General features: G+C 39.9%; 3 protein-coding genes and 1 long non-coding RNA gene across 5 annotated transcripts; 1 reads left to right on the forward strand and 3 right to left on the reverse strand.

Annotated features, from left to right (window-relative positions):
* Nucleotides 1–4460: 4460 nt before the first annotated feature.
* Nucleotides 4461–7217, forward strand: LOC129777463 (tigger transposable element-derived protein 4-like). The gene is made up of 2 exons (XM_055783731.1): nucleotides 4461–6686; nucleotides 6754–7217. The coding sequence occupies exons 1-2, from the start codon at nucleotides 5693–5695 to the stop codon at nucleotides 7035–7037; spliced, it is 1278 nt and encodes a 425-aa protein (XP_055639706.1). The 5' UTR covers nucleotides 4461–5692; the 3' UTR covers nucleotides 7038–7217.
* Nucleotides 7218–13590: 6373 nt separating this feature from the next.
* LOC129777529 (transcriptional regulator ATRX homolog) lies at nucleotides 13591–32556 on the reverse strand. Of its 2 annotated transcripts, XM_055783841.1 has the most exons (15): nucleotides 32117–32556; nucleotides 27068–28266; nucleotides 26589–26887; nucleotides 19853–20449; nucleotides 19493–19794; nucleotides 19162–19433; nucleotides 18953–19105; nucleotides 18677–18887; nucleotides 15756–15915; nucleotides 15452–15679; nucleotides 15217–15388; nucleotides 14749–15145; nucleotides 14512–14687; nucleotides 14220–14435; nucleotides 13591–14163 (listed from the first exon to the last, which is right to left on the reverse strand). In XM_055783841.1, the coding sequence occupies exons 2-15, from the start codon at nucleotides 28184–28186 to the stop codon at nucleotides 14068–14070; spliced, it is 4398 nt and encodes a 1465-aa protein (XP_055639816.1). In that variant the 5' UTR covers nucleotides 28187–28266; nucleotides 32117–32556; the 3' UTR covers nucleotides 13591–14067. The 2 variants fall into 2 exon arrangements, with proteins under 2 accessions (XP_055639816.1, XP_055639818.1); XM_055783843.1 differs by lacking the exon at nucleotides 27068–28266 and having other exon boundaries at nucleotides 32328–32554.
* A 15380-nt stretch (nucleotides 32557–47936) lies between these two features.
* LOC129779689 (arrestin domain-containing protein 2-like) lies at nucleotides 47937–50969 on the reverse strand. The gene is made up of 5 exons (XM_055787320.1): nucleotides 50774–50969; nucleotides 49384–49546; nucleotides 49147–49275; nucleotides 48370–49092; nucleotides 47937–48315 (listed from the first exon to the last, which is right to left on the reverse strand). Exons 2-5 carry the CDS (start codon nucleotides 49493–49495, stop codon nucleotides 48185–48187), a joined length of 1095 nt encoding a protein of 364 aa, XP_055643295.1. The 5' UTR covers nucleotides 49496–49546; nucleotides 50774–50969; the 3' UTR covers nucleotides 47937–48184.
* A 623-nt stretch (nucleotides 50970–51592) lies between these two features.
* Nucleotides 51593–52853, reverse strand: LOC129779690 (uncharacterized). Its single transcript, XR_008743739.1, has 4 exons — nucleotides 52730–52853; nucleotides 52585–52674; nucleotides 51867–52521; nucleotides 51593–51797 (listed from the first exon to the last, which is right to left on the reverse strand). It is a non-coding gene; the product is annotated as an uncharacterized LOC129779690 (long non-coding RNA).
* Nucleotides 52854–72089: the final 19236 nt, after the last annotated feature.

A 72089-nucleotide genomic window follows, 5' to 3' on the forward strand; every position in this document is an offset into this window, starting at 1 on the left:
CGATTTCCCCCAGGCAGCTTGGTTTTGATGTCTCTGTTAGGGACCCGCCGCATGTGTCGTCAATTACGACCAATCAGAAGTGGGTATTTCCGTTAGAATAGGGGTTGAGATTTTTCAATTGTTTGATAGTTAGTTTCACGACATATATTATTTTCTCGAATATAAAAAATTGTTATGGAGTGCCGAAATCGATTGACGCTAAAATTTCATCTAACCATCATGAAATGACTGAGCAATGAGCGTTTAAAATTGGACAATTTTCACTTTGGACTCGATTTTAGATTTTCAATTTGTACCCCAATATGTTCCCGAAAGACGTAATCCTACGTCAAAAGTAATAGAAAATAGTTATTAACATTAACTTTATCTCATAAAAACGTGACCTGTTTTCTGATTTGACACCCTTCCTGAAAGACGTAGTTCTACGTCAAAAAGTTCTTGAGCTTGAGCTTGGGTAGACTGTACACTTCGTAGTTGCTCTCCGTGATTGCCCTGAACCAGCGAAATTATACAAAGAACACACCGAATGACGCTTGGAAGTAGCGAATCATTCTCATTGTGCAAGTTTCGGTGATTCGAACTTTAAATAGTTAATAACGACGCCGGTCACGTCCTTACAGTCACAAAGGGAAGGGAAGGAATGTTAGTATGATACTTTTGCCCCGCACTACTCTACCACAGCAATGTGACCGTCGTCCTGGAATTTCTGCAACACCATTCTCAACAAGCCGGGGAAAGCCAGGATCACCGATTGATAAAACTATATCTCACTATTGGAAAAACAATAAAAGCACACTCATAGCAGAGAATCACTACATCGGTTGTATCCCATTCACTCGAAACAAGTTTACCCAAAGCACATTTACCCGAATGTAACACATACCCGAATGACATTCACCCGAATGTGACAAATACCCGAATGTAACAAGGACCCGAATGGAATAGTTACCTGAATGAAGAAGGAACAATTTCGACAAATCTCCTTTTACGAAGCTACGAATCAAATGACAAATTGTAATGATTATGAAAAAAATGTTGAAGACTTCGCTGTGGCATTTTTATAAATTAGTGTTGGCACAATTGACATGCCATCTTCTTTCCTTTCCGTGTTGCCCTTTAAGGCCAAGAGATCATATTTATTTGCAATACTACGAACCAATGAGCAGTATAGTGTCTTCATAGCGTAAACATCCTGGAAGTTTCTGGTGCTACGTCGAACAAACCCTAGGGCTGCGAACGCTTTGGCGGTGGTTACGTTGATGTTTTCGATGAAGCGCAGTTTGTTGTCGATTATCATACCGAGATCGCGGATGGAAACAACACACTCCAGAGGTACGGGTCCGATTTGGTATACGAATTTGGTTCGAGATTGTCGGCGAGAGAATGCGATCGACTTACATTTTTTTACATTTAGTTCCATACCGTTCTCAAGGCACCATTTTTGCAGTTCGTTAACATCCGCCTGAACTGCACAGCAGTCGAGGTGGGAAGCGACAGATCGGTAAATCTTCAGGTCGTCGGCGTAAAGCAGTTTTCGTGCCTTCAATCGAAAGCACAAATCGGTCACGAACAGCACGAAAATGAGTGGCCCCAGCACGCTGCCCTGTGGCACACCAGATGTGATGGGGAATGTCGTCGGAAGCGGCGGCCTCTTGCAATCAAACCTGTGTTCCACCGATTGCCCGGTTTATTTGAAACATAGGAGACGATCCTTTAGTCAGGCATACGTTTACCTGGTGCATTACGTTTGCCCGGTTAACTATGCATGTTGTGTATTATTGTGAAAAAATAAATTCATAATCAAAATTGCACTTCAGTGCCATAATACGTATGTACCAAAATTTTCAACTTTTTTTTTAGTAAACGGGCTGCGTCATCCATATGAATGGATAAACTTATACAGCTCGGACTCGATTATCCGGGATTCCATTATCCGAAATTTTTTTGATTTTCGGAAATTTTGAATAATTTGTATAACAATTCCATATTGAATAGCTGATATGAGTATCAAATGAAAGGGCTTGACTAGTAGAACACATTTATTCAAGAAAAATGCAAATCCAAGATGGCGGCCACTACAAAATGGCGGATTACATATTCTCAGAACCCATTAATATGGGTATCGAATAAAAGGGCTTGGCTAGTAGAACACAGTTATTTATGAAAAATGCAAATCCACCTAATTTTTTTTCCGAAGCCCCATCAATATGGATATTAAATGAAAGTGCTTGACTGGTAGAACACAGTAGATCATAAAAAATCCAAGATGACCGCAGTTCCCAAATAAACAATTACTTTTTAATGGTTCCATTCAGCTTGCACTGTTTTTATGTATGTTTGAGTGTATGTAGGGTTGTCCCACATTAATAGAAAATTGACCCCGTTCCTGTTGACTGATGATCTGAAATTTGGAACATACTTTTAATTCTACTGTCATTATAAAACTGCGTATTCCATGTTCTTGAAAAAATTAATTTGGCCGCCACTAAAAAGTGGCTGAATGGCTTGACTTGGAGAATACACTACATTATGTACAACATAAATTCGAGAAGGTCGCCGTCATAAAATGGTCGACTATGTATTTTTTTGCAATCCCCTCAATATTTGTATTAAATGAAATGATTTGACTAATAGAATACAGAACATCATCGAAAAATTCCGAAGAAAGTTAGGTAAGGAACAAAAATTTAAAAAAACATAAATTTTTTGAATGGTTTTAATGTAGAGAAGTATACTAATGATACTGATAATTTACTAAAAAACTAGAAAACAAAATAAGTAAAAACAACTTTTTAAGTTAAATAGTTTAATGTACTAAGAGCTGGAAAATAATTTGGCAAGTAGCAGTTAGTAGTTATCACATCCGTTCCTTCATTGATCAAGGGCAATGATGTGACTAAAATAAAATCGTGGGGTATATGATGAAACAACTAACTGTGGATAATGGAAATCCAACGTTTATTTCTTACATAATTTTCTTCGGAATACTTTCATGATGTACTGTATTCTATTAGTCAAATCATTTCATTTGATACCGATATTGAGGGAATTACAAAAAATACATAGTCGACCATTTGTGGGGGCAACCCTACAAAAATTCAAACATACATACAAACAGGTCAAGCAGAATGAAATCATTTAAAAAGTAATTAGTTGTTTAGGGACTGCGGCCATCTTGGAATTAGATTCTGCATTATCTGCTATGTTCTACTAGCCGAGAACTTCCTTTTGATTTACATTTTTCATAAATGTGTTCGACTAATCAAGCCCTTTCATTTGATACCCCTATTGAAGCGGTTCTGATAAAATGTGTAATCCGCCATTTGGTAGCGACCACCATCTTGAATTTACATTTTTCATAAATAACTGTGTTCTACTGGTCAAGCCCTTTCATTCGATACCCATATTGATGGGGTTTTGGGAAAACTCATATTGATGGGGGTTTGAGAACATATGTAATCCGTTATTTTGTGGCGGCCGCCATCTTGGATTTTCAAGACCATGGAATACGCAGTTTTATGACACCAGAGATAAAGATGTGTTCCAAATTTCAGATCAATCGGTCAACAGGAAGGGGGTAAAATTTCTATTAATGTGGTTCAGCGCATCATACAAAGTTACAAAGTCACAAACATACAAACGACTCAACCTAGATAAAAACGTTTAATAAATAAGTGCAAATCATTATTATAATACGTTTACCGAGAGAAAATTGTTTTTTATGACTCGATTATCCGGAGTGAAAAAAAAATCAATACTCTGGATAATCGAGTCCGACCTGTAATACGTTATAAAACTGCATTCTTCCAATTTTAATCATTTTGAAAAGGAACTTATTCAACGCCACTGTTTCTCAAATTTCGCTACCAACGAAAAAAAAAACTTTTGAATGAAAATGAACATACGAGACAAATATGATCTTCATAAAACACTGATCAGAAATAAAAAGTCACAGGAGGGTTGTGTCCGAGACACGACCGCATAGTTGACGTAGGATTCCGTTAGGCTATCTGTTGATTTTGGATATGTTCGAAGAATTACATCGTTAAACTCTTTGATAATGATTTGGTGACCAAACGACCCGTTCTCGAGCGGGAACACACCTTGGTTTTTAATTATGAAAATTGAAATAAATCGTTTCATATATCAAGTAATTTTCAACACAACTGCTACCATATATTTTACACTTACACTTGTGATAAATTTTTCACAATACACAATCAGTCATTGATATGCAATTCCACGAAGCAACATTTCGGTGGGAGCAAAAGCTCCCCCTACTATCATGTATTTGCAAAGCCGATTTCCCCCAGGCAGCTTGGTTTTGATGTCTCTGTTAGGGACCCGCCACACGTGTCGTAAATTTCGACCAATCAGATGTGGTTATTTCCGTTAGGATAGGGGTTGAAATTTTTCAATAGTTCGATAGTTACAGTCAAAGCTCTCTATAGCGACAACTTTTATAGCGACAAATCTCTCTATAACGACATTTCCAAAGGTCCCTTCAAAATCGCATAGAAATTCTTTTCTTTATAGCGACATTTCTCTATAACGACCATTCCCTGTAGCGACACATTACCGCTCATACATATCATTCTCTATTGCGACAATTCTCAAGGTCACGCCAACAGTGCAATAATAATGAACTTGATTGAACTTAGTATATGACTATGAACGAAAATAGTCTATATTATGTTTTGTGAACGATTAAATGTTCGTGCGCAACTAATATTAATATTCGGATACTTTACAAAAACAGAGAAATTTAAATTTGAAACATCACTCAACTTGAACATATATTCAGACGCGATTCTGCTGACGGTACATTTTCATATATGTATTCAAAACTCTGCTGCACATAATTTTAAGCTGTACCATATCGTAAAGCGAAAGAGCAATGCAAAAAATAACTCTCGAAAGAGACGTGATCGCTTTGAAGCTCTTGTGATGCGCAATAGGAAACTAACTAAACGATACCGTGTGGGTAAAAAGGAATACAAAACAGATTAGCTGTTGTGGATCACGTGTACTCAAAATGATTCTGGCGCAAATAAAATCCATTCCGCCCAAACAGTGCTAGGGCGAGGCAAAAAAAGAGTGCTGTCAGTTTCCTTATCTTTGTTCAGTTTCGAGACATCTGAATTCAACACGAATTCAGCTCAGCTATCACAATACACACACATAGGAAACCTGTAAGCTGATAAAAGATAGGTAAAGCTTATTGAAACAAATCAATTGAAGCATTGTTGTACAAGAATCCCGTGCTTGAGGAAATAAAGTATTCGAATTGAACTTAAAACGAAAAGTATAGTCCGCGTAACTGTTACATGGTAAGCTTTTAAATTCATACTCACGCAACAGTTTGAAGTATAGTTTGTTTTAATATAAATTTCCAGTCCAAAATGAATTCAAAGACAAGAAAATCTTTGACGCTAAAAAATAAATTGGTTATAATTGAAAAATTTGAAAAAGGCATTAAAAACAAAACATTATCCAGTGAATTTAATGTGCCGCACAACACGATTTCATCCATAATCAAAAATAAGATCCAAATTCGTGAAAAGGTAAGAATAAAGGTTTTAACTGCTGATGTTCAATATACCAAAATGTAAAAAATTTACAGGCTCGTCGGTTTTCGCTAGAATTCAAAAAAACTCGCTCGGTTCAGTATGATGCCGTAGAAAAAGCTGTTATGCTTTTTTGCCAGCAGGCGATTTCGTATAATATCCCCCTATCTGGCGTGATCATAAAAGAAAAAGCCAATGAGCTCGCAGCGAAACTAGAGAAAAAATCATTTAAAGCCAGCGACGGATGGTTCCAAAAATTCGTCAAAAGGAATGGGCTTTCGTTTAAAACTGCAAGTGGTGAAAGTGCAGCTGTTGATGTCGGAGCTGCTGAGCAGTTCAAATCCGATGCGTTACCGCTATTGATTGCTGACTATAGCCCACAAGATATTTTTAATATGGATGAAACGGGTTTATTTTTCAAATGCTTACCCAATAAGACATATTGCTTCAAAAGCGATAAATGTCACGGAGGCAAAAATTCCAAAGAGCGAATCACAGTTGTTGTGGCAACAAATATGGACGGATCGGAAAAGTTAGAACTTTTGGTCATTGGTAAGAGTGCCAAACCTAGATGTTTTAAAAACATTAAGAACCTTCCAGTGATCTACAAAAGCAACAAAAATGCGTGGATGGTGAGCGCGTTGTTTGAAGAATGGATTTTAAACCTGGATGAGAGAATGGTGTCTGAAGGAAGACGTATCATTTTGTTCATCGATAATTGTCCTAGCCATCCAAATATTCAACAAAAATTAAGAAATTGCAGACTGCAATATTTTCCTCCAAACATGACTTCTGTGCTCCAACCACTTGATCTTGGAATAATTAAAGCTTTGAAAGTGTACTACCGCAACAAATTAGTAAGAGACCAACTGAATGCGATAGAAAAAGACGAATTGTTGAATGTCAACCTCCTACAGTGTGTTTGTATGCTAGCTGATGCGTGGCAAAATCATGTCAAACAATCCACAATTGTTAATTGCTTCGTCAAAGCTGGCTTTGTGAAATCAGATAATTTGATTTGCATCAATGAAAACAGCATTGATAACGACCCACTAGAGGAAAATGTATTCCGATCGAATTTTGAAGCACTCGCTGAGCAAGGTTTTGATTCTTTTGAAGGTTTGGTTATAAATGGATATTATTTTCAAATATCATATAAGGTATAATCGACATTTGCCATTTTCAGACTACGTGACTTTTGACGACAATTTATGCGAAGGAGCAATTTTGTCTGACGAAGACATCATAAAAACAGTGCAAGAGCAATCATCTATTGATAACGATGATGATGAAATTCATTCAGTACCTGACGATGTAGTTGACAATGAAACTATAAGCACACCCTCTCAAAACCAGCTAGAAGATGCTTTCCAAACGATTTATGCTGGTTTATTAACTAGCAAAAAATTACCAAAGGACAGCTTTTCAAAATTTTTTGATTTAAAGAAAACTTTGTTGGGGGACAAATAAGCTGAATTTTGTGTCTTGTTTAATGTTTTGTTTCAATTTTTTCTGTTAATTCCTTCGTTAATAATATAATTGATTTGTTTCGCATGGACTTGAGCGTTTCTCTCTTTATAACGACATCCGGATTCTCTATAGCGACAGTTTTTATAGCGACATTTCTCTATAACGACGGTCCCTTGCGATGTCGCTATAGAGAGCTTTCACTGTAGTTTCATGACATATATTATTATCTTCAATATAAAAAATTGTTTTGGAGTGGCGAAATCGATTGACGCAAAAATTTCATCAATCCATCATGAAATGACTGAGCAGTATGCGTTTGAAATTGGACAATTTTCAAGATGTGCTCGATTTTCGATTTTCAATTTATACCCCAACATGTTCCCGAAAGACGTAATCCTACGTCAAAAAAATAAATACATTTGAATTTTATCAATTCAAAACTGCCTTCGGGCCTGCTAGTTCGATGGGAGATTAATCTGCCTCCCTAAATGAAAGCAGACTCGTTTGCTGAGCGACAATGAAAATGTCTTTCTAAAGGTAGGTCGAGAAAGAGTATGAACTAGTTTTCTTCGCAAGGGCCCTTCTCAGGGCTAGAGACGAATGAACTTAAAGTTTAAAGTCTCTATAATTCAAAAGAAGAAAAATATTGCTACCAGATGTCACGAACTTCGACATTTTTTGCTACTATGGTGCTACTCGCCCGTGTAGTTGGCGCAAAGGCACCGCAAAAATATTATTTTATAGAATTCCTTCATGCATTTGTCTGATACGGGCTGTGTATCGTTCGTTCTTGTTTTTGAAGGGACTTTAACCCAAAGGTCATTCGTCCCTAACGGGCTGTGTATGACTGGAGCGCTCCGTTATATACATGCATGCATATGTCCTTCGCTTCCTTTGTCAAATCCAGTAAAAGGTGGTTGATGAAACGTGGTATAAACGTTTTTGACGTGGTAAGTGGAAAACAGTAAAATAAACTCTTTTGTTTCAAAACAAATTGATAGTCCTGAGAAGGACTGGAATAGTTTAATGGGTTGTACGGAATCTGCTGCGTCGGATGTAGCAGTTTAGTTTTGGGAGCGGTAGCTTTTACGGATTCGCTGATGCTTTCCTTGACTATGGCGCCATCGGTTTCTGTGCGTCGATTTGCGAGGGTTTGATTGGCACCACCACGACGAGCTAAACGACGGATAGCGGGTGTGATACGATGCGATGCAATGCACTTCGCTCCTCTGCCTCCTTTGCCGCATCCAATTGTTGATGTGAAGAGGAGCGCACCAGCAATGCACACTAGATTTAAGTTTAAGTTCTCCGCTGCTTCCTCTTCTTTGCTCCCTTTGCGCACCGCATCTATCGTTGGTTGCCGATGGCTTCCTCTCCTTTGCCGCACCGTATGGTGTTGGTTGATTTGTAGAGCACTGCACACTAGAAGCCCAGATGTTTGCCGATCTGAGTGTTGAACAAGTATGAGAAATCCAACTACTACTACTAAAAGATATTTATTCAAGTATTCTTAAATCTAGTACAATTTTTAGTTTACATGTCAATTGATCAGCCTTGTAGGCCCGGCAACTTCGTTCAGATTGAATTTTGTTTTTAAAAATGTTTATAACAATGCATCGTTTGTAATCTAATTTACATATGAAAATATGGGAAATTTAAAATTTTTAATTGCGAAAAATTTGATAACCTACCTAACTACAAAAATAAATAAAACTATGGGACTAGCTCCCGGATGAATACGTGCGGGACCGCTGGCAAGACTCCCTGAATCTAGTCAGGATTATATTTTTTCGCTCTTCCAGCACCTGAAGACCAGACAACCGGTGGATATCTGAATTTCGTGTCCTAGGTGGACTGTCCAGGATCATTCGAAGGATCTTGTTTTGGATGACCTGAAGTTTACGGTGGTGGCTATTGGCGCAACTCTCCCAGATTGGCAGACCATACTCAATCACCGGTAAAACGATCTGCTTGTATATCGCAAGTTTATTTTTCCGCGTTTAAGTAGACTTTCGATTGATGAGCGGGTAAAGCGACTTGAGAAGCTTGGAACACTTCGTGGATGTTTTGTTCACATGGGAAGCGAAGTTCAAATTCCTGTCCAGTGTGAGGCCCAGGTAGACTACTTCATTCGACCAATTTATGGTAGTGCTGCTGAGGTGGACTTTCACGTCATTAGGCGGAACAAGTCGTGGTGATTTGGAGTGTGGAAATATTATGGTTTGTGTTTTCGCCGCGTTGATGCATATCTTCCATGATTTTAGGTAGTCAGAAAGAACATCCAGGCCTCTCTGCAAATTTCTAGTTAACGGACGTATCATTCGACCCTTGTAGATGATAGCGGTGTCATCAGCGAACATCGACAGCACGCCATCACCAGGTAGGGGAGGAACATCAGATGTATAGATGTTAAACAGGATAGGACCTAGGAGGCTACCCTGCGGAACTCCCGCTATGACGTTGAACATATCGGAGAGCGTGTTGTTTAGAGAGACCTGGAAAGTCCTATCCGAGAGATAGTTCCCGATGAACTTGATAAGGAAGATCGCGAAGTTGAAAAGTCGTAGCTTGAACACAAGACCATTGTGCCAGACATTGTCGAACGCCTTTTCGACGTCCAACAATGCCATGGCAGATGTTTTGGACATGGACTTGTTCCGCCTAATGATGTTCGTGACACGCGCAAGCTGGCTGATTTGGAGTGACCTTTCCTGAACCCAAACTGCTCACGGAGGAAGATGTTATTCTGATTTGCAAACTCTAGTAAACGACTAAGAACCAGTTTTTCAAACAGCTTTGAGATTGACGACAAGAGGCTGATGGGGCGATAGCTTTTGGCTCTGGTAGGGTCTTTACCAGGCTTGTGGATTGGTATTATTTTGGCTAGTTTCCAGCGAGACGGGAAGTAGCCAAGCTCCAAGCACTTGTTGAAAATCGATACCAAGTGCTCGAAGAAACCAACGCTCAAGTTTTTTAACTCGAGATTGAGCACTCCGTCAAACCCGGCGGCCTTCATGTTTCTTGTACTACGGATCGCAGCTATCGCCTCATCAGCCGTTATTCTCGATTCCTCGGGTAGAACGATGGGGGTATCAGCGACACTAACCAGAACCTCCTCGACGATAGGCTCGTGGGGACTCACCATTGAGCGACCAAGATTGTGAGAATCCACGAAGTGTTGACCAAGCGCATTTGCTTTTTCGGCAGATGTAATTAGCAGAGACGGGAACGAATCCGGTGATTTAAGTGGAGGAATGGGTCGCGGTTTATTTTTAAGGAGCTTGGCAGTTTTCCAAAACGGTTTTGCACAATCTGGGAGCGAGCGAAGATGATCTGAAAATTGTTTATTCCTGAGATTCACAATCCTGGCATTTATGATTTTCTTTAGACGATTGCAATTAGCCTTCAGGTGGAGGAGACCAGTACGTTGATACTGGCGACGGATAGTGTTGCGAAGTCTAATTAGATTTTTAGTTAACCTGTCTAGATTCAGGGAGTTACTCACCACTCTTGAAGCCGGAACGTGTCGGTCTCTGGCCCGGGAGATCGCCTCATCGATGGCCTGAAGGGAACGGTTGATGTCGTCGGTTGACTCAGGTACAATGTCATAATCGATATCGATGTCGACGCACTGCTGGAACTGCGACCAGGCCACGCGATGGTAGTTGCGTCTCGAAGCCTGGAATCTGTTGACGGATGACCCTACTTCAATCGCCACCGGATAGTGATCAGAGCTGAGCTCTTGGTAGACGACAGGCTCCGAGATATTTGTCGTGTTTGAGATAAATATGTCGATGGTTGCGTGGATACCGGATCGGCTCAAACGGATGGGACCATCCGGGCTCAGAATGGTGTACTCTGCTTCTTGGAAGTCATCGTGCAGGATCATACCGTTTCGGTTACAGCGGGTGTTGCCCCACGCTTGATGTTTCGCATTTAGGTCGCCTCCGATGAACTGCTGCCGCCGCCGAGTCAGTTGAATGATGTCGTTTCGAAGAAATGCTGCCGAGCCGTCCCGTATGTTTGTTTGTTTGGGGCAGTAAGCTGCGACTATAGTAATGGGACCGACTGGGGTTGAAACTTCCACCCCAACGGCCTCGATGATCTTCAGCTCGAAGCTTGGAAGCAGCTGACAGCAAATATTTCTTCTGAGTGCGATGGCCACGCCACCACCCACAGAGCTGGTTCTATCGAGCCTCACGAGGCGGAAATCAGGAAGGAAGACATTTATATCGGGTTTGAGGTGTGTTTCCGTGATAATAGCTACGTCAATTTCGTTCTCGTTGAGAAAGTCAACGAGCTCAATGGCTTTACTCTTGAGCGAGCAAGCGTTCCAGTTTGCTATTCGTAAGATGTTACGGTCCATACTTGGAGATGAGGGCGAGAACAGCCTCAAGCTGTTCATTCAATGTCTTGCATGTGTGTTGAATCCTAATGACCTCGGAGACTAGCAGAACGAGCTCCTTATCATTCAAAGGTGCGCCCTCGGCGATCGTGCCGGATGTTACACGTGAGTACGACAGACCCGGGAGGGGGGTTTGATTCTACTGCGACGCTGCGTCCATGAGCCGATTCTGCACTGAAGAGCCGCTAGGGATCACTTGGTTGCTTGTGATGGGGGCGGCGGGCTCACCACGATTTCGTAGATTGTTGAGTGGAAGAGGGGACAGATTTGGAGCTGCACGGCGTTGTTGAAGCGCGGGAAATTGCACATCGTTGACTGCTGGTGGACGTGGGTTGCGCTTTCGTCCTGGTTGGTTATTGACGGAGGCACGCTTTCGGATCTCAATGTACTCTGCCCTCTTCGGACACGCACTGCTGGTGGGATTGTGACCAGCTCCGCAGTTCGCGCAGACAGGGACACCGTCTTTCATATGTTCACATGCATCAGCGTCGTGGGTTTTGCCGCAGTTAACGCAGCGGGATGCCATGTGGCAGTTTCGTGTACCATGCCCAAACATGAAACAATTCGAGCATTGGGTAACAACTCTGTGAACCGGTCTGTAGCGATCCCACACAACCGCGATATGGAACAGCTCTCGGATATTCTGGAGGTCCTTCAGGCATGTCGAGTTCTTGGCGAAATGGACGAGATAAAGTTGGTCACGATACGTCCGGGTCTGGTCGTGCCGCTTCATTTTATAAATTTGAAACGGCTTGATTCCGTTTCTCTCGATTTCAGCCGACAATTCGTTAGCGTCCATATCGTGGAGACCGCGGAGCACCACCTTGAACGGTTTCTCAGCCTCGATGTCGTGAGAGAAATACTAACAGCTCCGCTGTTTCAGTATCTCCAACACGGCCTTGTAGTGACTCATGGCAGGAACCATCAACTTAAAGCCCTCCGCACAACGGCGGATGGTGCACCTCAAACCATTCTCGATGAAAAAGGCAATTCGAGCATGAAGCCCCTCCGGGAAGCCTTTCACATAGATCGGCGGCAGTTTCTCCTTTTTTTCTAATTTCGGTTCGTCACCATTCTCGAGAACAGCATATCGATTGTTCGCCAGCAGCTTCTTGACCGACGGATCAGGGGATTCTCCCGATTGTTCGGCGACGTTTGTAAACCGGGAGCGCTTCCCGTTGCTGCTACCACTTGCACCAGAGCGCGTTTTGCCTACGGCTTGATTCATGGGGACGTCGACGTCCAGCGCGAGGGAACACTTTTACTTTTCTTTTTACTAGACACACGAGCGAGCTAAAACACGTCGTTACTGCTCAACACACCAGCAGAGAATGAGAAATCCAAAACTGCTACCGTCTTTTTATATCAGTTGGTATGTGAGAAATAGGCGCCCCTCACTCGCTCGCCATAATAATATTTGACTTATCGGGGAACGAAAGAAGCGAAGCAGGCGAAAAAGAAATGACGTCAATTTCGACCAATCAGTACCGTTTGGATAGGGGTTGAGATTTTTCAATTGTTCGATAGTTAATTACATGATATATATTTTTTTTTTCAAGATGAAAAATTGTTATAGAGTGCCGCAATGTTTTGATGTAAAAATCTCATCAATTCGTCATGAAATGACTGAGCAATAAGCGTTTGAAATTGGACATTTTTCACGATGCGATCGATATTCGTTTTTCAATTTGTACCCCAATATGTTCCCGAAAGACGTAATCCTACGTCAATATACAAATACTTCCTAAAAATAATATTATTCGAATATATCCTTCTTTCGGGTAAGTGTCGCATTCGGGTAGGTGTTACATTCGGGTAAATGTTACATTCGGGTAAATGTTTCATTCGGGTAAATGTTACATTCGGGTGACTGTTACATTCGGGTGACTGTTACATTCGGGTGGCTGTTACATTCGGGTAAATGTTGCATTCGGGTAAATGTCGCATTCGGGTAAGTGTCGGTTCGGGTAGATGTTACATTCGGGTAGCTGTCGCATTCGGGTATTTGTTACATTCGGGTGAATGTCTTTCGGGTGAGTGGATTTCGGGTAAATGTGACACAATCCACTACATCATCGAGGAACAGAGAGCAGCAACTCTCGGGTTGATAGATTACCAACCGCACAATAATTAGACCACAGACAGCCCTTTAAAATGTTGAGATGCTTCCTTTATTTGCTAGATTTCTCAACACAAGTTGCTTCCAATACTTCCATGTACATCGAGTGGATAGTTTACGTTTACTTCTAATAGGATTTGTCCTCCAAGAATGTTTATAGTTGTGGGAGTCCATACAAGAAGGGAAATGAAGATATACAAAAATCTTATGAATTTAGGTAATTATTCAATCATAAGAGCTCGCTACAATGGTAGATAAATTCATCCTGTAGTTGTAGAAATACAACAACACATTCATTATGCGATAAACATGAAGTTTTGCGAGCACTACAGTTACCTATCTGAAATCGTGCTCTCACACCTGGCTAAAATCTGAGATCCAATTTTATCTTGTATATGTGTGACAATTTCTGCACATTTCCCCGAATCCCGTCGTCGCGTGAGGGAGAACATATAACCGGCCGATGTGAAGATGTCCTAAAATAATTTATGTGTCTGTCGGAGGTTTTAATCTAGTTCTACTATCTCCACTGGGTTGTCCATGAAACGCTTTTGTGCTTCGCTAATAATCGTACCCCGATTGATACCGCTGCCACTAGGTTCCTAGAAAAATGCAAAATAACAAGTGATGTATTTCGAAAAGATATAAGCATCCTTACACTCATTTGAGCATACTGTTGCTGTTCCTGCTCACGGTAATGTCGCACTTGTGCCATATTATAGGCCGGATTTCCAGCCATGACAACCTGTCGTGAAATTTGTTGCTGCATTGGCTGCTGCTGCTGCTGTTGCATCATCATCATGTTATATCCAGGTATGTTCGCAAAGTTCGGTGCCTCCAGCTGATAATATAATTCCAGCAGATGTTTGTACATCTAGAAAAAAACACGATGAATTAGCATTGCCAGTTTCGAAAAAAATGTATGACAGGCGGTTTAAATATTGTTATACCGATAAATCACCATCTTTCATTTGCCGACATAGTTCTTGCATTAAATATGGAATCATTGCATTTATGTTGACATCGTTGAAGGTGGGATTGTCCTGGCGAGCTTTCATGTTGAGCAACTTCAGCAGAACATCATTCCTAAAGCCGAAAATACTACTCGAGGTAACGGGGCCATTCGCTGGTGAAGGAAAAAAAAATGTTAGCACATATTTTGGTCTGCAGGAATTCTCCCTATATACCTCGCATTGCCGTGCCCATGCCCATGTTGTATCCCACGAAACCACCAGTGCCGAAGCTGGCGATGGGAGGTCGATTCTTCTCCTGCTCGAACTCTTCCCAAGCTGCTTTACGTTCTTCCTCGTTGAGTGTTTCTTCCTCCTTGTTCTCGAGCAGCGAGTCATGCTCGTGGTATTTGTAAATCAAGGGATCAAACTTCTTCAACATTTCTGCAAACAAACGATCTTTTGGTAAATTTGGCATCGGTCGCGGCTCATCCGTGGAAATGTTGTCGTATTGGTACAGCTCTTGCAGGTCGTTTTCCTTGTAGTGTCTATCGATTTGCTGCTCATCGATGACACGTTTCGAGATTGCCTGTTTAGTTACCTGGCGCTCGTAAATTTTCTCTTCCATCGTTCCCTAAAAGTTTTTCGATTATCGAATTTGTCGAATATCGGAATGAATTATGATTTGAAATCTATGTGGTTTACCATCGCAATGAATCGATAAACGTAGCATGGCTTCACTTGACCGAATCGATACACGCGGAATATACTTTGAATGTCGTGCGAGGGATTCCACGAGACATCGAAAATGATAACACGATTTGCCGCCACTAGATTAATTCCGAGACCCCCGGCTCTGGTGGATATAAGGAACAGCCTGTATACCGTTAGAGAAAAAAAAATTATTTCCTCGTTGAATTCAAATAGTGTTCACCATTACCGTGCCCGGGTGTTTTTCTCGTCGTTAAATACTTTACAGGCCGAATTTCGATTCTCAATCGTAGTCGAACCATCTAGCCGGAAGTAATCCAATCCAAGCGACCACGATCCTTGATATTTATCAAGATTCCCATCGCGATCACTTTCATCTTTCTGCGTGTTCTCGTCAACTAACGCTAGAAAATGTTCGATTACATCGAGCGAGTAGAGAGATTGCGAGAATACAAGCCTGCGTGCGGGAGTTTGTGAATAAAAAAAACATGTATGAGAGGCAAATGTTGATGCTAACTTATCACAATACATACAATTTATCACCAATAGCTTCACACTCCTTCAGGATTTCAAATAGCACCTGCAATTTGCCCGAGTGTTCCAGATTATCGAGCTCTTCCTCGGGACACATGGACATCCACCATTCCGTTGGATTTTCTTTTTTTTCTTCCACCACCTCTTCGATTTCATCATCTGCAATATAAATGAGGATTTATTGAATCAGGTATCTCAGGGTCGATCATTATCAGGGCCCGAAATCTTCGAAGGTAAAAAATGAAGACCGACTCTACTCTCAGTAGCTTCGCTTCGACTAGAACTGCTTCGGCAGTCGCCCACAACAAAAAGTGACTTGACTAGAAAATAAAGTGACTAGCGTTGACTAGCGAGGATGACTGGTGAACTAGTCCAGTTAGTGGTTATTTTAACCGACTCAGGGAATGAGTGATAGTCGCACTAGCACTTTGCATATCCCCCCACGAAAGGTATGACTTCCTTTATGAAGTTACTCACCTTTTTTGGTTCAGCAGACCAAATCTCGTTAGGTCCACAGTCTTCACTCAATTAGTGTACTGCATTGAGACAGTAAATGTTCCGAAGTTGCTGCTTCGAAATTGCAGAAACGACAGTTATCATCTGTCAGTTTTCCGTTTTTAAGGTATACTCTGGATTCTTTTTTATGCGATTTTTTTTGCGTGATTTTACTTTGCGCCAGAGCGTTTGCGAGTGTGGTTGTAACGAGCGCGGGCTGGTGATGGGGCAATCTTTTTTTACGTGGTTCTGCGATTATTATTTACGCGATTTGCTCAAAATAACGCGATTTTTTTTAAAGCGATTTTATTTTTTGCGCGCACGCATCGATCGCGTAAAGAAAGAACTCTGTGTACCTGCTCGGACAGTGTCCAGTCAATAGACCGGATAATGTACTCGATTCTGCCTTATTCAAGCTGAGTAGGCTGCGTGTTATTCTGTCACAAGATGTAATGAATAATTTTGATTATCTTGGTGTTGATAGAGCCCTCCAGTTGGCTTCAATCATCGATATGTCCTAGGTTCCGAACTCCACAAAATCCACAAAAATCCACAAAATGGCTCAGGCCCGACGAATTTAGTTGAAGATCCAAATCTGCTAAGAGATCGTCTTTTACATTACGCGATCCGCGATTGGACTTGTTGAAAATCGTGCCCCGCATGTTGAAGCTCTTCGCATAACACCTTCCAGCGCCACGTTCAAGAGCAGACAGGAGAGTCCATCGCCTTGTCGAAGGCCCCTGTGATTCTCAAATGATTCCGGCAGCTCACATGAGATACGCACACCGTTCATCGTTGTCCGAATCAGTCTTGTCAGCTTTCGGGGAAAGCCGTGTTCGTCCATGATCCTCCAGTCGTCTATGTCGTCGGTCGATATAATCATATGAAGTCAACGAAGATGTGGTGTGTAGGAACCTGATACTTGCTGCATTTTTAGAGGATCTGTCGCAGTGTAAAAATCTGATCCGTCGTCGAGCAACCGGACATGAATCCTGTCTGATAGCTTCCCACAAATCCACTTACTATTGGCGATAGACGGCGGAAGATCTGAGACAGAATTTTGTAGGCACTGTACAGGATTGTGATCGCACGATAGTTCCCACAATCCAGCTTGTCACCTTTTTTCATAGATGGGGCAGATTACCCCGTCCTTCCATTCCTCAGGTAGCTGTTCTGTGTCCCAGATCCTGACTATCAGCCAGCGCATAGAGCCTCTACGAGGCAATCCTTACCAGCTGCTTTGTGGTTCTTTAGCTGATTAATGGCCTCCTTAACTTTATCCATCGTCGGGGTGACACATCGTCGTTGTTCACTGCATCGGTGTAGTCCTCCTCAACACCGTTATGGTCTTTTGTCTGCGCGCTAATCAGGTGTTTCTGCCATCAGGAGACTATGGCTGCCTGAAGGAGACTCTGGTGCCAATGTTTGCACTAAGGAGAATCGAGGACTTTTGATTGCTGAATATTTGCTCCTTCAGGAACTTAGCATCTCGTTGTAGTCGGATAGTTCACCGTGCTTAATGCCACGTGTGACGCACATCATTGTGCAACGCAGCAGCCAGTAGACGTATCATTAAATCCGCCCTTATTTCATTAAAGTCTCGCTCCCGGAAGTTGAGTCCTTCTACATGCTTACTGCTTTCGTCCACCAGACTCCGCAGCTCCACATGGCTCTTTTTCGTCATGCGCTTAAGATTTAGTAGCTCGTAAATGTGAGAACCGCTTATCCTAATTTTTTTTTCCAAAACTCTTCATACGTTGGCCTAAGTGTCTTCGTTGATAGTCTTGACTTTGATAATACCCACTGCATTACCGACCAGAGGTTTGTCTAGGTTGTACAACTTAACAGCTGGCGGATCTGGATCCTTGTCCACAAGATCCTTGAGCATGGCCTTGAACTTTGGCCAGATCTCATAACGGCCGTCGAATGTGGGAATTGGTATGCGGAGTGGTTGATGAATTACAACCGGCATCTGCAGGTTTGGTTAACATTTCTCGCGTTCATGGTCGCAGCGGCTGCCGCTGTAGCTGCATTGTTTTTGGTGATCTGATCCTCTAAGAAAATAGCAACGGAATCGAGGATACCGAACTCCTCGTATTGCTGCTCGTATTGTTCGTGGTCATCGACTGATACCACACTCATTATTTCGTCGTCTTTATGCACTGCCTCCAATTTCTTCAGTAAACCTCAATCTCAGCATCCGCTGCTGGACTACTTCGTATGCTTTTAAAATTATATTAAAAATTTTAAAAGCATAACTGAGTTCCCTCTTGTTAGCTATTGGTATCAAATGTCTCTCTCCCAACTATGCATCTTTCTCTCTCTCTCTCTGCCTGCTCGATACGATGTTGAGGTGATACCCAAAATTCAACGCTAGCTCTCCTCCACCTGTACTTGCAAATAGAAACAATCGACCGATACTAACCTTCCACGTTGGGATTATTCCTCGTCCGTCGCGCGGGTGCCGCATTATCTTTTTTCTTTCGACTTTTTTTGTTACTAGCGACACTGCCCCCGCTGTCACTACTGATGGAACCTCCATCGGATTCCGAAGGTGTACTTTGCGCATCGCTTTCATCATCGTCAATGAAATCTTTTATCGACCCCATCGATTCTTCGTCCGATTCCATGTCGCGCTAAAACAGATCAAATGTATATTTGTAAATTTTTCTTTGTTCTGTGCGCTAAGTCAATGGGAAACCTTCTTCTGCTGCATATACTCGTATCGGTCACTGTTGTACCGGAGCACCCGAGGATGCGTCCAGATCCTCTGCAGACTCTGGAAGTCGGCGAACAACACGGAGGCACGTTTGCTCTCTTCACTTTGTCGTTTTGTTTGGTGTTCCATGTAGTACTGGAATGTTTAAAACGCGTTGAGCGTTGAGTTCGAGGTGAGATACGAAACCATACCTTATATAAGGTGCACTGCATGGAAGTTAATTTGATGGAAATGACAAACTCCAGCTTGGGGGGTAAAAATGGCGCCAAAACGGCGTAATCTCTCCGTTGCACACATCCGTCCAGCAGTTTGTGCAACACATGGGCTCGTTTCCGCATCAATTGAATATCGTACGGCGTCGAGTCGGTATACTGACCGTTTGTGATCGGATTCACGAAACGGTTCATGTACTCGTTGTAGGTTCCAAGCAGCATAGGTTTTACAAACTGTACCATGCAATAATCTGACGGATAGAAAAAACGATCAATTGAAAGAAGGGAAAGAGCACTTCCGTATACCTACACTCTTTCATGTTGTTTTGGATAGGTGTTCCAGTCAGCACGATTCTTCGCATTGTTTTAATGCGATTCACCGCTTTGGAAAGTGATGTTTTTTCGTTCTTCAGTAGATGACCTTCATCACAGATTATTAGATCCGGCCCTGGATCGATCAATGACGTTTGCAGTGACTCTCGAACCTTCTTCTTTATACGTGCCGTGGATTGGTTTGACAGATTTCGATACATATCATAGCCTAGAATCATTACTCCACCTTCGTTGTGCCACTCCATAAGCTGATTGGCACGAATAATATTGTTTTTGTATCTGTAAATAAAGGATAAATAACAATTTCGTCTTGTGTTTCAATCGTCAAGCGACTTACTTTGAGATTTCATAAACTTCTACTTCAGTACCCTTGCGGACATGCTTCATCCAAATCCGGAATTCGTTCACCCAGTTCAGCACGGTCGAAAGAGGGCATACCACTAGAATTCGCTCCACTCCCGTTTCTCTTGAATTAGCGAGGAGAGTGTGCGACAGCGTCACCACTTGCAGAGTTTTACCCAGACCCATACAATGCGCCAAAATACAGCCGGAACCTTTGCCGTTCTTGGCCCTCTCCAAGCTCTCATAGCAGGCATCGAACATAAACTTTATGCCATTCGCCTGATGAGGCTTAAGCTTCTTTACCAATTTTTTGTCCACCTCCAGCAGTGGTTCCTTAGTCTCCTCATCGAAGTCCAGTACTAACTGTGTAAGTTCTTTAAGTTCTTCCGGTTTTTCGTCGTATACCTGATTGTACAATTTCTGACGTTCGGCAATGCGTTGTTTGCGTTCTCGTTCCTCTTGTTCAGCCTCTTTTGTTGTCTGCTCTAGTGCCGACTTTTTCAGAACTTTACGAATGTTCTTGCGTCCTTTCGTGGGACTTTCCTCATCGTCATCACTATCCGATTTTTTCTTGCTTTGTTTGGTTTTCTTCCTGAAATTAAGACAGAGAACATTTTTGTTGTTGTGATCTCAGGCCACTACTACAATAGACGGATTTCGCGCCAACTCGACCAGATGTTGGCATGACCCTCTCAAAATTAAATGAAACTTTCTGGCCGTGAAGACCTTACCTAATTAAGCAACTTGGCATACTTAGTTTTTCGAAAATTTATCTAGACTAACATATGGACTCGCTAGCTAAGGTGGGTGCTTCAGAAGGCACACTTTTTGAAATGCAAATTGCTTATAACGAATTTTTTCACATTCCTCGTCAGCACACGCTCGTAAGTTGGCAGCGCATGTGGAGTGAAGATGAGTTCGGTCGTTGGTTACATACGATTATCCCTAAGGTCTCGACGAGTGCATGGTTCAAGGGATTGAATGTAGGTCGTGATTTCATTCGTGTGATATCTCGGCTTATGTCCAATCACTACAACCTAAACGCGCATCTCTATCGCATTGGGCTCGCAGCAAGCAATCTTTGTGATTGTGGCGATGGCTACCACAACATCGAGCATGTTGTCGGGTCGTGTATCCGGTTCCATGCTGCTCGCTCTCAGCTCTCTAGAGCACTGAGAGCACAAGGCAGACAATCGGATATCCCCGTCCGGGATATCTTAGGTAGCCGGGATCCTGATCTTCTGCTTCATCTATACCTGTTCCTCAGAAACGCCGATTTCAATGTTTCCTTCGTTGTGTCCCCGTTTCATATCCCTCCTATCCGATCGATAAACTTTTACTTAGTCGCGGCAATACATACACACACTCTTTACAGATGCACGGGCCGAAGGTTGTGCTGTCCACTGATCATTCAACAAGAGCCAAAGGTTGTACCGCTCATGACAACTCTACACGAACTGATGATTGCGCCGGCTAGTGACCATTCTATCCTGGATTCCTCGAGTCGAGAAAGACGCACCACGCTAGATATGAGGTACAGACTAGGGGGGCGTTGCTGATTAATGGTCAGCTGCATCCCAATAGGAAGTATCCCGTGTCGGGCACACGTACAGAGCATTGGAGACAGCAACATCCCAATTACGAAAACACTTGTAATACTAACCTCGAGCCAACCGCGAGTAATCGGTTACATATTACTAACATAGATAATAAGAAAAATTTGCAAAGTATTGGACTCCCGGCCCCGCGAGGCTAACGCCATATGAGCCTTGATAAAAATATATTGGAAAAAAAATAACATGGAAAGGGCCAAATATTTTTGACCATTTTTTTATAATTTTTTATTCACTCGAAAATGGTAAGTCCTACAAAAAAGTGATCTATGGAAGAATTTTAGCAAAATAATTGAATTTTTGAGAAAAGAATAATGAAAAAAATATTTTCTGAAATCCTACACAGAAATCGATTTCAATTAAAAGTCGATTTTCTCAAAATGGTCATCTCAGATTTTGATGAAATGGTAGATAAATATGTGCCCTACAACTCTTCCATGCATCGCAACTTGTGCATATTTAAGGCAAAAAACTTTTACTAACAAAAACTTTTTCAATATGTTATTGAAATTAAGTTTTTTTTTCAGTGTTGAAAGCCAACCCAAAATAAACAAATAAATTTTCTTCTTAAATGACACTAACATTCCTACAGGAACTTCGCCATCTCCACGTAGTATTATTTGCGTCATTTTTATTAGTGCTCAGTTCAAATTTCTATGCCTAATAACACGCCTTGAATGCATTCTGAGTGACAAGCTCTAGAATACGCGTGACCACAGTGCAAGACGGAGGAAATTTCTATGACGAAAAATTCTCCCCGACCAGAACGGGAATCGGACCCGAACCCCCGGCATGTTAGGTTTTACTTTAACCCCTCGGCCACGGGAGCCCATGCAAAAAATAAATAAAAATTAATTATAACAATGAAAATGTTGAATGAGTGTTTTAGAGGTCTTCATTTCAAATCAAATTTAATAAAACTTATGAAATTTTATGACATTGAATTCATTTTTATTCATCTGATTTTATACCATGTTCATGTTAACTTATATTCTAAGACAGCCATTCCATGCCAAACCGATATAGTGGTTTTCAGATTTCCGTGTTCTTTACCGCAAAGATTTTTTGTTCTTCACCGCAAAACATTAGACCCGTATTTTTCTATTTTTTATAAGAGTGGCCATTTCCATTTTAGGGTGGTACGAAAAATCAACCTTTTCCCCTTTTATCCAAAAACTACTTTTTTCAAACATTCATAACTACTGGACCGATTCTGATGATCAACATATCAAATCAAAGGAAATGAACTAGACTTTTCTGAAAAAAATATTACACATGCAGGAAAATTGAATTTTGTTTTCATAATTATTGATTGTGTTTGTTTTTTATAGTTTACATGGTCTCGGGACCAAGGGCGCTATATTTTTTATATTTTTTCTTGAAAGCATCGGTTAATTTTGAAAAATCATAACTCAAGAACAAAAAAATAACGCCTCTATGATTTTTGGATATGAGAGACTCAGAATGCAAGGGGTTTAAGTGATTTGATCGATTTCTCTTCATCAACTTTTTATTTAGTTAATAACTCAACAGCAAAAACGTTCCAATTTATGTTTGCTATAGAATCCGATAGATGAGGTTCTGACCAATCTTCCACATTATCAGATACAGCTGGGAATGTATTTGCAGATAAATTATGACCAAAAGAGAGAGTCGATGTAGAGAAATCGATCAAATCACTTATACCCCTTTCATTCTAAGCCCCTCATATGTTATGTGAAAAATCCTCAGTTTTCAAGAAAAAAATATAAAAAATATATAGCGCCCTCGGTCCCGAGACCATGTAAACTAGAAGTGGGATAAATGGTTCACTTCAATGACCCGTTCACTTAAGCGAACTAGTTCTTTTGAGCAGTTCACTCACTCTTTTGCGCAGTAGAGGGATAAGTCAAAGCAAGTATAAAAAAGTGTGGGATGTTATGTAGGACTGTTCTGTTAATTCATAAAATGCTGTTTATTAGCAAATAATTATCCGGCTGAATATTGTTAAAAATTTCTTAGAATAATAAAAAATAAAATTTTCATTTTAAAATTTTGATTTAGTTTGAGCCGTGATTCATTTTTCTCAGCACAAACTAGCTTTGCGTTGCTTTTCTTGCGATGTTTGGCAATAACTGATATAGTAAAATTGTACCAAAACGCGAACGTCTATCTCAAAGTTATTGAGCACAATTTGATATAATATAAAAAATATTTCATATCAGCGAAGCGTATATTTATTTACTGTTTAACAAGACTGTTTGAAACATTTCGCTTTCAACTGTATTTTCTTGATGAGGTAGATTTGCATATCATCTAACTGAAATATTTACCTTCAACCTAAAAATATGAAATTAAAATTTTGTTTGATCAATAATCAAACAATCCAATTTAAAACCATCGTATCTTCAAATGTTGCGTTGTATTACTAAAACGACAATACCGACATCATATTTTTGTTGTTTCATGGGGCTATTGTTTGTTTCCTTTCGTCAATTTGCATTGCAGCACCATTCACTCGTTCGTTCGTCTTCCTCTTATACACAGATCATCCTACACAGTTCGTTCTGAACTGGTTCTGAACTGTTGGCCAGTAGAAAAGAACGACCGTTCGTTCACTATTTTTGATTAGTTCTTTTGAAATGAAAGAAATGCCATTCTGCTTCTAGTCCGTAAACTTTTTTGAAATTACACAGACTGGCGAAATTCTTTCTGTTTTAGTAGTGTGCTGCTGCTCCATCGGACATGAAAGTTATTTTAGTAAAACCGATTATTTTTCTTACTTACTTATGTTTTCTAGTTTACCATATTTTTTGTAGTATATTTCAAAAGGGTGAATAGTTGCTTGCGAGTTATTTCAATGATAACACTGCCAAACATTCCGAATTATGAATGAATAATTGTCTGAAAAATCATAAATTACGATTATTTTTCGTTGCGTCAAAGATTCGTATTTATTTCGCTAAAAAAGCAGATTGCTCTATGAGTTTGTCTGCTTTGTCAATGAAATATGGCACAAATTCATCGATTTTAATTTTACATTCTCATGAATGGTACATACACAAACATTGTGGGTTCCTGTACTATCAAGTAATATACAGTGCTTTGGTCCCAATTGCGTAAACAGCGTGAACCCTAAATTTATGTAGCAATTTTGTCTGAAAAATCGTAAACGCCTCTTTGAGAGACATCATCAAAAGGCGATTCTGGAATGCTCTCTCTTACCATTTCGAAACTCAGATACAAAATCGTTAGTTCCTGGCATTGTTCTGCTGATATCATCACTGTCATAGTCGCTACTTTACATTCGCTGCCGGTCTCGATTGGTGATTCTCGAATAACTGCAGAGCCATTTTATTCATCCTCTAGGTATCTATACCATTCATTTCTTATTATCATATCTACAGTGACTCTTAATAGATTCCTAAATCTACAACAACTATTTGATAGCTGACTTACCGATCAAGAGATTTTTGGCAGATTGCTATTGTTTGAGAGATGTTCTTGCTCTCTGAATAGAAACATATTGCATTTGACTACAAAAACAAACTGAAAACTCCCATGCGCACCCATGCGCCACGAAAATCCATTTCTACAGGTCATTGATTTTTTCTATAACTACACAAAAAAAACAGGAAGTAGGTTATATCTGTGGTATAACCGCAAGGGTGACGTAGGACTATCGTTGATTCAGTGATCATTTGTTTTTAGTTGCATCTGAATCAATTCTGAATGAACGAATAAATGAATATTTGGGGGACTTCGAAAACGAGAGCGTTACGTTGAAGGCACAATATTTAGCAAAAAAAGCAATCACACGAAAGTTGTATAATGCATAATACATTGCTTGTATTGTGATATGATTTGTATTACATTTCCAATAGACAAAATATCTGTTGCATCAAATTAGTCTACATTATTTTTGCATTCGCTCATCCTTTCTCAGAACACCCATTTCTCTTTTGAAAAATTGTTGGGTAAACATCCCGAAAGACGTGGTCTTACGTTGATCGCACTTGATTGAAAAATCACAAAACCAAATGTATTTGGTCGCAGTGTTATATGGATAGAAAACATCAAAATAAACTCTTTCGCTTGAATTTTTTTTTTCAATTCCCAGGGGAACTGGCAGACTATTTTTCAACAACGATAACGTCCTTCCAGATTCTCTTCGATACTCGAAGCCCACCAGTGGTTAATGCTAACTCGATAACCACCAGTTCATTGCACTTGATTTAAAAATCACAAAAGCAAATGTATTTGGTCGCAGTGTTATATGGTTAGAAAACATAAGGTCAGGTCAGGTCAGGTAATAAGCGCACCAGCGCTTTCATGATGAACGAAGTTAACTTCACCAGAACAGCGACAACATGCTCCAATCGCTGTTCAATTATAACTGAGTGGATTTCCGAGCGGCGCTCGCTTATATTCCGATTGGTGATTTCAATAGCCTGTTTTGAAAGCAATTTTAAGGCAATTGAAACAAGTTTTTGGATCAGAAAGTAACAAGTATATACCGCGTAGACATTTTATCTTTCGAATGAAGTGTTTATCATACCATTTCGGTCAGTTGTTTAAGAGCTATTGACGCTCAAAATCTCGGTCTCCGGCGTAACGCTTTCGTTTTCGAAACTTTGATTTTACACCCCGGTATAGAAATGAAAGACGTAGTCCTACGTCAAAAAAAGAATTGAAAATTTTCGAGTTTTGTTACAATTTTTTTTGCCTTAAATATGCACAAGTCGCGATGTATGGAAGAGTCGTAGGGCATATATTTCATCAAAATCAGAGATGACCATTTTGAGATAATCGACTATTAGCTTTTGAAATCGATTTTTTTTCAGTGTACGATTTTTAAAAAAATCAGTATTTTTTTCTAAAAATTCAATTATTTGCTTAAAACTCTTCCATAGATTACTTTTTTATAGGACTTACCATTTTCGAGTAAAAAAATATTTAAAAAAAATCTCCAAAAATATATGGCCCTTTCCATATGTTAGTCTAGATAATTTTTCGGAAAACAAGGATGCCAAGTTACTTAATTAGATAAGGTCTTACCGCTAAGAAAGTTTAATTAAGTTCTGAGAAGGTAATGCTAAACCCAATAGACGAGTTGGCGCGAAATCCGTCAATACTCACTTATCTTTCCCGCTGCCGTCATCATCCGAAGAGGATGAGTTCCTCTTGATCCTGGATCGTTTCTTCTTAGGTTGAATCTCCTCCTTCTCAAAGTCACTCGTATCACTATCGCTGTCATCAACCGCTTCCTCTTGCTCATCGGATGACTTCGATGATTTGGATGACCCTCTCGTGCGTTGCTTTCTTCCCGTAGCTTTGCTCTTTCTGTTGTTGAGCTCAAAATCTTCATCACTACTATCATCCTCATCACTTCCGCTAAGTCGTCGCTTCGATCGGGCAGGTCGCTTAGACATTGTTTCCTAGAGAAAAAAAGGAGGCAAAACAAAACAAGCACAGAGCCGTGCCTTTTTCATAAATACGATTGTATCGCGACCTCTGATCAAGGAACGGCTTCCCCCCTCACTGTGTTCCGCCGATCCTTGATCAAACGAATAAAAGAAAAATAATCATAAAAAAAATGCAATGAAATATTGTTTTACGTTTTTGGGAATGTTGTTTGATTTCGACAAAGCACTGGCGATCGGTTCATCCGAATCGCTATCACACAACTGAACGACTTTACTTTTACTCTTTTTGCCATTGCCATTCGCACTTAACTTGCTTGCTTCCGTTCCTTTCGAGCGCACGGCCTGCCGGGGCCACACATCAAACAGGTTGGAATTTGATTCGAAATGTGAGATCGATCGATTCCTCGTATCGAAAATGGCGGAGAGTTTATACTCCTTCATAAGGGTTTTCAGATCTGAAGGCATTTTATTTACTTTCAGACAACAATCCTTACACCCTGCCGGTGTTGCTGCAGGTGTGAGTTTCTTTCCTGATTTAGAAGCTTTCTTTTGTTTGGCAACTTGTTGACGATCATTATTGTCGTCATCATCATCATCGTCATCTATCAACGTGACGACTTTCTTGGTTTGTCTGGAGGTCTTCCGTACAACCGGAATTACTTCATCTGCACTCTCTCCGCTTGAAAGCTTTCGCGTGGGCGACTTTTCCTTCCTAGCTCTTTTCGCCAGAGGTTGATCTTCCTCATCGCTATCACTAATCTCGATAACGCTGGCGTTCTTCGATCTTTTACTGGATCTTTCAGCCACATTTTCCTGCAATGTCTGTTTCGGGGTGGATTTATAATTTTTTTGAGGGAGCAAACTTGGTCGCAATAATTTCTCAATGGACACGAGTCGAATGACCTTTTTCGGTTCTGGAGCGGACGCTTCCTCTTTCTCTAGCTGCTCGTCGGGTTGCTTGCTGTCGTTGCCTGGAATGGACGAATTTTCTCCATCCATTCCATTGTCATGGTTCACTGCATTTCCGTTTTCTGGCGCATTACTGGTGCTGCTAACTTCGGTTGTTTCTTTCCTAATCTTCTCACATCCGGACTCTTTCGTTTTATCAGCCTCCTCGCTTTCGGTCTGCGGTTCTGGATTTGCGCTACCATTGGTAACAGGTTCCTCTGGGGTGGAACTCTGCTCTTTGCTATCTTGAACCGATGGTTGTTTTGGTGTTTCCTTGTTGCTGGAACTGATTTCACATTTGTCATCTCCCTCAGAAGAGGATGAACACGGTTGAGCCGATCGAACAGTTCGTTTGGTTCTCATCTTAGCGGATCAGTTCCGGAGCGTCTAGTACATCACGCTTGTATTGGGAAACTATTTTAAAAGAAAAATGATACGGGAATCTGAAACGAGAAGAAACGGAAGGCGATTAGCAAAGTATGATAATACCAATCACTCAAAAATTGTCAATAATGGCAAACTAACGATTGCGTTAAAAAATAATTCAATGGGTTGGTGGCCTTCGGAACGAAATCTCTCTTCAAGCGGTTGTTCTCCTTCAGCGACTTCTTCGCGTAAAGAGCGAAGGCCAGGTCCGGCCAAAACACAACATCCTCGTCTGGATATTTTTGGATGAAGGAGACGACTTCCGGCAGGCATTTTGTGTTGTGAATCTCCCCGTTCGTCGCAAGTCCAGAACGCAAGAAGATGCACTAGAGAGTGTCAGGAACATGGTGTGGCAGATGTACTTCACGTCGGAACTTACCTCTTTGGTGGGGGAAATAGTCACTAGTTTTTTTTTGCAGACTTCTCTCACTTCTTGGCTAGGCGAATCTAGCCAGGATATTCACCTGACCCCGGGCTTCTGAATGCCAAAGGGGGACTAGGCTCTGCGGAATGCACGTATCTGCATGTTCGTGCTTTTTAGTCCTGACCGAGGGAATGTCGGACAATTGCGCAGAAGCTAAGGATGACCGACCAATTCCTTCTCCATGTTGAACACCTTTAGCGCTTCCAGAAGAGTCTTCGAGCCCCCACAATTATTTGAGTTCCACGGCCAATGATCGGTACTTGCAGATTTTGTGATCGTGGGTCTCCTCCATATTCTGGTTTAGTGGAATAGCGACAACGATGATGGTGACGTGTAGGTCGCTCTTGTCATACACCCTAATATCTTGTGGCGCTCCGTGTAGGCTGCGTTGACCAAAGCGAGGCAGCTTCCCATAATGTGCTCCATGTTTTCTTCGGGTTTATGGCACATCCAGGCAAATGTCATCAACGTCTTGATTCCAGACGTACTGCCTGCAGTGCATCCTGTCATGGATGTCGGCTTCTACTACTGAAGAGAGTTCACCACGCGTTAGCCACAGATTAGATGCGGCCTTGTCGACGTGTGGCCGTTCCAGTTGATGGGTGTGGGCACCATGTACTGCTTTCTGCTTCCAAGCTGCAATCTTCTCCACTGTCTGCAGATTGCAGTTGAGCTGGTACTCCGCTTGCGTCAAGTGCAGAGCGCTGTATTCTCTGTCAGCAACGCAGACAGCCCGGTATAGCACGTTCTGTGAAGTACTCTCGCAGTTGTCGTATCTGGGCAACACACAATGCAGATACGTCGACGATTCCAAGTCCCGCTTCTTTGCGTGATTGTGATACTCTCTTCAGTGTCGTTTGAGGATGGTGCATTCCGGCATTTTTGAATACTTTCCTCATCCTCCTCTCAAGGTCTTCTAGGTCAGTTTTGCTCCACTTGACTACTCCAAAACTGAAGGTCAGCAGGGGACACGCGAATGTGTTGATCGCGCGTACCTTGTCCCCCTCGTTCAGGAAAGTCTTCGGGATACAGTTCACTTGACTCAAGAACTTGTCTCTCAGCTCCGTCTTGATGTCAGAGTGGCGAATCACGATGAGCTGTCGAAATCCAAAATATTTGTAAAATTCACCACGAACTATGTTCCTGGTAAATTCGCCGTCATATACCTTACAGACTCCGGATTCGGTGAGTTGTCCTTTCAGCAGATGGACACAGCGACACTTGTCGAGGCCGAACTCCATGCAGATGTCTCTGCTTAGATTTTCGACAACCCGGATAGCTACGCCTAGACGCTGATCTGAATTAGCGTAGACCTTGAGATCGTCCATGTAAAAGGTATGGGTCACTTCTCCGTGGGCGCGGTCACCATCGTCGAACATCGTTTCTGACGATGATAGTTGGCATCTCTCCAATTTCACCACAGCTCTCCTTCTTCCATATACCCGTCGCGATGTTGTACTGGAGTCCTCCAAATACCAGCCCAGAAGTTCGTCACATCGTTGATATCTGACAAACTATCGCTGTAGTCGGCCTTCTTGTCGCTAATGTGGTCATAGAACGCTTTTTTGTTATCTCTGCACATCCGATTTTGTTGTTGGCGCTTTGCTCACCAGCTCACCAGCTACTTCGCCAAGAGGGCTCGCACCTTTAACGGAGATTTTGGAGCAGTCCGCCTCTTGGCCTCACACGGTATCCCAAACTTTTAGCGGTCGCCACAGCAACACAGTAAACTTTCAGTTGCAGCTCCTCCATGTTCTCATCATCAACCAAGCGCAGCGGAAGAACGTGCTCGTTCATGAGCTTCACTGTCAACCTGCAAGAATGTTGCAACTTCGGGATCCTGGGGCGCGACAAACGGTCCGTTGATCTGGCTGTGGGTCTTCCGGCTTCCGGTTGTTGTACTGAGCATATTGTTGCGTACAATGTCGACTTCCTTTATTAGTTGAGGCAACGTCGCCACCTGGGTCTCTGCTGCGATGTTCTGCCGGATTCTAATCCAGCGCTTGTTAGCAGATTTCGTTTCTGCTCCTTCGTAGTGTGTGTCCTGACGGAAGCTTGTGTTCTCCAAAGGTAGACCATCGTACTTCGCTCAGCTCCAGGATTCTGAGCTTCATGCGTCGCACCTCGCTAGCAAGTTGTTCCAGCTTTCCTTGCTGAGCTAACGTTAATACATTCCATATTCCAAATCTTGTCCTTTGTTTTGCGCCAAAGGTCGTTGCCGTAAAAACAGATCGTGATTTTTCATTATTGGTTTCTGTAACTTAGGTATTTCGGGAACAGTAGGTTGTTAGCCAATGGTCCCTATCCCGCGATGGGGCTGCCATCTTAGATTCAGTAGGCGGGTGCCACATTTCTTAGGTTGGGTTTAGACTAGTGATATATTCGGGTGAAGAAATATGATGAGATTTATAGAAATCGCATCAACTGTTTACACTAACACGAACTTATATAATTGATATATTCGTATTTTCGGTGAATTTGTTCATCTGAAGTAGAACTGCATCCAACTTTAGTGATTTATCACCAGTAAGATATTCACCAGCGTTTACATATGCCTGAATTTATTCTATATGTTCTATATATATATACCTCGAAGAAGTGTCATACATATACATATTCATACATATTCTCACCCGTTTACATCTATTTTCGGGTGAATAAATCCATCTATAGCTATTGATCTCCCTAATGTAAACCCGCCATTATTCAGCCGCTGGATGCTGGGACGCTTTGGGCCGTTTCTCCTGGAGTACTGACGCCACAAGACCATGCTCTTAAAAGGCGAGTCGACGCAAGCAAACGATGTTCTCCGTTCGTCTTTTCCTTCAAATAAAATAACAAAAGCAGCAAATACCTGCACTTTATTCGAAACGAAACTGAAAAATTTTATTACGCTGAACAACAAAGTTGCTGTTTTTTTGGAGAATGACATCTGGATGTTTAATTATCTACACATCAACCGGACAATTTCAACCAACACAACAGGTATGTCTTGTGACAAGAGATTTGTAAATCACCTGAATCTGCGTTGGCGGGAGGTTCCAATGGCCCTCTGGATTTTCAAACTTTATGGCCCCCGATACCGAGCCTAATATTTGTAACTTGTAGTTGACCCAGTATGGACAAATAACCAAACCAAAACTTGCGACCCAGTTTTATGATTAAAGTTCATAGTTTTCAACAAATTGATAACTTGAATATTTTTTTCGAAGTATGAAGGAAGAATTACACATATCTTAAAATGCATATTCAAAAAAAAAAAATTGTTAGTGAGATACGCACAATAAAGCGGAAAATTTCGACTAGTATTAAACTTGGCGAAAGACAAAAACAATCAGTATCGGTAAATAGCGCAAATAATATTTGCGGAGGATCCAAACAAATAATGGCCCTATGCATCGACACTTCAATGGTTATAATGCTAACAAGAAAAAATGTCTTACCTTCAAGTGGTCCGCGAACCACAATTATTCCTACAGCCAATCGTACTCGGAAGCAGAAAGAAAACCAATAAGCTCACTTTAAACCGTATGTAAATATTCTAAATGCTTCCGTCTCCTCCCGGAGAATACAGTTAATCCATCCGTCGGAATGAATTCACCCTATATACATGTATATATCATATGAAAAGGTCTCCTTTCGTTTTCGCAGTACCAGTAGCTTGGTAGAAAGTTACGACACACCACAAGCTGTAGCAAATTCTCAGCGGATCACAGAACACTTCCAGGATGTTTCACCGAACGTAATTATAATGGCGGAGATTCTGTTTTTTTGCAATAGCTGCTATAGCTAGAGTTATTTATTTCAATTTCGATCGGAAGCAGAAAGAAGCAAGTCTGGCAAGAGTTTTTCTAAATAAGAAATGACAGCTTGAAAAAAGCGGCGTTCGGCCTGTTGCAGTGGTACCAGTATAATATTGGAATCTGGCGCGTTAGCGAAATGGGTCACAGATTTTGTTTAAATCAACAAATTGTATGATTCAAACGAACAGTTCCCACATTTTTAGGTGCAAAAGTTTACTTCGAAAATAAATAATATTAATGCGTAGTTAAAATCGGAATACCAATCAGGAATTTTACATATTCCCAGATTATAATATTCGCAAATAAAAATTGCGGTGCCCAAATTTTGGCAACAATTGAAATGAATTTACAGCGGCACGAAAAAGATTTGTGCACACTTATTTTGTAATATACTAATCTTTGTGATTTGTGAAACCAATGAAGATTTAAAAATCTGAGAACTGCCAAGGTGTATAAATTTCTGAAAATCATCTTCGCACATCCGTAACATAAATTCGTTAAAGATCATCCGCACCAATGCGTTACTATTCAAGGAAAGTTGGAGTTTTGTATATTTACGATAATTTCAACACGCGATTTGACCAAAGTCATAGATAATCTTCGAAAATTTTAAGTTTGATAATGCATACCGGTCATTGATACTAAGGATAATTGCGATGAAATCGATATCATAGAAAATTGACTGATATAATTGATTATGTAGGGGTCGATACGAAAAGGATTTACAGTATTTTTAGCACAAAACTCCCTATTCATCGTTTACTTAGTAGAAAAAAATTAAAGTTACAATACTTATAACAAGCCATTCCTCGTAATATATATAGCACATTGTAAAATGATGATTTTCTAACCCATTCAGCGTGGAAGGAATACGCGAAACCGGGAAATTTGAAGATAAATTCTGATTTTTCTAGAAAGTTTGAACGAATTTCATACCAAATTTTACTCGCTGTGCCATCTGGTTGTAAATCCAACGTAAATTCGTCAATAGTATCGCTTCTTTTTCGAAACCTGCGGTGATCCTGCAACCTGCGCAACCTGCTAAATACGATTGCTATTACTAGAAGAAATGACAAGTGTCAGTTAATCCTATTTTCGTCGCGTTCATTTTTTGGCCAATAAATGTAATATATACACTTCCGGAATAATACTTGAGAGCCAAATCACAAAAACGAGCACAAGGCGAATGAAACCCACAACAGATGTTTGACGTTTGTTGAAAATAGCAACGCTTGGCTCGGTTGCTATTTCGTTTTCAAATTTGTTAACTCACTATTCACCGAGAGGCAGATTACGGGCCTGATTCTCGAATACACTTCACGGTGGAAACGAAATAAACGGCACGCCATTTAATTACGTTTTACGAGTTAGAGAAGTGTCGAAGATAATAATGAGTTTTCAGGCAGAATGAGCACTTTTCAAATAAAAATTCATTAATGAAAATTAACTTCTTCGTATCAAACTGGTATATAATGTGAGTGGAAAACTTTGTTTTCTTTCTTTAAATCAAATCAAATCTCATACAAAAATTTCATCTGAAGATAATTTGATATTATAATGATAAGTTTAGTGGGAAACTAATCTCGTATCTAGATGTCGACACCGTACCGTTGTCATCGCAGATACGTTTCATTCCGTTTCCACCGTGAAGTGTATTCGAAGTGTATTCGAGAATCAGGTCCAAGGTTAGAAAACCATCATTTTACAATGTGGTATGTATTTTACCAGGAATGGCTTGTTATAAGTATTGTAACTTTGACTTTTTTCAACTAAGTAAACGATAAATATCGTGTTTTGCGCTAAAAATACTGTGAATCCTTCTCATATAGGCCCCTACATAATCAATGATATCAGCCAATTTGAGATGATATAGATTTCATCGCAATTATCCATAATATCAATAACCGGTATGCATTATCAAACTTGAAATTTTTGGAGATTATCTATGACTTTGGTCGAATCGCGTGTTGAAACCATCCTAAATATTCAAAACTCCAACTTTCTTACCATATACTGTCGACATTTAATGGCTGAAATGAATATAAGTTGAAATAAAATAAATAATTACAACCGAATCTTGCTTTTCAGTGCGTAAAATAAACAAACACCCTCACTTTTGTGGTTCTGAGCTTTAATGTAGATGTCGCATGAGCTGATTCATCAATTCATGCAATATTGACGTAAATTCGTCAATATCAAATTATCTTCAGGTAAAATTTTTGTATGAGATTATTCTATCACATGAAGGAAACAAAGTTTTCCACTCACATTGAATATAAGTTTGATACGAAGAAGTTAATTTTCATTGATGATTTTTTATTTGAAAAGTGCTCATTCTGCCTGAAAACTCATTATTATCCTCGACACTTCACTAACTCGTAAAACGTAGTTCAATGGCGTGCCGTTTGTTTCGTTCCACCGTGAAGTGTATTCGAGAATCAGGCCCATACTAAGAAATGACATAACAGAAAATTATACATATAAAACATAAAATCCTTACTTTATAATGTTGTTGCTTGATGCATTATTCTGGTCGTTGGCGGGGAAGTCCGCCAGTGGAGGGAAATACACGCCGTATGTTGAAGTTAATTCAACGGGTTCCCGAAATTATAATTCCCCGGCACAAGGAAATTAATAAAACACTGTGATCCGATTTGATGCAATGGGAGAATATAATTTTCCTATCAAAAATAATTAATACATAGAATTATTCTGACAATACTCATTTTCTCATCTTTTTGTTTCCTATGCATATCTAAACTACTCACGTTTAGTTGCCTTCCACTAATTTCAGGTTGTTTCTGTTATTTTGCCTATTTACCAAATCCGTAGTGGTAATCCCGGTCGGTAAATTGAATCGAACTACGTTTTTGCACTTAATTAAATCTCGAAAGTGAAATTAAAGACGCATTGCAAAAATGAAATGTCCGCTACGAATTTTACTCATTCATTTTTTAGGTGCGATTCACATACAATATTCACGTCACGTTCACGTCCCGTCACTTCACGTTACGTCAGTTATTCTAACATGCAATTCTTATGAAAACATTCACATACGCCGGCAGCGTAATGTGCGATTCACATATCACGTTACGGAGAAGAACGTCTACGTTCCGTCAATGTCTCCACCAATTCACACATGCAGTCAATGCTTCCACCAGCACCGTCACGTCAAATGCCAAACGAATGATTCAATTAATTTTATTCATGGTGTCGCCACCTACAACAATTTTGAATTGCAATGCACTCTTTCAAATCAGCATGCCTAAAATCAGTTTCGAATTTTGGAAAATTCAATGGGAATCATTGAATTCAATTATTTAAATGCTTAAACCCCGTAGTCCGACCCTTATTCAACAATAATAATAAATAGAATAATTCTCTCAACTAGTCGCGAATGATTTTCACTCCGAAATTTGGAGCTAAGCGATATGTTGGCATAAAAAGTACAGTAAGTTACTTATAATGCGATATGCTGAGGCACCACTCAGTGTCGTATTGGAGTCGATTTTGATCAGTAATCGGCCATTCGCGACTGTTAGCGACTTTCAATGTGGGGCCATAATTTGGGCCCCGAATTCAATATTTACAAAAATGTCCAATTAGAGGTAAAAATGTCTAATTAAACGTGTTGCATCACAGATCGGTTAAATTAGCTTAATGTCGATTTAAATGTAAATTACTGTACAACCAAATCAAAACAAAAGCCGAGACACAAAGCCCAGACAAAAACCGTCCGTCTCCGTCAATTATTCTTTTCTACAAATCCTGCCGGTCGTTTTCGTTGAACGTATGCTGACGGGTCGTTACGTTGCTGGTGTATGTGAATGTTTTCATGGGAATTGCATGGTAGAATCATTGACGTATCGTGACGTGACGGGACGTGAACGTGACGTGTATGTTGTATGTGAATCGCACTTAACAATCCGTCAGCATACGTTCAACGAAAACGACCGGCAGGATTTGTAGAAAAGAATAAAGTGCGATTCACATACATCATCCACGTCACGTTCACGTTCCGTCCCGTCACGTAGCGTCAATTATTCTTCCAAGCAGTTCTTATGCAAACATTCACATACACCGGCAACGGGAACTTCGACTTGCCGTTGCTGGTGTATGTGAATGCTTCAATAGGAATTCCATGGAAGAATATTTGACGCATCGTAACGTGACGGAACGTGAACGTGACGTGGATGTTGTATGTGAATCGCACCTAATTGACAGAGAAGGACGGCTCTTTGGGTTTTTGTCTGGGCTTTGTGTCACGGATTTTGTTTTGATTTTGGTTGTATTTTTTATTGCAGCATATCTCTTAGTTCCAAATTTCGAAGTCAAAATCATTCGCGACTAGCTGAGAAAAATAGTCTATGCATTATTATTGCTGAACAAGAGTCGGGACAACGGAGTTTAAGCATTTAAATAATATAATTCAATGATTTTCATTGATTTTTTCTAAATTTAGAACTGATTCTTGGCATGCTGATTCGGAAGAGGCATTGCAATTTAAAATTGTTGTAGGTGGGGACACCATGAATAAAATTAAATAAATCATTCGTTTGACATTTGACGTGACGGTGCAAGCATTGATTGCATGTGTGAATTGATGGAGACGTTGACGGAACGTAGACGTTCTATTCGGTGTGAATCGCACATTAAGTGCGCTACACATACAACGTCCCGTCAGCGTGAAGTCAACGTAAAGGAATGAAATGTGAAATATTCTCCCATGGAAATCGTATGGTAGCATTCACATACACAATCACCGGCAACTTTGACGTAGCGCACTTAAGTCAGAACTGTCACAGTGCACGAAATATCCGAAAGAGCGCGCTTCGTGCGTTGCAAGGTTTTTCCAGTTCCGTGGAGGGGGAGGGGGGGGGGGGCGCTGGTCTAATAAGGTAGGCCAACACCGTACGAAGATACCGACTGTTCCTTTTCCCATTCTTCGAGAAGGAGAAGAAACAAAGATTTCCGATTTGGATCACAATTTATTCAAATTATAAAGTGTAGGTCGGCATCCTCCAAGAAACTCAATAGAGCTGATACCCTAACATTTGTGTTCGATCGGTCAGTGGTCGGTTATTATTCAGAACAGGATTAGCTGCTCCCTTCTGGCAGCACTGATAAATGTGTGTTTCTGTTCTTCCGTTCCTTTACAATAAAGTTCACTCCAAGTTTAACTACCAAACAGTATAAACGTGTTTTTCTTTCGCTCGTCCGAAGCCCTCGGTTAATCACTCTTCTCGTGTTCGTTTTGTGTTGCGCTGGTCTTTTCAATCGAACCTAGTTGTGAAACCTTTAATTTTCCTGAAGAACATCCTCACCTCAGCGAACCATCTTTCTGCCCTAAAAGTGGTGAAAGTGTTTGTAATTCATAGTTTAAGGGCGTCCGGCAACACTACACACGTTAGAAACCGTCCGAAGTGACCGATTCCGGCTAAGCGGCTATTCCGCTTTTCAGGAGCATAAAGGAAATCGCGCTTCAACTACAGGTCGTTGAAGATGTCGAGGAGAGTGGGTTGACCTGAGGAGATTGGACTCCCCTTCAGTAGTGTGCAGCGCGACGGTGAGTTCTTCGACGGAGAAGTGTCGCTATCGATCGGTATTCGCTTGGTTGCACAACCTTTATACATATCATATATTCTATGGATAGTAACCAAATGGTTGGGATAGTACAAAAGTTATAAGATCGTGGCCAAGGTACGATCGTATTGTTGACGCAGCACTACGAAATTATTTTGTTCAATCTGCTTGTTTATCACTTCGGATATTAGAATGCCTCGATATTTTCAATGTTTTGGTAGCCCTGATTAAAGTTATTTATATTTTTGCTGTATTATAGTGATTTCAAGCCCCGTTGGTTGATTCGTCACTCGGACACGGCTTTACTTCCGTTCCGAAGGAAGAATGCCGGGAGTGAAAATTGAAGTCGTGACTTTCAGCGTGTGATGTGTGAACTACGCCAGATCGCCTCCCTTGTTATCATCGCTACATAAGTTGCTCGTTATTGACAGCACGAGTAGGTAAGCACAGATGTGCACAGAACAAATGTATTGAAACATAAGAATGTTTCCAATTTTCGTCAGTTTAAATCATTTGTATATCAAATAAATCTTTGAAAATTTTCGATTCGATGCAAATCGTCCAAAATACGTTTTCAACGAAAAAAGTTTTTAACACTAAATCTGTTTCATGAAAACGTGACCTTACTGAAAGACGTAGCCCTTCGTTAAAACTGTTTCAAATTTTTTAACAAACTGTATTTCAAACCTTACTCAAGATTATAGACCGTGAATAACTTAAGTAGGGTAGTATTAAAGTGGTTATAATTTCTATCAGTGTATACACCTCAATGCTACCCTGCCTATCCACGATCGAGCGGTGTAGCGCTTATGTCAAAATTCTTTTTCAACAAAGACTGTACAAAACTTAACTCAATAAACAACGTGTTTTTCTTTGCTTTGATAATTTTCTGTTTTTATTTTTATAAACTCCGGATCCCATTAGGTTATGGGCCCAGGAACGTGTCCTGGTCGCGTATCGGTACGAAAGTAAAGTTACGGTCGGAATCGCGAAATTAGCAGAGAATGGGCAACAACGAAAAAGACGAATGCCTTCGCGTGTCAATGTTCGATGGCACCAATTTCCCCGCATGGAAATTTAGGATGCTGACCTTATTGGAAGAACACGAGTTGGTGGACTGCATCGAAACTGAGATTGCGGATTTGGTGGAGCTGAAGGTGCAGAACAACGATTCGGCGGAAGCGAAGCAGCAAAAACAAAATGCGTTGGTAAAACGGCAGAAGGAGGAAAAGCGATGCAAGTCTATGATCGTTTCCAGGATCCACGACGACCAACTGGAGCATATTCAAGGAAAATCCACTCCCAAGCAGATGTGGGATGGACTAGTGGCTATTTTTGAACGAAAGAGTGTGGCCAAGAGGATGCACTTGAACCGTCAGTTACATGAACTTAGGCACACGAGTGGCACTCTGCAGGAGCACTTCGTCAGATACGACCGTTTGATGCGCACGTTTCGAAACGCGGGAGGAAAAATCGACGACATCGACGTGGTTTGCCGTTTGCTCCTCTCGCTTGGACCCGAATATGATGCTGTCGTCACGTCGATAGAATCACAACCAGAAGAACAGATAACCATGGATTTTGTGAAATGCCGGCTCCTCGACGAGGAAATAAAGCCGTGCTTCTGCGTCATCATCTAGCAACACTAATAATGAATCGGCTGTTTTCTACGGAGGTAGCTCTGGTCGAGACAAGCCGAAACAAAAAAGAGTTTTCAGATGTTTCGGGTGTCAAAAGGAGGGTCATAAGCTGGCGGATTGCCCGGAGCGAAAGAAAGATCAGTCGGAAGCGTCTCGGAAGCCTTCGGCACACGTTGCGGAGGAACAAAGAGGTGGTGTTATTTTCTTAACAGATGGTCAGATAGCACCCAGCGAAGGAAGTCGGATTCGGTGGTATATTGATTCAGGAGCCACTGAGCATATCTGTAACGATGAACGATTGTTCGAGAAACTGTACCCGCTAGCGAAGCCCATGGAAATCGCCATAGCTAAAAGTGGCGAAAGTGTAACGGCGAAACAAGCTGGAAATATTTCGGTGCTCTCGATGGTCGGTGACGAGATCATTGAAGGGACTGTGTTTGGAGCAATTTACAATTACAATTTTAAGCGCGGTGCAACCTGTTTTCGCTCAGTAAGATTGAGTCGACCGGAATGAAAATCGTGTTCGCAAATGGGAAAGTGGAAATTCTGCGTGGCTCAGTGGCTGTAGCAACAGGTCAGAGAAGAGACAAGCTCTACGAATTAAATTTTTACACGTCAAAAGGAAAAGGCAGTGCTTCCTTTTTCTCAGGTCAGATAAACAAAATGACAGAGCTGTGGCACCGACGGTACGGTCACCTTGGCGAGAAAAATCTGTCGAATTTGATAAGCTCCGACATGGTTTCTGGAATCAAGGTTGATAGCAGCGGGAAGTCTATGGCGATATGCGAACCTTGTGTGGTAGCTAAACAGACACGTAAACCTTTCACGTTGCGGGAGGAGCGACGATCAACTCGTGTACTGGAACTCGTGCATTCAGATGTGTGCGGGCCGATAACTCCAACCGGCTGGAATGGCGATAAATATTTCGCCACTTTCATCGACGATTGGACAAGGTTTACTGTGGTCTACTTGATTCGCTCCAAGGATGAAGTTGCCAGTTGTTTCAGAGATTACGTGGCGCAAGCTACTGCGAAATTCTGCGTCAATATTTCTCGTCTTTGTTCCGATAACGGCGGGGAATATACCAGCAAGGAAATGCGCATGTTCTGTAAAGAGAAAGGTATCAGAATGGAGTCTACCGTTCCCTACACCCCCGAGCAGAATGGAGTGAGCGAACGGATGAATCGGACTCTGGTGGAGAAGGCTCGTTCGATGCTTTTTGACTCCAAAATCGGACGAGAGTTCTGGGGCGAAGCCATTCAAACGGCCGCGTATTTGGCCAATAGAAGCCCCGCTTGCGCTTTTGGTCTTCTGGTGACACCATTTGAAATGTGGAACAACCGTAAACCAAATGTATCGAAGATTCGAGTTTTTGGATCACCAGCGTATTGTCACATACCTAAAGAAGGAAGGAAGAAACTCGATAAGAAAACCTGGAAAGGAATCTTCGTGGGATATGGTGTGAACGGCTACCGAGTTTGGAATCCACTGGAAGGGAAAATCAGGATTGTTCGGGATGTCATCATTGACGAAAACTCACTGACTACTACGACTGGAAAGCAATCATCAATCGTGTACGTTAACAGATATACTGAATTAGAAGACGTTCCGAAGAATGAAGATATTTTGCAGGATGAAGTCATCGAAGAAGAAGATGCGGGTAACGGTTCGGATTCAGACGGATTTAACAGTTGTGAAAATGGATCCGTTGATGAGCAGTATGATGAGGCTAGGGCTAATGAGAGCAACGCTGGAACGAATTCGCAACGGAAGAGGCAGTCTCCAGACTGGCACAAAGATTATGACATGACGTTTGCTGGGTTTGCTCTGGGTGCAATGGACTATGTTGGAAATTTACCGGACAGTATTGACGAGATGAGGAAAAGACCTGATTGGCCAAAGTGGCAAGTGGCCATTCAAGATGAAATCGATTCACTGTTGCGGAAAAAAAGACGGGTGGGTAATGTCGGGGACATAACCGGAGTGACGTAGGACTATACAAAGGGGACAGCTTTTGTTAAATATATATTTTAAATATATTGTTTTATTTTCTTCTTCTACGTGAATACCTACCTATCTACATGAAAAATGGATTAGTATACTGTTTACTCTTTATGAATATGTTGATGGTTCTGAAAAGAACCTTTGGTGTTGTGTTTTTGTTATCACTCGATATTCTCATCTTGTTCGGTTAAACATTCCTGTTTAGCTGTTGCGTTTACCACTCGCCACAGCTTTCACAGTTGGAAAATTTCTTCCCATCCAGCTTGTGACATATTGTTCAGTAAATTACATTTAATGCGACGTGCCGGAGAAACACTTTGCCACTCACTGAAACTAATTGTTGTCTTGATGAGCGCCGAACCGAATCTGCTCTGTTCTTGATGCGGGTTTTCTGATTGTCGTGAGCAGCTTTGCAAGCCAACTCGAGCACTCCGACGGCCGAAACTCTATAATCGCTGTTCGGTATACTGGTGCTCCGGCACCAATCCGTTCGGCCTAGTTACCCTTGCGGAGCAATCAGTGAATGCGACCAACAGGGAACTGGAGACCTGCACGGTTCGAGTGAGACTTTGCCTTTCCCTTAACTTGTCCTCCTTTGTTACGTCCACGATGCCAAGCCGTACAACCACACGGGTTTACGGTTTGAAAGAAAATAAGATATTTTTTTGGGGTTCGCGTGTTTTATACTCTAGCGGTACACACTCACAGGATAGAGACAAATCGGCAGACTCAGCCAGAGGGGCGAGTCCAACGAGACGAACGAATGAGCGTTAAAAGGGAGCGATGGCAAAAAAATACATTCATTACGATTTGTTCGCTCGTTGGATTCACATACAGGCTAAAAAGGGTCCTTTTCAGGATCACAAAATTATCTTCAATCTAAAGCGTTTATTGTTTTGTTGTCACTCGATATCCCCATCTTGTTCGGCTAAACCTTCCTGTTTAGCGATCACTTCGGCAGCCGAAACTAACGGCGGCTAGGTGGACTGGTGCACTGGTAGTAACGCGCTCGGCCTAGCTACCCTTGCGGAACAATTGGCGAATACACCTACGGGAAACTACAGTCCAAAATGGTTCGAGCGGAATTTTGCCTTTCTCTTCACTTTTCCTCCTTTGCCATATCCAGACATGGCTGCTTGTGTTAGTTTGTTGATGTGTTGTGATGCGAACCGATGTGGTGTACGGTTTGAATGAGAATGATCGTTACGGCAGCGGAGCGGGGATTTTTAAGCTGACTGGCTGGCTCGAGAATTACGCATGTGTGAGACTGCGACCAATGTTTCGTTCATATTTTTTCTTTTTCCTTTCCAATCGTGCTTCATTCTATTTCGCTGCTGCTCTGGTTGCCCGTTTTGGTCGGTACGATTTGAGGAGCACAAAATGGACCAATCAAAAATGGGCACATAGTGCATTTTGACAATGCTTGATATTTCACAATTATTCAATTATTTATCTCAAGAAAAATGAAATGTTATTCGTTATGATAGATGCGTAGATATATTTCCTATCAATTGATGCAAAAACCTTTGCGATCTATTGAGAAATGCTCGAGTTATAAGCGTTCCAAATCTTGCATTTTTTCCTACTTGTTCAGTGCCTAGATTTCCATTTCACCCCCTATATCTTCCGGTTAGACGTAGTCCTACGTCAAAACATGGACACTAGCGAAGCTTCCGAAAGGTCGAGTACCGACATCATGTAAATGGGTGTTTCGTGTTAAGCCTGGAGATGATGAGATGCCAGATCGATCTAAGGCACGCTTCGTTGCGAGAGGGTTTAGTCAACGCTTTGGATTTGATTATAATGAAACCTACTCACCTGTGGCTAGAATGGATACATTACGAGCAATGCTGGCTGTCGCGAATCAGGAGCAAATGTATGTGCACCAGATGGATGTCCGCACTGCGTTTCTAAATGGGGATTTGAGTGAGGAGATATTTATGACGCAGCCGTTAGGATATGAAGACAATCCGGAGTTAGTTTGTCGCCTGAATAAGTCTTTGTATGGCCTCAAACAAGCCTCAAAAGCGTGGAACGATCGATTCCACAATTTCATTATCGGACTAAGATTCAAGAGAAGCGGTAGTGACCAATGTTTGTATGTTCGTGGCGAAGACAAAAGGAAGGTGTTCCTGATCCTGTACGTGGATGATATATTGGTGATTGGTCATGATTTGAACGAGATCCGAGCCGTCAAAGATTGTCTTTCGAAGGAATTCGAAATGTCAGATTCTGGGGAAGTGACTAGTTTCCTCGGGATGAAAATCGAAAGAGACCTGCAGAAGCGAGTTCTGCGAATAAGCCAACGTCGTTACTTAGAAGATCTTCTTCAGCGTTTCGATATGGTGGATTGTAAAGCTAGTTCCGTTCCAATGGAGTGCCGTCTACGTTTGGACAAAGGAAAAGAATCAGAGCGAACAACAAAACCTTACAGAGAACTGGTAGGGTGTCTGATGTACGTGACCCTAACGACTCGTCCGGATCTGTTTGCCTCGGTCAACTACTACAGTCAGTTCCAGACCTGTCCAACTGAGGAACATTGGAGATACCTTAAGCGAGTGCTACGATATATCAAGGGGTCCTTGGACGTTGGATTGGTATACATCGGTGACGATAAGGCAGACATCATTATGGCTTTTTGCGACGCAGATTGTGCGAAAGACGTGGTCGACAGGCGCTCAGTGACAGGTTATGTTTTCAAGATATTCGGATGTACAACAACTTGGCTGACGAGGAAACAACAAACGGTGTCGTTATCATCCACCGAAGCGGAACTAGTCGCTCTCTGCTCGGCAGTTTGTGAGGGTGTCTGGTTGGTACGATTGCTGGAAGAAGTTGGATACCAGTTAACGAGTCCAGTACAATATTTTGAGGATAATCAATCTACCATCAGGGTGGTGGTAGAACCAAAAGATCGTGGACGATTAAAGCATGTCGATGTGAAGCTACAATTTGTTAGAGATCTAGTTCAGCAGGGGCGTATTTGTGTTAAGTACGTGCCTACGGAATTGCAAGTAGCAGATATAATGACAAAGGCTTTAACATCTGGGCAGTTTCATCGTTTACGGGAGAAGCTCAACCTTACACCGACCAGAAATTGAGCAGGGGTAAAGTGGTTATAATTTCTATCAGTGTATACACCTCAATGCTACCCTGCCTATCCACGATCGAGCGGTGTAGCGCTTATGTCAAAATTCTTTTTCAACAAAGACTGTACAAAACTTAACTCAATAAACAACGTGTTTTTCTTTGCTTTGATAATTTTCTGTTTTTATTTTTATAAACTCCGGATCCCATTAAGTATATCAGTGATAATACGGCGAATGTTGTCTTCCAAGACATTTACCATTAATTGTTACGTTCTAGCCGGGATAATTTCTGAAGAAAAAAAACGGACCAATGATCCCACTGGCTTATAAAGCACATCTCATACAGTTTTTGACGTAGAACTACGTCTTTCAGAAAGGGTGCCAAATCAGAAAACGTTTTTATGAAATAAAGTTAACGTTGATAACTATTATATTTTCACTGTAAACGAATTCTCATGATTTGTATACAAATCGAATTGGAAATTCTCTAAGATTTATTTGATATACTATACATTACAATTCGCTAAATTCTAAATGGTTTAAATTCATAAAAACTGGAAGAACTTCCTTTTTCCCTTACATTTGTTCTGCCGATTTGTGTGCTCACCCTACCCGTATTTCGAATGCTTATAACTCGAACATTTCTTAACAAATCGGAAAGAGGTTTTCATCAATTGATAGGAAATATTTCTACGCGTCTATCACAGTTAATAAAATATTATTTTTCATTTCACGCACGGTTTCAACGGAGGACCATTCCGTCTACTCTGCGACCACTGCCAAACCTCCGTCGAACATTTCCTGTGTGGCTGTCCGAAATTTGTTGATCTGTGAAACCGCTATGGAATCAGCGGGAGTGTACGGGACATATTAAGCGAAGATTCAGCGAGGGTAGCAGCGCTTTTCTGCTATTTGAAAGATGCCGAATTGTTCTGCAGGATTTACCATGTGAACATTGGATCAGCCACGAAGATCCTTGTTCCTTCCCCTCCACGATGAAGGGGAATAAGAACACTTCGGCATCTTCAACGGCAAGGCTTCCTCTCCACTGGCCTGGAGTCATGGTCCGAGGACATCCTAGCCATGTGATCCAGCAAGTAGGCAGCAAGTGGAGTAACAACAATAATTTTTATTTAATTATTTAAAAATGTTTTAAAATGTTCTTAATGTTATTATTCTAGTTCAATTTCAAATTTACGTTAATTTTTATGTCTACTACCGTCGCTACAGAGGTGAACCAGCCCAGGAGACTGAAAGCCTCTCAAATAAAGAATAAAAAAATAGTTTTCATGAGATGAACAATGAAGAACTGTAAAACGTCAAGCGTTATTTAAACGCCCTAACTGCCTCGTTTTGATTGGCCCGATTTACGGTTTCCCCAACAGAGGCTCCAAAATCGATGTACCTGTGGAAATCCGCTCTGCAAATATACATGCAAGTCGATGGTATTTTTGCTCCCACCGAGCTGTGTTTCCCTAACACGGACTTCAAAATCAATGTGTCTGGGGGAATTCCGCTTTGTCAAAACATGCAAGTCGGGGGTATTTTTTTCCCATTGAGCTGTGTTTCCCTAACACGGACTTTTAAATTAATATGCCTGGGGAATCCGCTTTGCAAATACATGCAAGTCGGGGGTATTTTTTGGTGTTGAGTACTTTTGTACTCGCTTGTCGTTGTGCAGACCGGAATATGTTTCCCTAAAACGTACTTTTAAACAGAGAAGCGTGGGAAAATCGTCATTTGAGATACTACAGATGAATGAACTTTCGCGGTTCGAGAACTACGTAAACATCAGATGTGCAATATTTTCAGAAGGAAATGTAAAATACAATGATCGTTTGACAATTCTTCCGTTCACATATTTTTGTAGACCTAGGCATCATATCAAACGTAAAAGGACGTTCATCAAATTTATTTGTAACTTATTTGTTCTAAGTCGAAAATATGCGGTCGTGTCTTCGATACAACTCCTTAATTTTTTTTTTCAAGATGCAATGTTCCAACAATGGTGTGAGGTTTATCTTCACATAAAATGCGACAGCTTTGCTTACTGACGTATCCATTAAACCAAAAAAAAAAGCTTCATCGCTGGATAAAACTTTCTTATGGTAAGTGCGACGATTTTCCCGATTTAATCCTTGGTCTACTGTATCTTCCCGGAAAGTTTCAGTAACACGAGATCTCTCGTACCGTGTCTCAGGATCGGCTTACTACTAGGTAATTGGAAGGACTTCGCAATAAAAAAAAAACTATATTCCATTTTTTTAATACTTTTTGTTTTATTTGTTGACGATTCTTACATGCTATCCTTTGTTTGTCAGACAGAGAGGTGGATCAGGTTTAATTCAGCGGCACTGGAGTCCACCGCAGATTGGTGGAATCCAAATTTACCGTTGCTCGGCGTCTCCCCTCTGACGGACATCGACAGGCCCAGGACGGTACCAGATGCAGGCACTGCAGAGACGAGTCCTCCTTTATATTTATTGCCAGTTAGGCTAGAGAGTTATCTTTGGTATTTTACGCTTAGGTGGAATGGTGGTCCACCGAGCCGAATTGTGTGCCGGTCAACCTGTATTTCGCCGATGAATCTAAGTCCAATCTTTTCGACTAGGGCCGTCACACATCTTGCCTGAATCCAAAAAGCTCCATTTTCGACGGCGGAATCCTTCTCGAGCCTTTCCTCTATCGGTTCCTTCATACAGGACCCATTTTTTCGTACGCTATAGCTTCTATTTGGTCCAGCATCTGGACCTCATTAACAAATCAGTAGTGAAGGGAATCATTCACATTATACAATATTTTGACCAATAGAATAATCCATATCAAAAATGGTCGAGCTAAAAAGAGTTATCTTGTTCTTAATGACGGTGTAAACAACTAAATGACAGATCGCGACCAAAATTGACATTAAGACCACTGAAACATGTTCAAAATGACAATGAGATATGCGAAAGTACTTTAAAAAGGTTAACTCGTGGTCTAGTACCGAATCAGGCAAGTATGCGTCCCCTCCGCACTTCGTTGAGACAGACGCCGAGCGAAAAGTTTGACTTTAAACATAACCTTCAATTCCGAGTGAAACCAAGTGAATTGTAATTGTCGGTAATAAAATGATTTACACGAAAATAGAAACTTCTTGCTATATTGAAACGTAAAATATCGAATATGTATATTATACTTTATATATTATGCGTATACAATATATTTATAGAAACGAATTAATGAGAACTGATATGCGCCGTGTCTTCCAGAAGTGCATTGTTCGAGTGCGACATCTTTCTTTATATAAAAATTTGAATTTAATGAGAATCACGTTGGACAAGTGTTAATTTAACTGGTAGCATATCATCCTATGACACAGAAAACATTGCTTTACCATTTCACCTCTGTTATCAGCACTTCTTTAGCGTTTCGAATTTGTACACTGGATATCTTGGAACGTATGGTTGAGAGCCGATAGCGTTTTCGTCATCGTTTACGTTCACAGGAGTCGCGTTCATGGCTTCCTCAAAGGTTGGAGGCGCTAAAGATGCATTTCTTTATTGTTCGGTAATAGAAAATAACATATTCCACTTACGCAATTCATCAGGAGCTAACGGTGGTGCCGAAGGTGAAGATACATTAGCAAAAGTTCCATAATTTCTATTGATGAAAGGGACTGTACCAATTATGATTGGGATTTGGAACTTGGGATTTCTGTGACAACCATCAACTTCGATAGTAATGAACAACTTGTAGTTTATGATCAGAATCGAAGAGCTTGTAGTTGGGACAACGCAAGGAATTTCCAATTTTTGAAGACAACGTGTGGCGTTGTCGTCGTATGTATCGCTTCTTACGGTGGACAAAGTTTCAGTTACTTCTTTAGTCTTTTTACTCGGCCTCTGGCTGATGAAATACACCGTACGTTTGAGTTTGCTAGTAACCCCAAAAACACTGACACTGCTGCGGTTATCCAATGTTACAACAATATCCACTATTTGACCTGCAACATAACCATTCATTGGCGTTCCAACGGTGATTAGTAAGGGCCTCGATCGACAGGGCCAACAGCAGAAAGTTATGACCTGTTCCAAATTGATGGAGTTCCTCAATTCTGGAAATTGACTCGGATCGAACGGTCTTAGTACGGTAAATGCTACCTTACAGGATTGATTGAACTTCCAGGGGCGCACGAGCACCGCCGACGCTGTGTATCTAATGCGTCCGTGTTTCCCTTCGTATGACGAAGGGAGATGTGGCGGAAGTACACAGGAAAAATTATAAACGTGCAGCCCAGCAGGCATTTCAATGGTTTCTCCTGAAATTTACAATCAATTTAAAAATTAGTGGAATATATTGTTCAACAGCATACCATAGCTAGGGCTGACTAAAACACTTTCAGATGTTAATAAAACTTCATTTCCGGTATAGGTGGTTGTATCTTTGTCGTGATTTTCCGACCACTTTGCCTCGGCATTCCCTGAAAGCGTTAAAATGAAACCTGGAATGGAAATAAATATCCAAATAATACCATGAATGTAACAACTTCAATCCGCGATACAGTTTGATTAAAAAAGCACTCCGTTCGTGTGTTTAGTTTCAATCTCACCTGAAATTTTCTTTGGTTTCACTAGACGTAGCTCAACACACCCACTTAGCGTTTGACCGCTCTGAAAAATCCCCAGTGGATTGCCGTCAAACTTTATTTCGCAGTGTGTCATTCTTGTTCTGATAAGCGAGCCAGTCTGGGGGATGAGTCACCGGCGTGATATCTGCACAGACGAACGGCAGGTACTACGATCAGTTCGATATAAACAACGTATAATATTTGCCGAAGCGAACAGCTTTTCACTGAATCGACGCGCATTTTGGCATAAGTGTATGTGACTCTAGTGAATTTTTATGTCTTTATATGTTTTTATTTTCATACTTGCAAAAAATATAATCATTTACATTTTGCGCTATCTATGTAGTTATAACGTAACGTGAACTCGTCTTTGGGGATTACCTACTTAAAGGAAACTGCTTTCTGGAATCATGGCTCTTTGATAGGACCATCAGCATGAGATTAGGTTTTATGTATAGTTAATAGTTTGTTGATTATACATTATTGAAAACGTTATGACTTGGGGACTTTCAACATACCACGTGGATATTATGAGAGACCTGAGAACACGAACTTAATCAATTACACCAAGAGTCAAAAGAATCATTGGTTTCGTGGGAAAATAAAAAGCTACGCCAAACGCACCCTTCGTCCCAGTCAACGATGGTGAGATGCGCTTGGATATGAAGTGGAAAAAAATTTAGTGTACACCTTAAATTTCTCCGAACAAATTAGTCTTGTATGTTTCTTTGCAAATTAGCATTCTTTTTTCCATCAGTGATTGGTGTCAAAACTTAACCATTGCTTGGGCAGTGTTGGTTTTTGTCTTTTATTGATGTTTGAATTTTGTTTTAACAAAATGGCAAGTTAGAAATATATATTGTTACACGTACAACGATAAAAAATATGAATTGTCGTGGAAATACATTGCAGGAAATATAGTCGGAAGAACTCACTTTACAGCAAATCAAATCATAAACAAGTGGAAATACGAAGGAACCATGGAAAATCTCTCGAGTAGAAGACACAAACGTATCCTGTCTTCTGATGATGAACGAGTAATTATGCAGATATTGCCGCAGAACCCTAAAACAAACATTCTTAAATTGACAACCGAAGTGGCCGGCATCATTGGAAGACCTGTCAGCGCAGACACTATCCGGAGAGCAGTATACAGGAACAATCTGAGAGGTCGTATTGGCCGTGAAAATGATTTCATCTCAAAGGTGAAGAAAATGAAATTAAACTTTAAACTATTTTAACTCAAAAACTCCCGTATAAATTCACGACCACTTTATTCCGTGTCCATTTAAACTGGATGACTGGATGATTTGTGTAACGACCGGCAGAATTCAATACAACTACAATGTTAGAGAAGAGATTACAAAATTACCCGATATTTCCTAAAGCTATAACCGCGAAAGCGCGGTCTTTATCATGCAACCAAAATAGACGGATTTATTCTAATTATTTTTGGATCGCATGTTGGTTATCACAACTCAAATAATGGGCCCTATTATAGAAATCGAATCGAGGATTCGATACAATCACTATCACTATCACACCGAGTAAAATCTGGAATTATACAAATCGAGGAAAACTGCTCGATTCGTTACTCTGCTTGAATGTCAGTGCTGGTGCTGAAATATTTTGAAACGAGTTTGAAATGTTTCACAAAGCACTATAGAAAGGATGCCAAATCTTTTTTTGAGACATCTGTTATGAAAATTATGGATATCTATATTTCCAAAAGTGCTAACATGGTTATGTTTTGGCGAAAGATGATATTCCCTCAACGAATGAAGCTTAGTAAGCATAATGCATACAAGGATGTGTAATAAAAACGACATCATGGAACAATTTGCTTTACAAAAAATACAGTTATTAGAAAATGAACTTATTCATATATTCTCACAACTGCAATCTATGGAATTCCGTAAGGAGTCACGCATGAATTCCACTTTTTTAGCAAAACAATTTTTTTGCATGTAATTCTCTTTTAGCGTCGATTTCTTGTTGTAGCGGCGTCAATAGCTTTATTGTATTGGGCCACCACCTGTGGCCCTAAATTCTTATTGTGTGCTAGTGTTTCCTTTACCCGTAATAATGTACGCTAGCAGGATTAAGCATTTTTTAGGTAGGAAATTCGGTTGATAATAATTCAAAGAATATGATAAAATTTACTTATGAAGTTATATGTATCGTAGACTCTTACTTTCTGCCATTCTGAACCAACACGCATTGATGGTCTCAGTGCATTAAGCTCCTCACTGAATTTCTCCCACTTCTCCTATTCTATTTGGACTGCCTCCACAAAAACCTCGAGCAATGTTTACATTCGCTTTTATTGGTTCAACCAGTCGTTCAAACTGCTGGTGATTTGTCTGTCCATTCGTTTTCAACCACTGAAATATACGCTGGAAGTAGGTTCTGAATTATAAATTTGTAACATGATTTATCTAAATAATGCTGGATTGTACACTTACCTTATATAGCCTATTCTGGCAGCACCGTAAAACAAATACTGATCAAAACAAACGAACATGTGTTGAAAATTGCATATATCTAAGCGTTTCTGAAATGTTTCCCAAAGGGAAATATCAGGGACGCAAACCAAAACAAAATAATTCTCTGAAGATATGCAACAAGCGAACCAAGCAACTCGAAAAATTCTGACACTTGCATCGATAGCTATCACTCGCTCGGTGCTATCGAATTGCTCGATTTCTATAATAGTAAAACAGAGCTAACGAGCAAAGTTCTTATCACCTCGATTTCTATAATAGGGCCCAATATGTGTTTATCTCTCGCTCAATCAAAGGTCTTTGATACGGATGAGCCGAAAACCAATCTCCTTGTATCGGATGGAAGACAGATGGTGTGGAGGAAACCAGTATCGGTGCTCCAGGTTCAGCATTTTGTTCCCACAGTAAAACGCGGCTGCGGTAGTCAGATGATGTATGGTACATTGGTTTCTGGATCTTGAACCATGGAGTTTATCGATTCGGCGATGGACAAAATGACTTAATTGATCTTCCTGAAACGTAACCTGCAGTCTCCCGTTCTGAAATTGGGTCTCCCTTGTGATTACTACTTTCCCTTGTGATGATCTTCCTGAAACGTAACCTGCAGTCTCCCGTTCTGAAATTGGGTCTCCCTTGTGATTACTACTTTCAACCGAATAATGACCTGAAGCAAACTGACCTCAACGTGCGGGAATAACTGCTCTATAATTACACAATCAACTCAAATCACCTCTGCAATCACCGGACGATGCCCTCCTGCTTGAGGGTTCTGTGGATGTAGGAATAAGACAAACTCGTATCGTAAGACATAAAATAACACAAACTCGTATCGTCTTTGTTGTCGAACAGCTTTTTCAGAGATTCCTTCTTCTTTTTCGTCATGATCTTCGCCGGACGGCTACTATCGATCTTCCGCTCGACGTTCCGGTATGCCAGGTTGTTTCGACGCCGTCTTTGATCGAACTGACAGCACCCGAGCGGAAAGAAACGAACAACCCGTTTCTAGGGAGGCCAGAGAGCAGTTCTCTTGGTGAGAAAAAAAATACACTCTTTACTTTTTTTACAGAAAGGGATTGAAATCATTCTCATTTTTTATTAAACACCCGTTATCTTCACTGTTTGTTCACGGACAATTGCGGATGGCGATAAAAAAAAACTACAAACAATAATTTATTCGCCCAAAATCCCCATAAAAAATAATTTCATTGAACATGTTACAAAGCTCTTTCGACGCCCTTGCGGCCTTCCGGGAATTTTCCGGAACTTTTGCCATTGCTGTCGAAAACATGCTTGTTGGCATGTTTTCCAGATCTGTCTTAGCCTTATTTATTGGTTACTCTTGCGTTTTTGCCACGAAATTATTAGAGTAGACCCTCCGCTTCAAGTTTGCCTAGAAATTCTCGATGGGACGCAGCTGGGGGATGTTCGGAGGGATGGCGGACTTCGGATCAACATCTATCTTCAAGCGGTTCATCTTCTCTAGTGACTTCTTAGCGTAATGTGCGGAGAACAGGGCCGGCCTAAACACCACATCGTCGACCGGATGATATTTTTGGATGAAGGAGGCATCTTCCGGCAGGCACATTGTGCTGTGAATCTCCTCGTTCACCGCAAGTCCCGAACAGAAGAAGAGGGGCTTTGACATCCCCTTTTCGCTGATGGTTAGCTTCTTGAAAATCTGATGTGTGAGATGTACTCTACGTTAGAGTTTTTCTCCTTGGTGGGGGTCACAGCTTGCTGTTCCGACACGGTCGGTCTAAACTCACGTTTCCGCATGATGATGTACATCTCCGCTGGATATTTTAACTGTTTGGCCCATTGCTCCGACATCCCGGCCTAATGCCCGGAACGATGTAATCACCTCTCCCTCCGTCTTCTGCTTTAGCTTCAGCAACAATTTACGATCGCGCAACACCAGTGTTTGGATTTCGATCAAAATCGAATGATACGCAATGTGTCATGCAAGTAAACTCTCACGAACATATAACCAAATATGAGAGGAACATTCAGATACTTGTATGAATGTCAGTAATCACTTATGTAATATTTAGTGATTAAACTAAGAGAGGAACGAAGACTGTTAATTTCATATCCGATCTGTATCAAACAGCGCATACCATTTTCGAAGCCTGCATACAAGTTTGAACCACATATATCGTCCCATTTTACTATAGGGCTCTTGCTACACATACATGCAGAGCATGTGTTGGGCACACATTCGCTTGTTTACATTCGTAGTGTCTATGCAGCAGAAGCGGATTTTTATCAATCGGCGTTCTTGTAGATGATTTAAATAGAGTTACGGTCATTCTAATAGTGCATAGAGCTAACATGAACTTTGTGAAACAGTTAGGCAAGCTATTTTATGAACAAGAGTTTTTGTGTAACGCATATTATTTAGTTTACTAGCACCTATTTCGCGATGTTCATTGAGCGACTCTCCCATTAGATTGGAATCGAAAAATTGGCAGAAAAAGGATTATCAACATTTTCGCACCTAGATCAAAGTCACAGAGTCTCGAGCTCACGTTTGAATGCTTCCTTGTATTTCCATGAATTGGTCAATCGATGGATTTTTTCCGTTTCCGATAAATTTTCTTATAAACGTATTTAGCTTCTCCGCAGAGCATTCGGGTACTCGGAAATCATATCTGAGAGTTGGTTGATATTTCAGGCTGAAAATGTCCTTAATTTCAACATAATCAACTGCTTTTTTGGCGGAACTAGCCGCCGATTAAGGATATCTGCACACGAATATTCATTATAGTTTATTCTTTCACGAGACCAGCAAAAAGCTTAAAACCTAAATGGGAGCACACTTCACCTAATCCGGCTATACAATCGCAATGTGCAGTTTGCACTATTTCTGTGAAAATTTTTGAATAATCAATCTGCTTCCATTGATATGAATCATGGCCAAAACAGAAATTTCTATTTTTCCCCGTGTGTATGGCTTTGACGCTAAAAGTAAATATTTTTATGTGAAGAAACATATATTCGCATGTTATTCATATAGATTAGCGCGTAATCTTTATAACTATTTCGCTAAAATAATTATTTAAACAAAGCTCAATCTTGTCGCTCCATATAATTCCTATGGAGCGATCACTTTTGCCTGCCCAACAGATCACTAATACATATGCACGCTGCAAGCGCCCTATAGCGAAACCCACTGCACAGAAAAGTGCAAAGCAATAAATGATACAAGAAAAATTACGTCATCATTTAGTCACCATTTGCGGAGAGCAGCGAATGGGAAAAGAGATAAAGCGCGAGAGTTTTTGCTTCTCACTGGAGCGGTGTTGCTAGTAAAACTATGCGGTCTATATGAATATACATATTTCAAGGGATAGCGGCGTTAAAAATGGAAAATATAATCTGACTACCCTCCCTTAGCCTCTATCGAGCTAAACAATCATATAGTTTGCACTCTCTGAGACTTAAAAATCAGGATCTGCTACATTCAGTGTTTGCCAAATGATCCACTCATTGAAAAAATCGCTTTCGTTCGTTCAAATATGATCTTTCAGGAAACATTTCCCCCAGCGGTATTCTATTATTGTTATGTGCTGCAAATCACGACACAAAAGAGAACGAGACAACTCTGCATCGGCTCGCACTTCATTGCACACCAGCATGCAAGCAAAGCTATCATATACGCTTTCAGTGCAGAAAGCTTATTTTCTTCGCTGCCTCTAACATATGCATACCGACCTCTCCATGCATCATGAAACAGCAGGATCATACGGACAACGCAAAGCGAAAGATTCATATTCAGCTAATGTAGCAGATCCTGATTTTTAAGTCTCAGAGAGTGCAAACTATATGATTATTTAGCTCGATAGAGGCTAAGGGAAGGGTAGTCAGATTATATTTTCCATTTTTAACGCCGCTATCCCTTGAAATGTGTATATTCATATAGACCGCATAGTTTTACTAGCAACACCGCTCCAGTGAGAAGCAAAAACTCTCGCGTTTTATCTCTTCCCATTCGCTGCTCTCCGCAAATGGTGACGTAATGATGACGTAATTTTTCTTGTATCATTTATTGCTTTACACTTGTCTGTGCAGTGGGTTTCGCTATAGTAAAATGAGACGATATATGTGCGATTCACATAGCACGTTACGGAGAAGAACGTCTACGTTCCGTCAACGTCTCCACCAATTCACACATGCAGTCAATGCTTCCCCCAGCACCGTCACGTCAAATGCCAAACGAATGATTTATTTAATTTTATTCATGGTTTCGCCACCTACAACAATTTTAAATTGTAATGCCCTCTTACAAATCAGCATGCCTAGAATCAGTTCTAAATTTGGAAAAATTCAATGAGAATCATTGAATTGAATTATTAAAATGCTTAAACCCCGTAGTCCGACCCTTATGCAACAATAATAATGAATAGAATAATTCTTTCAACTAGTCGCGAATGATTTTCACTCCGAATGACTTAGCTCCAAAGAGATATGTTGGCATAAAAAGTACAGTAAGTTACTTATAAAGCGATATGCTGAGGCACCACTCAGTGTCGCATTGGAGTCGGTTTTGACCAGTAATTGGACATTTGCGACTGGTGGCGACTTTCAATGTGGGGCCATAATTTGGGCCCCGAACTCAATGTCTACAAAAATGTCCAACTAGAGGTAAAAATGTCTAATTAAACGTGTTGCATAACAGATCTGTTCAATTAGCTTAATGTCGATGTAGATGTAAATTACTGTGCAACCAAATCAAAACAAAAGCCCAGACAAAAACCAAACAAGCCGTCCGTCTCCGTCAATTATTCTTTTCTATAAACCCTGCCGGTCGTTTTCGTTGAACGTATGCTGACGGGTCGTTACGTTGCTGGTGTATGTGAATGTTTTCATGAGAATTGCATGGTAGAATCATTGACGTATCGTGACGTGACGGGACGTGAACGTGACGTGTATGTTGTATGTGAATCGCACTATATGCGGTTCAAACTTGTATGCAGGCTTCGAAAATAGTGTGCCATGTTTGATACAACTCGAATATGCAAACAACAGCTTCGTTCCTCTCTTAGTTTAATCACTAAATGTTACAAAAGTGATTGCTGACATTCATACAAGTATCTGAATGATCCTCTCATATTTGGTTATATCACAGCAGTGGAACTCCATACAATTCACTAACTAAAAAGTGTCCACATTTTCATCGCTTGTTTACGTGAAGAATATAATTTTTTCAGGCACACTTGATTTGAGTGTGTATGGATTTCTAGCTGTCTTAACGCAAGGTCTTTAATGAAGAATGATAAGATGGGAAGGTTGATATAAACATGTTTATAATTAAATAAGTTTATTCAAATATTAATATTGCCCTTCTTTAATTATTCAGTGCAATTTTATCAAAATTTGATAGAGAAATTAAAAAAGGAATGTTTTTTTCAATATTTTTCTGAGATGGTTATTAAAATTATTTATTATTTAACCCACCCCACCCCCAGTATTTGTTATTTTTTCCTGCTTTTCGTGCTTTGACCTATCATTTTGAAAGATGTTTTTGAGGTTTAAAATTGTGACAAGATATAAATCTGGTGTGAAAGAGCGAATTGTGGAAAATTAAGTGGCAAATTTTCTAAACTTTATTAAAGTTTTTCTGTAGAATTTAATTTCTGAGTTTGTTCGAATGACCGACTGAAGTTGATCCATAGAAGAATAAGATTTCATTTGATATGTCGATTTTTGGAATCGACTCAATGGTTGAAAAGTTATGACGTTTTGGAGAAAATCTTACTTACTTAATCATCAATAGGCCCCAGTGGCATGTGCTGTACACAAAGTCTGCTAGTCTTTGAATGTTAAACTCAAAAAATGAAGGCACAGTATAGAAGTTTTTTGGTTTGCAGTTTGTTTGACAAATATTTTAGTTTAAAAATATATAGAAATATATATACAAATATAAAGTGAATTATATCACATCCACTATTCAAGAAAGTTGATGATACTTTTATTTTCTAGCATTAATCCAAATGCAGTAATCCTAATTATTATTATGGCCGCACTAAAAGACATGAAAAACAACAAGAAAAACGCAAACTTTGAAATTTGTGAACTATTGCAGTATTACTTCAGCCATTCCATGCCAAACTGATATAGTGGTTTTCGTATTTTCGTGAAAATACGAAATTTCGATTTTTTCACTTTTCCCAGTCATTTTTTTTTATCAAAAAGTCATAACTTTCGAATCACTAAGCCGATTCAGATGATCGACACATCAAATTGAAGTTAATTAGCTAGTCTTTTGTCAAACTTGCAAGAAATTTGAATTTTGTTTTCGTAATTATTAATTGTATCCATTTTTTATAGTTCACATGGTTTCGGCACCAACGGCGTTATAATTTTCTATATTTTTTTTTTTTGAAAACTAAGGATTTTTTACACATTTACATTTTTTACTCAGAATCAGATATGTTCTTTTTTTTTTTGAGTTATAATTTTAATCGAGATGATCGATTTATCAAATTAAAGCCAATGAGCTAGAATTTTTAGGAAAAATAATGCACTTGCGAAAAAAAATAATTTAGTTTTCGTGATTAATAATTTTATCTGTTTTTTTATAGTTTACATGGTTTCGGGACCAAGGGCGCTATATTTTTATATTTTTTCGTGAAACCTTCACTTAACACAGTAAAAAATCAGAGGTGTGTTCTTTTTCGTTTTTGAGTTATGATTTTTCAAAGTTAACATGTTTTTAAGCTTCGTTCGATCATCCTATGCGATAAGACTATTTGTATGCGTATAGAATTCCCCTTTTTGCAAGTGTGAAATTATTGACTTCATTTAACTATGTCGATTATCTGAATCGTTTCAGTAGATCAGAAGTCATGAATTTTTGAAAAACGTAATTTTTGGAAAAAAGGAGAAAAATGATTTATTTCGGTTAAATTTGAAAAATCATAATTTAAAAACGAAGAAGAACACATTTTGGATGTTAGATAAGAAATCCTCAGCTTTCGAGAAAAAAAAATAAAAAAAATATTGCGCCCTTGGACAATGAAAACTATAAAAAACAAATACGATCAATAATTAAGGAAACAAAATTATTTTTTCTTGCAAGTATAGTATTTTTTTTAACAGACTAGCTAACTGGCCAATTTGATATGTCGATTATCTGAATCGGTTTAGTAGTTCAAAAGATGAGTTTTTGAAGAATGTTATTTTTGAAAAAAGGGGAAAAACTAGATTTTTCGAACCACCCTAAAATGGAATGGGATCTAATATTTTGCGATAAGGAACAAAACTACTAATTTACACGAAAATCTGAGAATGGAATATATATAATACTAAAAAAATATAGTTTGGTGTTAATTTCCCCAGCAACTAAAAAGCTGGTTATTAGAAATTAATTGATGTTAACTTTTAATTATCTTGTAAATTCTAGATACAATACCAACAGAGGGTATTGAAAAAAAAAATTTATTCAGAAATCATATTTTTATGTTGTTTTTTAAGCGTACATACGTTACCTAGTCGTATAATTATTGTATCATTCAATTTATTTCGATGAGAATGCTTTAAAATATTTCAACTGATGCTCTTGCCACATTTTAATTTGTCCAGTTTCTATGGCGAAGCTTCATTCGTAAATTACACATTTGTCATTATTGGTGGAATACGACCATAAAGGTCGAATAGCACAGCAAGTTATGATTACAATACATATGGGTTTATTTTGATAATGCAAATATTAACGACATTATACATAAACCGATAAAAATTCATTATAATATTTGTCCACAGAACTCTCAGCGTCTATATATATATATATACGTTACGACCAGATGTACCCCACACGACCACTTAGAGCAACAACGAATCATAACAACCGATGCAACCAGGATCAGATTGCATCCAGAGGCCTCCCATCAAGACAATCGCGAGCCATAACAACTGACGACAACGGCTGACCACGCGACATCATTCAAAGGAACCCGATCTGGAAACAACGCGACCGTACGGATAACAAGGAATCTGCTGACGCGAGATACCGACATTATAAAAAGGCAGGGAACGGAAGATAGCATTTAGTCTTAGTATGAACGTTGATGTGTAATCTTTAAATTTAGCGAAAATAAATTTATTTTTTATATTGTAATCGCCACTTCGGTCATTACTGGCGCAGTCTTTGTGAAAGTGTTGTGTAGTGCTGCTTCCTGGGAAACCATCCGCGAAAGGACATCGCTGGAGTTACGGGAGCTGCCGAACAACTCACGGAACCACGCTCATCGATAACATTAACAGACTCCGGGAATGAGGTTACTGATACTGTAAGTAATTTTCACTCTCGTTATTAATTAACCAAAAAGTGATCAAGTGCAACTAACAAGTGCAACCATTGCTTCAAGAAGAAAAAATTCTAAACACGAACGGTTTCAACAGCATAGAGACAGCATAATGTCCACGCAAGAGAACCAAACAATGCAAGAAACAGCGCAAGCTGAATTACCAGTGGAAATTACAGCGGAGCAATTAATCGCTCAAATACAAGAGTTAACGAAAAACCAGGCCGCTCTTATTCATACTATAACTAAGTTAGAAAACAAAGCGAAGGATCCATTTTTAAATTTCGTCACGCCGGATCCCGTGAAAAATATTCCGCACTTTAGCGGAAATAGAAAAGAAACGCTCGCGTGGGTGGAAGACACGCAGCAAACACTAGATTTATTCAGTGACTATAAATTCGAGCCAACCTACAAGCAAATCATACGTGTTGTTAGGTCAAAAATTATCGGGGAAGCAAGAGAGGTTTTGATTTCCTCCGGTAACCCTACGGAATGGGACGAAATTAAAGAGGTTCTCTTAAACTCGTTTGGAGACAAGAGAGATATCACCTCACATATCCAATCTCTTTTTTATGTAAAACAAGGGAAAGCATCTCTCACAGAATACTATAACAAAGTTAAGACGATTGATACAGCAATCAAATCGTCTGCTGCACACATGGAAGACTATAAAAATTCCATGGAAGCAGTCATAAAATTAATAAGTTTAATGTCACTTACAAGATACATAGACGGACTGAATGGGGATCAGCTGGCTATGTACGTGCGTAGCTATAGGCCGAATTCGTTAGAAGAGGCCCATGACATAACTATGCAACATTCCAATGCCGCATTCAGGCAAAAATTGGAAAACAAACAAGGTCCTTCGACCTACAGAATTCCCGAGCAGAAGGCTCAGACAATTTCACAAAATCAAAAATCATATAATCCAAAAACCAATCAGAATAATAAACCCGTATCTGAGAGATTCAGATCTCAAAAAGTAAATAATGACGAGGACGTTTCTATGAGGACGTACCAGTCGAAAATGCAGGTTCATAATAATGAAGTGCGCGAACCGGAACCTAAAGCGGATTTGACGTCGAACGATTCAATTTTAGAATCAGAAGACGACGACTATTTTGAAGGCGACGAATTAAATTTTCAGATGGTAAGAAAGGAAAAGCAAAAAACATAAAGAATAATAATTTTATTCCTTATCTGACTATCCAAACAACTAAGGGCAATTTAAAATTTTTAATGGACACAGGTGCCAATAAAAATTATATTTCGCCCAAACATGTTAAACTCGAAAATTGCAAAGATGAAACAGGAATTCACGTCACGAATATCAATGGCAAACATGACATCAATAAATCAGCTTCATTTGACATCTTCCAAATTAGGAAGAAAGTAAAATTTTATGTATTCGATTTCCACGATTTTTTCGATGGATTAATAGGGTACGAAACACTGAGAGACCTCAATGCTCAGTTGGACATCGGCAGAAATAAATTGAAAATTGGTAGAAAAACTTTTAACCTCGAAAAGAAATTTCCAGGAAACCACAAAATCAACATTTCGGAACAAGAGTTCCAATTTGTAGAAATACCAATAAAGCAAAAAGGTAGCTTTCTTGTTGAGGAAGAAACTCCATTTGATTATTTTTCAATTCTCCCCGGTTTATACCAAAGCAAAAATGGCATAGCTATAGTGGCAATAAAAAGTCATTACCCCAATAGAACAGTACAACTGAACTCTAATGAAATTGAAATTGGAACCGATTGTTTTAGATTGAAGGACATTCCAAAAATTTCACCAAAAGGAAAATACTGTTTTAGGAGTGAACACATGAACGATGAGGAGAAAAAAGCTTTAGAAAGAGTTATAGATGCCAACAGAGAAATACTTTATACCGACTCGGATAAATTAACTTTCACCCATAAGATAAAGCACAATATCAGGACTTCAGACAATATACCAATACATACAAAATCCTATAAATACCCACAAATTTTCGAAACAGAAATCCAACAACAAGTAGAAAAAATGCTTAGAGACGGGATAATAAGGGAATCAATATCACCTTATACATCGCCTATATGGGTTGTCCCGAAGAAAACAGACGCTTCTGGGAAGAAAAAGTTTCGTTTAGTTATCGACTATCGAAAACTAAACGAAAAGACAATTAGTGATAAATATCCCATCCCGGAAATAACGGAAATACTTGATAAACTTGGCCGAACTTGTTATTTTTCTACAATTGATTTGGTGTCCGGTTTTCACCAAATTCAACTTGCAAACGAAGATATCGAGAAAACAGCTTTCTCGATTAACTCCGGAAAATATGAATTTACACGCATGCCATTCGGGCTGAAAAATGCTCCAGCAACTTTTCAGCGTGTTATGGACTGCATCTTGAGAGAATTCTTAGGGAAGTGTTGTCTCGTCTATATGGACGATATCATAATCTTCTCAAGTTCCCTAGAGGAACATAAGAAAGATCTCATGAATGTATTGAAAAAACTAAAGGAAGCAAATTTAAAAATCCAGATAGATAAATGTGAATTTTTCAAAAAAGAAGTTCACTATCTTGGACACACTGTTTCAGAAGAAGGCGTTAAACCAAACACCGACAAAATCGAAATAATTAAGAAATGGCCGACTCCAAAAACCGAAAAGGAAATACGTCAATTTCTTGGTACCCTGGGATACTACCGCAGATTCATTAAAGATTTCGCGAAATTGGTGAAGCCTTTAACTGCTCTACTTCGTAAAGACACCGAATTCGTTATATCCCCAGAAACAGTCGAATGTTTTGAGAAATGTAAACAACTTCTTACAATGGACCCTATACTCATTTATCCCGACTTCACGAAGGAATTCATACTAACCACCGATGCCAGCGATTTTGCCATAGGGGCAGTTCTTTCACAAGGACCCATAGGCAAAGATCGACCAATCGCGTACGCATCTAGGACCCTTAACAACACCGAAGAAAATTATTCCACGACGGAGAAGGAATTTCTAGCCATCGTTTGGGCTGTGAAACATTTCCGACCATATCTTTATGGACGAAAATTTAAACTTCTTACGGATCACCAACCACTTACTTACTCCATGACAGACGCTAACAGAAGAATTATAAGGGGGAAAATAGCATTGGAGGAATTTGATTATGAACTCATTTATAAGCCTGGCAACCAAAATGTTGTAGCAGACGCTTTATCGAGGATAAAACCAGAAGAATTAAATAATAATGAACTTGATCTTGAAACTGTTCACTCAGCAGAAACCAGTGATGATTTTTTCATATGGTGTACCGAAAAACCAATCAACAGTTTTAGAACACAAATAATTTTTAAAATAAATCATTTTGATACGACTATACACGAAGAAACATTTCCAAAATACCACCGATTCACTATTGTAAAACCAGAATATACAGAAGCAGACATAGTCGAAATTCTCAAAAGTTACCTTAACCCCAGAGGAATATCTTGTCTAAAAATTCCAATATCATTAGTACAACTCGTTCAGGAAACATACTGTAAACATTTTACTAACAATAAATTCAAAGTTTTCATTTCAGAAAAGCTTCTAGAAGATGTCAGAATAGACGAGCAAAAAGATGCCATAATACGGGAAATACATGACGCAGCACACAGAGGAGCAAAAGAAAACAAAATGCAAATCCTGCAGAAATATTTTTTCCCCGAAATCGAGCGAAAACTGAAAATATTTGTTAACTCCTGTCATATTTGTAAAAGAAGCAAATACGACAGGAAGCCCCCAAAATTAATTCAGAAATCATTTTTCGGCTCAAAACAATTCGAACGGGTTCACATGGACATATTTTTCATGAAAGGCCAAAAATGGCTGACCATCGTGGACTCCTTCTCCAAATTCGCCAACGCCATACCACTGACAACAAGAACGATAATAGACATAAAACGCGCTTTTTCCGAACACATCAGGCACTTCGGTAGACCGCAAACGATAATTTGTGATCAAGAGCCCGCTTTTACATCAATAGATTTCGTCGGCTTTTTAAACGAGCTCGGAATCGAAATTCATTTCGCGAGTAGTTCTAATTCCAACGGAATAGTTGAGAGATTCCACTCAACGATAATCGAGCTTTATAGAACACTAAAAACAAAATATAATGAACTTCCGATCAACGATCGGATGAATATAATTACCGACATCTATAAAATATTAACTCACCAAACACCCAAATGCTCGTTTGTAAAATCAAAACAAACAACACAAATCAAAGAAGTCAAGCAAGGAATCATCCTGATCGACACAACAGAAATCGTAGAAGTAAAAGACTCTTGCGGAGATTCAAGGATGGTTAGCGATGCCACAATAATCGAAACCGAAAACTGTACCGTCAAAATACGAAATTTCACATTTTTTGGACAACCTGACGTAACCTACCAGCAAGAATACCTAATCCCAATATACAGCAAGCCCCTCCAAAATGGAAATTTTACAGATCTTGACGATGAAAACGTCATGCTACGAATACAGAACTTGGAAGAACTCAATGAAGTTCAACTTTACTTGAACACCACACAACACCGGGTAACAATTGGAGGTACAACCCTCCTCATAATAACATTTATCTGTTTCTTTTCTGTATATTTCTACAAAAAAGGTAACAAAAGAAATGAAGTAACCAAAAATCCGCCAGAACCTCTCGTGGCTACTCAGGTGGACGAAACTGAAAACAACGGAAGTATTCCATTATCCCTACTTCCGGGGAAGAAGGCAGAGCAAAAATGCATCCCGAAACCATGGATCGAGCTGCCGAAACTTCAATCGAGGACGCTTGAAACTTAGGGGGGAGACGTTACGACCAGATGTACCCCACACGACCACTTAGAGCAACAACGAATCATAACAACCGATGCAACCAGGATCAGATTGCATCCAGAGGCCTCCCATCAAGACAATCGGGAGCCATAACAACTGACGACAACGGCTGACCACGCGACATCATTCAAAGGAACCCGATCTGGAAACAACGCGACCGTACGGATAACAAGGAATCTGCTGACGCGAGATACCGACATTATAAAAAGGCAGGGAACGGAAGATAGCATTTAGTCTTAGTATGAACGTTGATGTGTAATCTTTAAATTTAGCGAAAATAAATTTATTTTTTATATTGTAATCGCCACTTCGGTCATTACTTATATATATACACACACACATATATATATATATATATATATATATATATATATATATATATATATATATATATATATATATAATTACAAGATTCACTTAAGGTGAATCATCAAAAAAGGAATAAAAAGGAAATAAAAAACTCGTTTAGGATAACTATCCTTTATTCAACTTGTCCGATCGCGTTTATGATTAAGACTCATCTCCTCCGGGGGCAGAATCAAGGACGTCCTCGTACTTTTGTTATTACTTCGAGTGGGGTTTTTCTTTCCCATTTTTATGATAACTTTCTTTCTAGAAAGACAGATTGCTACCATGATTATTGCAATTACCGTTGTTGACGAAAATCCTCCGATTGTTAGTAGTAACATTTTCTGATGTTCGAATTGTTTCAATTTTATGTGCTCTAATTCCATTCGGTTCAGAATTGTCTGATTATGAATAAGGGGGATGTCGTGTTGTTTCTTTATTTTCCGTCTTATCGCGAGGTTTGAGAAGGCGCCTTGAATCTCCTTGATGTCGCTGAAGAGCTCCGCTGACGTGTAGGTTTTATCATTTATCTCTACGTTACAGTTGATGAAGGTGATGACTAAGTTTCCATAAAGTGTACGGTTATGTGGTCCGCAATTTGAATTCATTTGCGATCCTTTGGCGTTGTTAACTAAAATTTTATTGTTGTCTAGAAGTATAATTGCTATTGTCGAAATGTGCATCGCAGTGGCTCTCTCTGTCTAGTATAATCTGTGTAGAACAGTTATTTTTCAGTGGTTTTAGAAATGATTCTCTCTGGATTATGCTTGATGGGTTGTTCGTTTCGAATAAGTCGTTTCCGCTTCGTATAACGTGAGATGGAAGGTTGCTTATAATCGTGTCATTGACTGTCAAAGGTATTAGTTCGAGAGTATCACAATTCCTTCCTATTTTGGGGATTTGTAGAATGTAGAACATTAGGTCGCCTCTGGTGGCAATTTTCGGTGTGGCAAAATTTAGAGCTTCTTCGGGAGATTGTGTATGAATGCCTTGTTCGTTTACCAGGGTTTCTATAGTGAGAATTTCTTTCAGTGAGAGTATCTTATTGTTGACGAGTCCTATTCGAGTCCTCAGGATTGTGTCTTCTATCTCCTCTAGAATGTCGTTTATCGTGCTCATGTACAGCAAGAGTGTTATTGCATCCATTTCCTCCGATAGGTTTTTATTCGCAAAGGATTGATTTTCGATAATCTTATTAACGGTGGCTAGTATCTCGTCGATTCTAGTGTTGATCGCGTTGTTGACCTGGATCTGTCGGTTGTTTTGATCGATCAGGTCATTGAGCGTGAGTTAAATCTTATACTCTAAAACTAACTAAAAAAAACAATTTCTTTCTTTTCACTGCACCACTGTGCGTTTATTCACTTCTATCTTAATACTAAACTTACAATTCATTTGCCCTGATATTTATAACAGATTTTAGTAAGACGCGATATTCATGTCTAATCCTGATCGTGGGATTGTTTATTCTTTCGCGATGACCGTGAGATTGTTTATCATTTCACTAATTGATTCTTGGCATTATTTATCTATCGGCTAGCTTAGCGGTTTTCTGTTTATATTAAGAAATGGAGTGATGATGTTGAGTGGCTCGTTGTTTATGTTGCTGGGTTATCCTGGCTTAGATGTTGTTGTTAACTCGTGCAATTGATGATTCTTAAGTCCTCAGCATCTGGCCATCCGGCTATCCATTTCCATGCGGTGCCAATCGCGTCCCATCGTTTAGTTCTCCTGGGTGTCATTGGTTTTATTTGACGTAGGTTGTTGACTTTTCCGCCGAACGAGTTCAGAAATTGGAAGCTCTTTATTTATTTTCCTGGCTAACGTGGTGAATTGGAGAACATTGTTTTCTAAAATGGTAATGTTTATTGGATGTATAATTTTGATGGCTCCAGTCTGTAGTCTACAATTTCTTGTTTTTAGTAATAAGATTGGGTCTTCTAACAGGTTCCTTATCTCTAAATGTTGTGATTTCACCAGTGCTGTGAGCAGTATTATTGCAAGGATTGATGTTGGTTGATGCATCTGGAATTACGAAAGGGTATATTAGATATGCAGACTATTTTCCTAAACGTTTGATTTTTCGTTTATGTCTTTTAATTTTTCTACTGTTTTCGAATGTTTTCTCTGTGACGTTTTGAATTTGTGCGGGTTTAGCCCTTGGATCTAGTTTTTTCCTTATATTTGGAAGAATGTATACAACTTGGTTTTCTTGTAATATTGGTGCGTTTTCCTTATTTTCGTTTCTTTTTTGTTGAACATTTTTAGCTATTTCTAAGTTTGCCTTAATTTTCGTAAATAATTTTTCGGATTCGACTTGTTTTTGGTTTGGGCAAATAATATTACTATTGTTAAATACAATTTCATTTGGGGTGAACTGAGTTGCTGAATGTACAGAGGTGTTATAAAGGGACACTGCTAATAAGACAAGTGCTTTGATTTCTAAGTCGGGGAATTTATGTTTATTCGTATTTAATGTTTCTATTATTGTAGAATGGGTTTTGACGTAGGACTACGTCTAACCGGAAGATATAGGGGGTGAAATGGAAATCTAGGCACTGAACAAGTAGGAAAAAATGCAAGATTTGGAACGCTTATAACTCGAGCATTTCTCAATAGATCGCAAAGGTTTTTGCATCAATTGATAGGGAATATATCTACGCATCTATCATAACGAATAACATTTAATTTTTCTTGGGATAAATAATTGAATAATTGTGAAATATCAAGCATTGTCAAAATGCACTATGTGCCCATTTTTTATTGGTCCATTTTGTGCTGCTCAAATCGTACCGACCAAAACGGGCAAGCAGAGCAGCAGCGAATAGAATGAAGCACGATTGGAAAGAAAAAAGAAAAAAATGAACGAAACATTGGTCGCAGTCTCACACATGCGTAATTCTCGAGCCAGCCAGTTAGCTTAAAAATCCCCGCTCCGCTGCCGTAACGATCATTCTCATTCAAACCGTACACCACATCGGTTCGCATCACAACACATCAACAAACCAACCCAAGCAGCCATGTCTGGACATGGTAAAGGAGGAAAAGTGAAGGGAAAGGCAAAATCCCGCTCGAACCGTGTTGATCTGGAGTTCCCCGCAAGGGTAGCCAGGCCGAGCGCGTTAGTACCAGTGCACCAGTCCACCTAGCCGGCGTTATATAGTTTCGGCCGCCGAAGTGATCGAGTTAGCTGGCAAAGCTGCTCGCAACGATAAGAAAACCCACATTCGGAACAGAACACATTCGGTTCGGTGGACATCAAGACAACAGGCAGTTGCAGCGAGTGGCGAGTGGCAAACGCAATCGCAAAACGGCATCAGGTAGCAGATGAAAAAAAGTTTGTTCTTTATACAAACTGCTTTGGTGGCAAATCCAGAACAAGGCGGCATCGAGGGCGTTCGAAATGGTTTTTTTCAAAACCACGAGTACTAAGTTTTCTAAATTGGAACCATTCCATAAAACAAGGCGCTTTTCAGGGCCATTAAACCTTCCAAACAAGAGTTTAGGAAATACAGTTCAATGCTTTCTAAAACATTATCCAGAATAATAATAAAACACAAATTGATTTTTTCATAATTTGTTTGCCAGGATATGATGAGTATGTGAATTTGGCAGTTGTTCTGAGCTTATCGATTTTCACCAATTCTTAAATTGCTTCTAGTTTGAAAGTACAGTAATTTACACTTATCTCGACATTTAGCTAATTGGACGGACCTGTAATGCGACATATTTAGTTGGACATTTTTGTAAACATAGAGTTCGGGGTCCAAATTAAAGTCTGCTTCATTTAATATTGGAACACAAACAATTGCGTGTAGTTCAGTCATTTATTAACGAATTCATAATTTGTTTTTCATACAAATGTAGCATTTTCTTTACTCTTTCATAAAAAAAATTAAAAAAATTATTCATTGCTGTTTCGAAGAAATTCTCGTACTTTTCCCGTAATACGGCACATTAGGCGGCGCACACCCTTTTCGTCCACCGTTTTGGCGATTTGATTCCACCAGTTCTTCATTTGAGTCATGTTCCTAACAAGTTTTCCCTTTGCCTTAAGCCTCCGCTTCGTGATTGCCCAGTATTTCTCTATCCGCAAACACGAACTTAAATTTTGCAGGTACATCCCCCCGAGCCGTCGCCAAATAAAATTTTTGACCTGGGATTTGCCCAAAGTCCGCCTTCACGTAGGTCTCATCGTCCATCAGAATACATCCGTCGAACTTGGTCAGCACTTGGTCGTACAGCTTTCGAGCACGGATTCTGGTCACATTGTTCTGCTTCAGCGTCCGATTTGGCTGTTTGCTGGCTCGGAATGACCTTATTCCTTCCCGGAGACGAATTCGTCGCACCTGGAACTTATTGGCCAAATCGCGGTCTGAAAGATTGGGATTCCTCTTGACGGCCTTGATGACTTTCCCACGCAGTTTCCGGTCGACAGTTCCACTCCGACGCTTCGGATGCAGCTTCCGAGCCGTCGTTAATGTTTCCTTGTACTGCTTGATAACACGCCATACGGTATTTCTGGGCATTTTAAGCTGTTTAGCTAGCTTAGATGCCGACAACAATGGATTTTCAAGAAAACTGTGCACAATTTTATCTCTCCGTTCGGCTTCCATGGCGGTTGTTTACAAAATGCTATCGTTTGGTGTTATGACATAAATACATGGTGAAAGGTAATGAATTTCCCGACACGTGGGTGAAAAAAGTTTCCAAATCCGTCCACTAGGAGCGCCACAATGAGCAAAAGAATTTGTTCCAATATTAAATGAAGCAGACTTTATGACCCCACATTGAAAGTCGACACTGTACCACTGTCATCGCAAATGTTCAATTACAGGTTAAAATTACCTCCAATCCGATACTGAGTGGTGGTAATGCGACGTGCCATTGAATGTAATTTACTGTAAAATATGTCACAAGCTGGATGGGAAGAAATTTTCCAACTGTGAAAGCTGTGGCGAGTGGCAAACGCAATAGCTAAACAGGAAGGTTTAATCGAACAAGATGGGAATATCGAGTGATAACAAAAACACAACACCAAAGGTTCTTTTCAGAACCATCAACATATTCATAAAGAGAAAACAGTAAACTAATCCATTTTTCAGGTAGATAGGTAGGTATTCACGTAGGAGAAGAAAATAAAACAATATATTTAAAATACATATTTAACAAAAGTTGTCTCCTTTGTATAGTCCTACGTCACTCCGGTTATGTCCCCGACATTACCCGTCTTTTTTTTATACTTGGCCGTTAGACTCAGAGCAAGAAGCATAGCTCAATTCGATGTCTAGATTATTTAAATAATGTTTCAGTTGTATAGACCTAAAGGTGGTCTCGTGATCTGTTACTATTTGTTTCGGTATGCCGAAGTTGGTAAAGTACTTGGCCAATGCATCTTTAACATCAACGAGATTTTTAGTCTCCATAGGTATCAGCTGGGCGTGCTTTGAAAATGCATCGACTAATGACAGGAAGTTCTGTTTATGGATTTGGAAAATGTCCATGTGGACTCTATCGAATGGTTTATCTGTAGTGGGTCTTGGGGAAAGTTTTATGTTATATGGCTTTCTTTCATACTTATGCATATTACAGATTTTGCATGTTTTGATGAGTATTCTAATTTTCGCTGCCATTCTGGGGAAATAATAGCTTCTTTTCAATTGGTTTTCTACTTCTGTGATCCCACGATGTGCGCGTTCGTGTTCTTTGTTAATTATAGCGTCTTGTCTTTCTTCACTCGTTACTTCTTCCACTTGGAATTGTGTCAATACAAAATGACCATTTTCGTTAAAGTGTTGTCGGTATGATTCTTGAATCATTGGTATTACGTTTTCTGGTGCCATAATGGCTGTCTGTTTATTATTGTGGTACTGTTTCAATAATTCTGTAATGTTCCCGACATCGTATTTATTTCTGTATATTACTGTTCGTTGAAAATTTGGAAACGGTGTTTCGTTTACGTCTGTGTTAATGTTGGAAACCTTGTGAATGATTTGGTTTCGGTAATAGTTAATTGGTCGTTCCGTGAAATGGATGAAGTAGTTGTCCGAAGTATCTGCCGAGTGGATGGTTTCGCCATCGCTCTCTTCCTGACCTAATGAATCAATTTGATCCGCCTGTGGGTTATTACCTGTAATGAGGGAATCAACATTATTATGGTTTATTTCTGCATTCTCTTCAATTTTCCTACTCAAAGCGTCGGCAACTACGTTCGTTTTGCCTTGCTTATAAATTATCGTGTAATCGTAGTTTTCGAGTTCAATTCTGCAATTTAAAATTTTTGAATTTTTATTGCAATTTTTGATATACTGAAGGGGCTGGTATTCTGTGAAGAGTGTAAACTTATTGCCATAGAGATATGGTTTGAATTTGTTAACTCCCCATATAATGGCAAGTGCTTCTTTCTCGATAGTGCTATAGTTTGTCTCGCATTTCGTTAGTGTTCTGCTAGCGAATGCTATTGGTCTTTCTATTTGGTTTTCGATTTGCGATAGGACTGCGCCTATAGCATAATTGCTAGCGTCTGTTGTTAGTAAGAATGGGAGTTGAAAATTAGGATAAGCAAGAATTTGGTCTGACGCGATTACGTTTTTCAATTTTTGAAAAGCTGCTTTGTAACTTTCATCGTTTATGTTGACTGTCTGTTCTTTTTTTAAGAATTTTGTCATTG

Source organism: Toxorhynchites rutilus, chromosome 3, assembly GCF_029784135.1.
Source record: "Toxorhynchites rutilus septentrionalis strain SRP chromosome 3, ASM2978413v1, whole genome shotgun sequence".
Lineage (NCBI taxonomy): Eukaryota > Metazoa > Arthropoda > Insecta > Diptera > Culicidae > Toxorhynchites > Toxorhynchites rutilus.

Coding starts and splice junctions, on each gene's coding strand:
- LOC129777529 (XM_055783841.1), bottom strand. CDS start 28,186: ATGAGAACCAAACGAACTGTTCGATCGGCTCAACCGTGTTCATCCTCT. Junction 19,795..19,852: donor GAAGTTTATGAAATCTCAAA/GTAAGTCGCTTG, acceptor CTTTATTTACAG/ATACAAAAACAATATTATTC. Junction 15,389..15,451: donor GAGAAAAACACCCGGGCACG/GTAATGGTGAAC, acceptor AACGGTATACAG/GCTGTTCCTTATATCCACCA.
- LOC129779689 (XM_055787320.1), bottom strand. CDS start 49,495: ATGACACACTGCGAAATAAAGTTTGACGGCAATCCACTGGGGATTTTT. Junction 49,276..49,383: donor GAAACCAAAGAAAATTTCAG/GTGAGATTGAAA, acceptor TTTCCATTCCAG/GTTTCATTTTAACGCTTTCA. Junction 49,093..49,146: donor TTTAGTCAGCCCTAGCTATG/GTATGCTGTTGA, acceptor TGTAAATTTCAG/GAGAAACCATTGAAATGCCT.
- LOC129777463 (XM_055783731.1), top strand. CDS start 5,693: ATGCTTTTTTGCCAGCAGGCGATTTCGTATAATATCCCCCTATCTGGC. Junction 6,687..6,753: donor AGGTTTTGATTCTTTTGAAG/GTTTGGTTATAA, acceptor TGCCATTTTCAG/ACTACGTGACTTTTGACGAC.